The sequence below is a fragment of the Mirounga leonina genome, unplaced genomic scaffold (assembly GCF_011800145.1).
Source record: "Mirounga leonina isolate KUSES-001 unplaced genomic scaffold, KU_Mleo_1.0 Mir_91, whole genome shotgun sequence".
In the NCBI taxonomy this organism is placed as follows: Eukaryota; Metazoa; Chordata; class Mammalia; order Carnivora; family Phocidae; genus Mirounga; species Mirounga leonina.
In genome coordinates, this window is record NW_023270839.1 from 21,865,920 (window position 1) to 21,937,313 (window position 71,394).

The 71,394-nt window shown below is 44.4% G+C and overlaps 1 protein-coding gene across 3 annotated transcripts; it reads left to right on the forward strand.

Moving 5' to 3' along the window:
- Nucleotides 1-4,072: 4,072 nt before the first annotated feature.
- Nucleotides 4,073-54,717, forward strand: SQOR (sulfide quinone oxidoreductase). 3 transcript variants are annotated; one of them, XM_034994549.1, is made up of 10 exons: nucleotides 4,073-4,155; nucleotides 25,228-25,478; nucleotides 28,217-28,387; nucleotides 37,456-37,509; nucleotides 39,821-40,015; nucleotides 42,254-42,463; nucleotides 47,447-47,630; nucleotides 52,572-52,639; nucleotides 52,933-53,111; nucleotides 54,387-54,717. In XM_034994549.1, exons 2-10 carry the CDS (start codon nucleotides 25,245-25,247, stop codon nucleotides 54,442-54,444), a joined length of 1,353 nt encoding a protein of 450 aa, XP_034850440.1. In that variant the 5' UTR covers nucleotides 4,073-4,155; nucleotides 25,228-25,244; the 3' UTR covers nucleotides 54,445-54,717. The 3 variants fall into 3 exon arrangements, with proteins under 3 accessions (XP_034850440.1, XP_034850441.1, XP_034850442.1); XM_034994550.1 differs by lacking the exon at nucleotides 4,073-4,155 and adding an exon at nucleotides 20,120-20,137; XM_034994551.1 differs by lacking the exon at nucleotides 4,073-4,155 and adding an exon at nucleotides 24,737-24,963.
- The last annotated feature ends 16,677 nt before the right edge of the window (nucleotides 54,718-71,394 follow it).

Here is a 71,394-nt window from a genome sequence, read left to right on the forward strand (position 1 = left end):
TGAATTACTAGCCCTCACGGTGCTTACCACATGTGAATTATAAGTTTATAAACTGGATTTTTTTTTAAGATTTTATTTATTTTTTTGACACAGAGACGCAGCGAGAGAGGGAACACAAGCAGGGGGGAGTGGGAGAGGGAGAAGCAGGCTTCCCGCCGAGCAGGGAGCCCAATGTGGGGCTCCATCCCAGGACCCTGGGATCATGACCTGAGCTGAAGGCAGACGCTTAACCGACTGAGCCACCCAGGCGCCCCAAGTTTACTGGATTTTTAACACACCTTTGAAGCAGCCTGTTTGAACCCCCTTTTGGTGCTTATGCTCTTACCGAGAAACCATTCTGTTGAACCCAACACACTTTATTGGATAAAAGCCCTAGTGCTAAGCCCTGGGCACAAGAAGAGGAAGACACAGTTCCTGTCTTCAGTGGGTTTTTCTTTTTCTTGGAGAGACACAATTTGTCACCTTGTACATAACTGCATTAGAGGGATTGGTAAGTAACTATGACATAAAGTATCAGAAGAACAGAGGCCGGGAATGATGGGGCTCCCTGCTGGCATGAGGGCAGGTCTGGGAAGAAAAGTATCTTTGGCAAGGAGCCAACACAGACAAGGAGCCAACCATCAACTCCAAAGAAACCCCTCTACCCCCCAGCGCTTGTTCTTGAGGCAGAAGGAACACCCACAGCAGGTACCTGTGCTGGAGGAGGGACTGGGGCCCTCCCCCACTTTTTGCTTCATCTCTTGGGATTATCACTCCCACTCGCAGGTTCAATTTTGCGTCTAAGGGGCATTTGTGTGCCCCTTATGGTCCCAATCAATTTATATGTATTAACTCATTTAAATTTTCATAGGGATACTTTGAGGTAGGCACTTAAAAAAATACCCAGTTTACTGATACAGTTAACAGGCATATTAATACATTCTCTTTGATCTGGTGGTGCACAAACCCAAAGTATATGGGTCCTCCTAGTTCCATACACTCTGAAGTATCCATGGCCCAAGAGACACAGTATTTATTCTTCTAGTATATCCTTGAGATAGGAGGACAGATTTTATCTCTATTATATAGACGAGGAAGTTTGGGTAAAAAAAGAACTGCCCCAAACTGAGCTTGAGACTATGTTTCTGAGAAAGACTTGATTCCAGATCCAGTAGTTTTCTTACATCCTAGGAGATTCCTGTGGATGGAGAGTCTGAGCTGCCCTGAGCCACACCCTCACTCTACAGCATTCTAACATTGAAAGATTTGGCAGAACCCATTGTTGCTCTAGGACTGAGAGTTTTCACTATCGTACCACCTTGCTTATGAATGTAGAAGACAATGTATACTAATAAGATCTTATATTTATAGAGCGTATAGCAGTCAGCGTCTTTTTCTTTTTCTTTTTTTTTTCCTGCCCAGTATCCCACCCCTTTCCCCACTTGGGCAGGACGCCCATCATAAGAACGCTGGTGGAAGTCTGAGGGACAGAATGTGCTCTCGCTCCGATTCAATAGCTACGGTGCTGGCCTTTGACATAGATTTGGCCAGTGGACACTCCCACCGAGGACTTGAATTCTCATTTCCTTTATATTGGCGTCATTTGCAAGGACAGTGGGAACATTCTTGGTGCCGCCAGATGGTATTCTGCTTTCTGGTTTTTGGTTCTGCAGAGCTATTTTGATTCCTGTCCACTTTTCCTGCTATCATTCCTGCATCATTTTGGTGGTTCCGTGAACCCCTGAGAGCCTTTAATAACCCTTTTCTACATACGGTATCCAGAGCCTGTTTCCTGCTTGCGACCAAGAATGCTGATTGAGATAGAGCCCTGTAGTTGGTGAGGTCCCTCCATATACAGTAGTGCTTCTGGTCAGAAAAACAACTTCATCTTTTGTGTAACAGATGGGGAAACTCTAGCTACCCTGGAGCCTGATAGCAATTTTGGTTATTATTTGGTATGCGGGATGGCTCTGAGGGAAACAGCACATTTGGGAGATGTTGGGGCTGCCTTTTAAAAACCGGGCAGAGTTACACAATCATTATGCCCTGTTTGCCCTCCCTGCTGCAGTTCTGCCAAGACTGCCCGTGGTCTGGCCAGATGAGTACTGTGTGTGGGGCTGGCTCAGTACCTGCAGGGCAGACGCGGGAGGAACCGGTCCATCCCCAGCCCCCCTAGAGGTCTCACTGCAGTTCCTCAGAAGCTAACGTCATCTGGGCCTGGGGCAGCTCTCTCAGCTAGGGTGGCTGTGCTGGGGCCAGGGACTGAGCCTTTTCTCTAGCTACCCATCCGCCCAGGGAAGAACGGAAGGGACAAGGGTGGGGCTTGCTGAGGAGCCAAGCAGAGAGTACTATTGAAAGCTGTTCCTTTGCAGGAACAGCCTCTGTACGTGCCCTTCCTTCCCACCTTCCCTTTCTTGTTCGCCAGAGGGTCCCTTTCTCTGTTCCAGTCCCTATTCTCGCCCATTCCTGTGCTGGCTCTTCCTGCTCGGGAGCCTGCACTGTCTTCCCAGAGCCCTGTCGGTTTGCTTTTCCTTCTCTTAAATATTCTCGAGTAGGGTTATGTTCTTCTCCGTGCAAGTCCTTCTTCTTCCCACCCTTCAGTGATGCTTTTCCTAGACCCCCATCCCCGGAAGCGCACTTTTACTACTTTGCAAGCCCCACAGGGGTAGGAACTAAGTCTGGTTTTGTCAACAGCGTATGACCAGGGAGCAGGCACGGGACTTGCCTGACACATAGCAGGCAGGGGCTGCGGAGTATCCATCATATGCAAGAATGATTCATGAGTGAGTGCGTAAACTCTTCGCCCCCTTCCTGGCTGTCTGATGTTACAGTCACTGCTCTTCTCGGAAGGAGAAGGAGGGATCTTAGGTGAGGCATGATGCCTCCAGCTTTGTTCTTTTTTCTCAAGATTGCTTTAGATATTCTGGGTCTTAGGATTCCATACAAATTTTAGGATGATTTGTTTTATTTCTGTGAAAAAAACTGTCATTGAAATTTTTATAAGGACTGCATCGAACCTATAGATTGCTTTGGGTAGTAAGGGACATTTTAACGACATTAATTCTTTCAACCCACGAGCATGAACTATCTTTGCGTTTGTGTCTTCTTCGATTTCTTTCATCAGTATCTTACAGTTTTCAACGTCTTAAACAGCTTAAAATTGTGGTAAGACTTTTGGGACACCCTATATTTATTATAAAAAGATGCTGCTTGGTCTGTTTTGGTGGAGGACCGCTCATCCACACTTTGCAACCCCCTTGAAAGAGCAGCCACCTGAAAATGTCCAGTCATGAAAGTAGGATGGAAGACGGTGTGAAGGCCAGTGGCTGAAGCCGGCTGATCCCAGCCTGCTCCCTGAGCTAAGAGAGCCGCTCCAGGGGCGCCTGGGTGGCTCGGTCGTTAGGCGTCTGCCTTCGGCTCGGGTCATGATCCCGGCTCCTGGGATCGAGCCCCGCATCGGGCTCCCCGCTCAGTGGGAAGCCTGCTTCTCCCTCTCCCACTCCCCCTGCTTGTGTTCCCTCTCTCGCTGTGTCTCTCTCTGTCACATAAATAAAATCTTAAAAAAAAAAAAATTTGTATTAAAAAAAAAAGAGAGAGAGGGCCGCCCCAGCGTTTACCAAAGGGAGTCGTTGGGCTGCTCTGGGCCACGGTGGCCTTCTCTGTTAAGTGTGCGCAGGAGTAGCTCTTTTCCTGGGCGGTGCTGCGAGCCAGGCGGAAGCACGCCCGGGAGGACCCAACCCAAAGTGCCGGGCCTTCACCCAGAGCCCGGCCTCCACTTCGCCCCTCCCAGTAGCGCCGGCCGGGAGAAGGGGTGGGGCCGGAGGGCGCGGGGGGGAGGGGAGGCGGGGCTAACAGGTGGCCCCCGTGCCCTTGCGAGTGCGCTCGGAGGAGCGGCCGGCGCGCCCCGCGAGCAGCGCCCGGGGCCGGCTGGGCCCGCGTCCCTGGCTCCGTCCTCCGGTGCCGTCTGCACTTGGCCTCGGTGTCCGGCGGGGGCGCCGGGCGGGCAGCGGCAGGACCTTTCCGGACCTCTCTTGGGGGGTGGCGGGCAGCTCTCCCCGCCTCTAGCATCCGCCCGGGGGCCGGGCGGGCGGGGCCCCAGCCGAGGCAGTGAGCCCGGCAGGGAGCCGCGGCTTTTGCTGCGCGAACGCTGTGGCCGGAAGCTCCGCTCGCCCCTGGGTAAGAGGCCTCCGGCGGCCGATCTCGGGCCCTCGGCCAGGGGAGGGGGACCGGGCGGGGACGGAGACCGCCCCAGGGGCTGGTTTCTGGCCCAGCTCTGCCCACGCAGCTGGGACTGTGCGCGTCCCGTGGCGCTTCACGCTCCTTCCCCACCCGCGACTCCCGCCGCTCTTGCTGCCCTTGTCTGGAACTTGGCTCTGGGGACTCGGGCTTCCTTCCCGGAGGGTCGGGTTTCGGGGGCGCGGAGAGGCCAACCTGCGAGGGCCGGTTGAAAACCGAAGGATCCGTGGTCTTGGGGTGTGGGAATTTCTGACGCCTTCCACTTGTTGAATATGTCACTTAGCGCCGTCCCGGGACGCGAGTAAGTGCTCAGTCTCAGGGATCGGAGGTTGGCATCAGCCCATCTGCCCGCAGCGGGGACCCATTTATCCACTGACGCCGCGCGTTGGACAGAGGGGGACACGCAGAGGGGGACATTAAAGGAATCAGCTTCAGCTGGAACTAGCAGAGGAGAGCATTTAGGTCACGCGCTGAACGGAATTGGTGGAAAGGAGAGAGAGTTGTCTGGTGGAATTGGGGCTCTTATCATTTGCTCTTCATCTCTCTTAATTATGAAAATTCCGACCTAGCTTCTTGCTCAAACACATAGTGAGAAGAGCCTCTGCATCTGCCTGGGCTTCTCATTGCTATAATGTTTCTGTGCCATGTACCCCTTAGGCAGGCAGTTCTGGGGAGACTAAAGATGCCTTCTCAGAACAATACTTTTTTTTTTTTTTAAGATTTTATTTATTTATTTGAGAGCGAGAGAATGAGAGACAGAGAGCACGAGAGGGAAGAGGGCAGAGGGAGAAGCAGACCCCCTGCTGAGCAGGGAGCCCGATGCGGGACTGGATCCCGGGACTCCAGGATCATGACCTGAGCCGAAGGCAGTCGCTTAACCAACTGAGCCACCCAGGCGCCCCAGAACAATACTTTTAAAGCTATAAAATAAAAGGCAGAGTATTATAAAGGAAACTATTGCTAAAGCACTTATCAAAATATCAAAAGAATTTATATGTGCTTTAAAGAAAACCTAACGCATTAAAGATCTAGCAGCAGATCTAATAGCTACCATAATTTTGAAGTAGTAATGAGCATAAACAGTATTTCAAGGTATAGGCAACACCTGTGATTTTTTTAAGATTTTTATTTATTTATTTATTTGAGAGAGAGCGAAAGAGCATGCACGAGAGCACAAGCAGGGTGGAGGGGCAGAGGGAGAAGCAGACTTCCCACTGAGCGGGGAGCCCCAGGCAGGGCTTGAGGCCCAGGCTCATGACCTGAGCCAAAGGCAGATGCTTAACTGACTGAGCCAGCCAGGGGCCCCCAGCACCTGCGATTTCTTTCTTTTTTTTTTTTTTTAAAAGATTTTATTTATTTATTTGAGACAGAGAGAATGAGGGAGACAGAGAGCACATGAGAGGGGGGAGGGTCAGAGGGAGAAGCAGGCTCCCGGCCGAGCAGGGAGCCCGATGCGCGACTCGATCCAGGGACTCCAGGATCATGACCTGAGCCGAAGGCAGTCGCTTAACCAACTGAGCCACCCAGGCGCCCAGCACCTGCGATTTCTATTGGTGGCAATTATAGGTACTGCTAATACTGCTGTGGTTTTTGCCTGCATGTGTAATTGAAGAAAATGTTAAATTTCAGTTAGAGATTAGTGCAAATAAAGATGATTTTTTTTTTTCCACTGAAGTTCACAGGCCTCAGGTTAAGATCCCTGCAGAGTGCAAAGGGCACTCCCAAAGGTCAGGTGACATGGCTGTGGTCTTGACACTTCCATGGACTAGCAGCATGACCTTGGCTTTTGAACTTCTTTCCGCCTTAGCTTTTTCACTGCACTGTGGAGATAATTGTGTCTTCCCATCTGTTTAAGTACCTAGCACCACACCTGGCACAGAGATGTGAAATAAATACCATTTATTAGAACCTGTGTGTCTCCCTCACTGGACTACAAGCTTATGGCCATCACCGTTGGTATCCTCAGTCCTGGTATATGGAAGGTATTCAATAAATATTTATTGAATGCATAAGCAGGTTGGAGAGGGTTGCTTATAATTACATCTAAAAAACCAAAATTCATTAAGAAGACAGCTGGTGGTTTGAGATATAACTATTTAAAATTTGGGCTTCCTTTTTTTTTTTTTTTTAGGGGCTAAACAAATATATAAATACATATGGGGCTGGCGTGCTTGAGATGTCAGTCAGGGCTGATAGGTTGTGTGAGTGGGTCTGTGTGGCTGGTGTTCTGCCAGAGAAAATGATACTGAATGTTGTTGGGAAACCAGGATTCCTCTGCAGAACGGTTTCTCTTTCATCTTTCCTGTGTCTAGGCTTGTTAATCCAATATGTTGTAACACAGGAAATGTCTAATAGGGAATGGAGACAGAACCATGATGGGGCATTTCTAGGCGTAGATGCACATTTCTTTTTCTCTTTTCTTCTTACCTTTTCCTGCCCCATAACCCACTACATAACTCCTCTCTGACCCTGAAGTCTTGGTAAATAGCAGCAGTGGGGGGAAGTTGCACAGACTAGGCCTGAAGCCAACTAGTTGCTTTTTTTTTTTTTTTAAGATTTTATTTATCTACTTAAGAGAGAGAGCCCATGAGCAGGGGAGGGGTAGAGGGAGAGGGACAAGCAGATTCCCCATGCAGTGGGGAGCCCGATGTGGGGCTCTATCCCAGGATCCCAAGATCATGACCTGAGCCAACTCACTGAGCCACCCAGGCGCCCCCTAACTAGTTGCTTCTTAACTCCCAGCCTTAAAAGTCTATGTAATCCAACAAATTTGGATGGTAACAGGAAGAAGAAAAGTAGGTCCAGCCAGCCAGCCCTGAGGTTTACTTTGTAAAAGTGCTAAATTGGGGGCGGGAGGATGGGGAGAGAACTTTGAAAGGAGTAGGAAATCTAGAACACACTGGGGCTAACTTTGATGTTATGGACTGAATTGTGTCCCCTCAAAATTCGTATGTTGAAGCCCTAACCCCCGTGCCTTGGAATGTGACTGTATTTGGAAATAGGGCCCTTGAAAAGGTAATTAAGATTAAATGAGATCATAGGGTGGGGCCTAATCCAATATGACTGATGTTCTTTTTTTTTTTTTTAATTTTTGTTTGTTTGTTTTATTTATTTATTCATGAGAGTCAGAGAGAGAGATAGAAGCAGCGGCAGAGGGAGAAGCAGGCTCCCCGCCTAGCAGGGAGCCCGATGCGGGACTTGATCCCAGGACCCTGGGATCGTGACCTGAGCCGAAGGCAGGCGCTTAACCATCTGAGCCACCCAGGCTCCCCATGACTGATGTTCTTATACGAGGAAGAAACACCAGGGGCAGGCTTGGTTATACCTTTGTCATTCTGTGCTGCAATAATTCATAGCTTGGATCAATCTAAGGAGTTAGGAGAACAAGTATTTCCATTTGAATACCTGCTTGTGAACCTCCATTTCCCTTTCCCCCTCATTTTGAAGATCACAGTGTTTTTGAAAAGGAAGGGACCTTTGAAGACTCGCAATCCAATCCTTTATCCATTGCTTTTTTTTTTTTTTAAGATTTTATTTATTTATTTGACAGAGAGAGACACAGCGAGAGAGGGAACACAAGCAGGGGGAGTGGGGAGATGGAGAAGCAGGCTTCCTGCTGAGCAGGGAGCCCAATGGCGGGGCTCGATCCCAGGACCCTGGGACCATGACCTGAGTTGAAGGCAGACGCTTAACGACTGAGCCACCCAGGCGCCCCCCCTTTATCCATTGCTGAAGAAAGCATGGCCCAGAATGGTTAAGGACGAGCCCTGCCTGGCACTGCCTGGAATGTGGACCTAGTCTTCTGACTCCCTGGCCCCTGACACACCCTCAGACAAAGCTTCACCAGGATGGGGAACTGCATCATTTGGGGGTTAGACATAGGACAGACAGAGCTTAGGCGACCTGGCATGCCTGGTACCTAACCTACCCCTCATTCTATTCTGACCATTAAAGGATTGCGTTTGGCGTCTCTTCAATCATGTTCAAACAACAGATATATAACCTGTAATTAAAGAGTCTTTTCTCATGTGTTAAGACCTCACATACTGGATTCCAGGGAATAATATGTGTGATTAATTGGCCAGTCCTTGTTTATAATGAAATTCTACCCTTCGGAGCCTTGTAGGGGAGACTGAGCAGGAAGCCCAGCACTCCTGAGCCTGATGAGTAATTTCATTGTGATCATTTAACAGATTCAGCCTAAGCTGATCCCTCCTGCGTGACTGGGAGCAAATTAATCCCGTATCAGGCCTCCTTCTCCAGTGTGTCCTGTTCTATAGTCTGGGATGGGCACACATAGGCACATGCAGACGTTGAAAGAAGATTGCAGAATACTTGACTAGAGGCCAACCGTGAACGATGGACTTGAAGGAGAGTTAAATTGTGATTATTCATACTCCAGAACCTGAGTGGCCACACTCCCATCGGCTAATGCAAGCAGAAAAGCAAGGCATCCCCCCCACCCATATAACTGAATCAAAACCTCAAACTTTCAGTTGAAATAATCCAATTGACTGACTTATTTCTTCCTTTTCTGAAGTCAGAGTGCATGCATTTTCCTTTTGTAAGTAGGATTTTTGTTTTCTGCTTAGCAAATACGTGGCTTGGTGAAATTGTCCGTCCATCCCTCATTATAAGGCTTTCTTGATTGTAAAATGAGTGTAGGCTGGGGAAACTGGTAGGAAATTTCTTAGCAGCAAAGGGAACAGCTGTTTCGTTGCCAAGTCCTCACTGATAACTCTTTATCAGTAACTCTTCAAAGACATTTCTTATGCTTTGTTCCTAAAGAGTTCGGGAACTAATGAACCCCACTGTGGCTCTAACCCCTGAATCATCAGGGAGCAGTACATGATATTTGTTTCCTGGATGATTTTCTCTCGGTCCACTACCAGGGCATTTGCTCCACAGCATAATACTTAATGTTAAAATATTTACTTTTATAACAGCTCTGTAGAGTTCCACCATGGCCCTGCAGGCCTAAATGAAGATTGCTCAATTTTGTTTATTTGCTAACAATATAGTAATCCAGTTCCTGAATACCCAGGTGGTGACAGCGCTGTCATTACTCAAGAGGAAGGGTGGAGCCGACATTTGTCTTCTCAGAACACCACTCCCCGGACTTGTAGGGGGTGTGGTTTCCTTCTCTCCCACTCTGCTTTGGACCTGGATTGTACTCTGAGTATTCCAACACTGTTAACTTACAGCCTCTCTTCATTATATCCACCTGAGCAAGGTCATCGTTCACGTTCTCCTTCTTGGTCCCCTATAGCTCACGTGTCACACAAATTCCGTTCAGCATGTGTTTCGTATTCATGCCTTCATCTCTGTTCACGTTGTCTATTCCAGGCCCTCCCTGGTGCCTGAGTTTCTGAAACAGCCCCTCAGTGGGCCTTGTATTCCTGGTCTTCCTGGGAAAACAGACAGACCATTCTTTTTCATGGCGGCCCCCACAGCATCTAGCATGATGCTTGGCACAGAGCAAACAGTTGGAAATGCTGAACTCAACTGAATTGCTCCAATTCATCCTCTGTGCTTTCCGCAGGGGATCTAAGGCATCGAGAACTTCCAAGGACTCTCACTGCCATTAGCAGGGACCATGAGTTCAAATGCACGCTAGGGCCGGGCAGGTGACACAATTGAGCAACATAGACTGGGTGGGGCTGGGGTGAACTGGAACCCATGACGGCTCAGCTCCAGCTGAGGGTTGGCATGTGAGAATGTGGGCCTGGTGTTATCAGGCCAAGAATCTGGAATTTTTCGGGGGTTAGATTTCCAAAATTTTTAATGTTATGAAATGTTAATTACATTTGAAAAATGTTATGAAATTTTTAATGCTTATGAAAAATTAAGAAAACACTGTGAGCCAAAACACAGCCTTGGTCTGCATTTGGCCTGCAGATTGCTGCTCTGTGACCTGGGATCTTTAGATAGGATTGCAGTCGACTGGGGTTAAGCTCCCAGCCTAAGCTTCAGTTACATATTCTTCTCCAATCATTTCTCTCTTCCCAGTGGACACCTATCTGCCGTAGGCTGCCCTCCTCCTTGTCCACAGTTATGTGATATTCATTCTAGGTGATTCTCCTTCCCAAACCTCAAACCTAACTCCCCAAAACTAACCCACACAGGCCCTTACCTTGCCTGCCCTGTTGCCCTCTTTCCTGTTTCATAGACTTCCTCTCTCTTCAGCTACTTCCATGTCAACTTTGACTTTTCTCCCAGGGAGCCCTTCCCACCTCTTATTCAATCATTCTCTTTCCTCTACCTCATTCTTATCTGAATCTTTATTTGTATTTATTTTTTTATTTTTTATTTTTTAAATTTTTTTTAAGAATTTATTTATTTATTTGACAGAGAGAGAGACAGCGAGAGAGGGAACACAAGCAGGAGGAGCGGGAGAGGGAGAAGCAGGCTTCCCGCTGAGCAGGGAGCCTGATGCAGGGCTCGATCCCAGGACCCTGGGGTCATGACCTGAGCAGAAGGCAGATGCTTAACGACTGAGCCACCCAGGTGCCCCTTTATTTGCATTTCTAATGCCAGCATCTGATCAGGCTCTTATCACTCACACCTAGACCACTGCGCTGGTCTCCAAACTGATTTCCAGAACTGGTTTGACTCTCCTATTTAAGTTGCTCCCTGAGGGTGCCTGGGTGGTTCATTAGTTGAGCATCCAGCTCTCGATTTTGGCTCAGGTCATGATCTCAAGGTTGTGGGATTGAGCCCTGTGTCAGGCTTTGTGCTCAGCATGGAGTCAGCTTGTCCCTCTCCCTCTGCTCCCCCCTGCTTGCACTCTCTCTCTTTCTTAAATAAATAAATAAAATCAATCTTAAAAAAAAAATTGCTCCCTGATACCAGATTCATTTTCTCAAAACTATTCCCTCTGTTCTGTCACTTCTCAAAGCTGATTTTCAGTAGAAAGCCTCAGTTCCCTTCAGAATTGGGCTGTAATATTTCTTTCCACCCTTCTACTCCTCTGAATAACAGCCAAATCTGGTTGGCCTTCCATTGCCCAAACACTTTCTGGGCCTCTCCACCTTATCAGCCAGGATCTCTGGGAAACAGTCGGCACATTCAAACATGTTATTAAGAAGGGTTTAATACAATAACTATTTACAAAGGTGTGGGCAAGGTTAAGAGAAACCAACAAAGTGGTGAAGCAATTATATTGAGTCAAGGCCTGAAAAAGCAAACAGAGGGCGTGATTACCCTGAGAGGAGCACCTGGGTGGCTCAGTCAGTTAAGCGTCTGCCTTTGGCTCAGGCTATGATCTCAGGGTCCTGGGATGGAGCCCGGCATCGGGCTCCCTGCTCAGCGAGGAGTCTACTTCTCCCTCTGCCCCCTGATCATGCTCTCTCTCTCCCTGTCTCTCTCTCAAATAACTAAAAAATTTTTTTGAAGATTATGTTTATTTATTTGAGAGAGAGAGAGCATAAGCAGGGGGAGAGAGAGGCAGAGGGAGAAAGCAGGCCTCCCGCGGAGCAGGGAGCCCAATGCGGGACTCGGTCCCAGGATCCTGGGATCATGACCCGAGCTGAAGGCAGACGCTTAACCATCTGAGCCACCCAGGTGCCCCTCAAATAAATAAAATCTTAAAAAAAAAAAAAAAAAGAACCCTGAAGAAAGAGCTGTAGCTGAGGGCCACTCTCTAGGACTTAAGGCTTTCAGTTGAGCAGGCAAGTTGATGCCAACCTCCCAGGTCTGCTCGTGGGCCTCAGAGCAGGGCAGAGAAGGCTGGAGTCAGATGCGCTCTTTGATTCATTTACTTATGCTCTTTCCTCCTCTTGGTGCATCCATAGCATCTCCACTTGTCAACTGCTGCCAGTCTCCTCCTGATCAGATTCTGTTTCACCGAGCTTTCATTGATTACTCTTTCTCTCATCAAAACACCTAAGGTGTTTGGCTCATATTGATTACATTGCACTTTACTCTGTCCCTAATGGGTGAAGTTAGAAGTGTGCACATCATTCTCTTACTAGCTTGAGAAGGGGCACATCCTAGAACTTTTTTGGAATGATTTAAGTCCCATAAATCTGTTCATCTTTTAATTCATGTTTTAAAGCAAATGTAACTGCTGTGGTCTGAATGTTTGTGCTCCCTCCAAAATTCATCTGTGGAACTCCTACCCCCCAAAGGCGATGGTATTGTATTAGTTGGTGGGGTCTTTGGGAGGTGATGAAATCATGAACCTTCATGAATGGGATTATTGCCTTACAAAAGAGGGTCCAGAGAGATCCAGAGCCAATTCTAACAGGTAAGGACACAGGAAAAGGCCCTTACCTGACCATGCTGGTGCCTTGATCCTGGACTTCCCAGCTGTCAGAATTTTGAGAAATAAATTTCTATTTATAGGCTACAGTGTCTGTGGTATTTTAGAGTAGGCTGGACGGACTAAGACAATTACCGAGCTCCCTCATTTCACTAGATGCTGAGACTAACACAGTTAGCATGTCACATGGGGTCCTTGTATGGACAGAACTTACTTTCCAGGGGAATGGAGTACATGGTGTTCCCTTGTCCCCCCATGACTATACCGTCCTGAAATATTCAGCCATGGCCCAACATCCAGTCCAGGCTGCAGCTACTCTAGTCCCTCCAGGTCAAGATGATTCTAGAAGTTGTGTTACCTTCCTTGCCCTTCTTGGAACTTTCTTGTGGTCACTCAGTTATTTGTTGGCATTTTGATGCATCTCTTTTCCCAGAGAGATTGAAACGTCTTGGTGGTTTTGGACTCTGGTTCTAGACTCTGATCATGTCTATCCCCACTGGACTGTTCCTGTCATCCCCTGGGATGGTCAAGATAGTGGGTAGTATCAGGCAGAAATCCTCTGAGGTCTACCAAGAGTGTAGCACCGAACTCTCTGGCCACCTCTGTGCCAAAAAATGGGCTACCTTTATTTTCTACACCTCCACCATCTCTGGGTTAGTGGAAGGAGTGTTAGGGTCGACTTTCAAAAATACGGGTTTATATTCAAGCTCTTAGATTTAACTAGAATGTCATTTAACTTCTCTGAACCTCAGTTTCAGCAGCGGTAAATGGGAATAACAATACCTACCTCATGGCGTTGTTGTGAAGCTTGAGTAAGACATTCACCAGTTTCCGACTGCTGCCCTAACAGATTACCGTGGACTTGGTGACCTAAACAATACAGATTTCTGTTCCTACAGTACGGTAGTTCAGAAGTCCAGCATGGGTCTCACTAGAAAATCAAAGCACTAGCAGAGCCACATTCTTTTCGGAACCTCCAAGGGAGAATCTGGTGGGTTTTTTGGTTTTGTTTTTCCTTTCTCTTGTCCAGCTTCTAGATGTTGCCCACATCTTTGGTTCACAAACCCCTTCCTCCATCTTCATAGCCAGCAGCTTTGAATCTCTCTGACTTTCTTCCAGAGTCACGCCTTCCCTCTGGCCACAGCTGGGAAAGGTTCTTTGCTTTTGAGGATCCATCCCATCTGTACGTGGGCCTCATACTGGCTATTTTTCCCATCTCAAGGTCCTTAACTTAATCACATCAGCAAAGTCCCCTTAGCTTGCAATGTAACATATTCATCATGTAGGCTACTTTTCCCATCTCAAGGTCCTTAACTTAATCACATCATGCAGGCTACTTTTCCCATCTCAAGGTCCTTAACTTAATCACATCAGCAAAGTCCCCTTAGCTCGCAATGTAACATATTCGTAGGTTCCCGGGGTTAGGACATCTTCAGGAGGGAGGATTATTTTACCTGCCACACCATTCATACTCTGGCTCCCAAAGATTCATGCTTATCCCATATACAAAATATATTCACTCCAAGGTCCCCAAAGCGGTCCCCTATCAGAGTATTAACTAAGGTACAAAATCAAATTTGAGTCTCATTAGCTCCAAAGTCTCCATTTCATCTTCTGATTAATCTAAATTATGTCTGAGTGGGGCTGTAGGTATGATGCATCCTAGGGCACAGTTCCTGTTGATCTGTGAGCCTGTGAAAATAAAGAAACAAGTTATCTGCTCCCAAAATACACTGGTAGCATATGCATAGGATGAGAGTTACATAGGTTCTGATTGAAAAAGGGAAAAAAATGGAAGGAAAGAAAGGAGTCACTGGTCCCAAGAAATTTTAAAATCCAGTTGGACAAATTCCATTAGGTTTCAAGGTCTGGGAGTAATCCTCTATGCTCTCGGCTCCAGCCTCTGGGCCATCCTTGCTTGTCATGAAATGTAGCGAGTATTTGCCACTTGGTAGTCCTAGTTCATTTTGGTTGAACACCTCTTCCCTCAGTTTATCTCTTTTCTTTCACATTTCCCTAAAAGCAGCAAGAAGAAATCTGGCTGCACCTTCAACACTTTGCTTGGACATATCCTCAGCTAAAGGTTCAATTTCTACTTTTCTTCATAATTCTACTTTCCACCTAACTATAGGACACAATTATCTTAAGCTTCTGCTCCTCTTTCACAAGGATCCCTTTTCTCCAGTGTTCAATAACATGTTTCTCATTTCATTTTAAACCCTTACCAGCAGAGCCTTTAATGTTTGTACATCTGCTGATTGTCTGTTCATGATGATTTAGGTGTTCTCTAAGGTGATTTATTTTTTTCCCCACTGTACTCCTCACTTCCTCCTGAACCTTCCCCAACATGGTTGTTGATAGTTGTCATACTTTTATAGTGTGTTCAAGACAATCTAGACTTTTCTATTATGTTCTTCAATGTTCTTTCAGCTTCCATCCATTGTCCAACTCTGGCATGGCCCAAAGTAGACAGAAAATCGGGAGGATATACACCAACTACTCTTTGTGCTCTCTTTGCTAACACTTAGACCCAACTAAACCAACCAGAAGACAGAGGGCAAGGGAGTCCAGGTGATGTCAGCAGCTCAGGGCCTGAGGTGGGCAGAGATGGGTGTGGAGTGGATGGAGGGGGAGGGGGGGAAATGAAGACTCGAACAAAAGTTTCAAAGAAGGGGCACCTGGGTTAAGCATATGCCTTCAGCTCAGGTCCTGGGGGTCCTGGGATTGAGCCCTGTGTCAGACTGCCTGCTCAGTGGGAGTCGGCTTCTCTCTCTCACTTTGCTCCTCCCCTTCCCTCTACCCCTCCCTTCTCCTCCCCTGTATGCCTCTCCTCCCCTTCCCTCTACTCCTCTCCTCCTCTTTGCTCCTGCTCTCTATTTCAAATAAATAAAAAATCTTTAAAAAAAAGTCTCAAAAAATGTTTAAGTATTCAAACCATTGACCTGATTTTTGTTATGCTAAGGTGTTATGCTAAGAAAGTTGTTTTTTTTTTTTAAATCTTACTCACCGATGATGTAAATGTCTACTTAAAATTTCTAGCTTTTTTATGGCTTATTTTAAACATTCCAATATTCAAATTAGACCTTATAATATTTAAAAAAGACTTTCCCCTGAAATTTGACTTGCCTTATTCTTGGCCTACATTAGCATTTGTTGGCAAATTTGTTCTTCTTCCCTTAGCACCTAAAGCTAATAGACTGGGAATGGGCGCAGGAATGGGATGGGGAAATTTCTGTCCATCAGCACAGGTCCTTGTGTGTAGCAGAGACTCAGTGAATACTGGTAGAAATAGTCTTAGCAGCATGTGGATTTCATGTAACTCTATTCTTTCCATAAAGATACACATTGAGCATAGCTAAATATAATTTAATTTGCAGATCTTTTGTGCAGGAAATAAATGTATAAATAAAAAGAGTAGCTTAGATTATGTTTCCTGATTTTGGGTTCTGCAAATTTAGCCACTGTATGATTGAGACAAGTTTAGCATAGGTATGAATATGCACATGTATTTATATCCTATAGAAAACTCATTCCTTAAACACCTTTCTGAGCACCTCTGGCTGATGACACTTCCCATTTACCAAGGTTAAATGGATAAAAAGGAGGTGAAAAAATTTTCCTTGGTGGAGAAGGTAAGCTCATTTAGGTAGAGCAGGTAATAAGAGTATGACAAAGGAAAGGAAGGTCCAGCGCTCTAGTCTTCTAGAATAATGATTGCATTAAAAAAATCACACTGTATCTATGTTATTTAGTTGTAAAGCTTTGGCCCAACCACCCACATAATTATAACATTCCACAGTCATATGTAATTAGATTGCTTTTTAAATGCCTGCCACCTGACAGTTGAGTGGATCTGTAAGGAGAGGAGCAGAGAAAAATATTGGTTAAACATATAAAATCTTCCAACTTGTTGGGAGATGACTACTAGGAAGTTTTTACTCAGAGCTCCTCAGGGACAGGAGCACGATACACCACGTTGGGCCACATGGGGAAGCACCTGGCAGGAAACTTGAGGGGAAGACATGGGCGGAGCCTATATTGTAGTTATTGTGAGGCAGGGGGAAAGGGCTGACCAGGTTTGGGGTTGGCTAATTTGAGCAAATTTTAGTGGGCTTTGGGGCATAGGGGCTACCCCAGTTGTCTGATGTCTGGCCCTGGGATAATTAGGGCATCAGAGTATTGCCTTCTGGAGTGTGAAAGCCAGATGGAGGAAGTGGTTCAAAATATGGGCTCGGGATGGTTTGGTTGACATAACAGAGGTGTGCTTCCAGACAAGTTATTTACTCTCTCTAGGGGTTAGCTAGCACTGGAGGGGCAGTCTCACTAGGATTAGCAAGGCTCCCAAATATCAAACAATCATAAAATGCAATTAAAAACATTATTAATATAGTAGGATTCAAATCATCTCCAGGAAGGCTTTATAAAGTGTCTAATCCAGTGCCATTAATAAGTCCCATGAATATGACTGCATCCCTTTATTTGCATGTATTTCAGATTAAGATGAGATCATATTAAGGAACCATAATATTTATGAGACAGTGTTTGGCATTTTCTTGAGATCTCAGAATGATACTAGTCCAGTCATAGTAACAATTTCCTTCCTGAGATTTTTCCAGATTTGGACTTGCCGTTTTATAGGTTATGTCAGAGGGTATGATAGTTAATTTTATGTGTCCACATGACTGGGCCACAGGGTGCCCAGACATTTGGTCAAACAGTATTCTGGGTGGGTCTACGAAGGTGTCTCTGGAGGAATCAGTAAGGCAGATTGCCCTTCCAATGTGGGTAGCCTCATCCAATCAGTTGAGGGTCTGAAGAGAACAAAAAAGCTGACCCTCCTGGTAAGAGAGAATCCTTCCTTCCTGACTGCCTTGAGCTGGGACAGTAGTTTTCTCCTGCTTACACACTTGAACTGCAACATGAGCTCTTCCTGGGTCTCAAGCCTGCTGACCATTGGATGAAAACCGCACACCATTGGCTATCCTAGGTCTCCAGCTTGCTGACTGCAGATCTCCGGACTTGTCAGCCTCCATAATTGTGTGAGCCAATTTCCAGGAGTATTCTCCATGTACCAGGGAAAGTGATGATGTTCGCTTTCCTTTTCTCCTTCACTCTTCTCCATCTCCTCTGGTTGAATCCTGTTTTTATTGTATTTTATTTATTATTTTTTCTTTCTTTCTTTCTTTCTTTCTTTCTTTCTTTCTTTCTTTCTTTCTTCTTTCTTTCTTTCTTTCTTTTTTTTTATTGGCAGTGTGCCCTTGAGAATATAACCAGTTTCCTGCAGCCTTACTTTTTTCGGTTGTAAAATGAAGATAACGCGTCCACCTCCAGTGCCCGGCACGGGGCCTGGCACATAGAAATCTGCCGTAGGACAGTGAGGACCCAGTTTCACAGGATCTGGCTTCCAATCGTCCAAAGAAGCCATATTATGTCGGGGAGGAGTGGGAGGGGGATTGGCAAAACTCAGGACTGGTAGACATGTGAGTCCCAGAGGGGGTTGTGGGCAGAGTGCCCTAAAGGAGTGCTGTGGACACTAGAGGTGGATTTCTCCAGAAGCACATGAAGTTTAAGCTTCAGGACCAGTCTCTTGTTGAGGTCCTCTTGGGTGCAGGGGGTTCCAGGAGGGGAGGGGCAGCCAGGTTGCAACCAGGAAGTATGTCTATGCTTGTATTTCTGATAAATTGCCTAAAGGAGATACCAGAAGAGTCGTGAATCACCAAGAATTCAGTTATTGTGATTTCTTTTCTCATTCAAAGTTCATATTAACTATCATATCTAAATTTTTTTTTTAAAGATTTTATTTATTTATTTGACAGAGAGAGACACAGCGAGAGAGGGAACACAAGCAGGGGGAGTGGGAGAGGGAGAAGCAGGCTTCCCGCGGAGCAAGGAGCCCAATGCGGGGCTCAATCCCAGGACCCTGGGATCATGACCTGAGTCGAAGGCAGACGCTTAACGACTGAGCCACCCAGGCGCCCCTATCATATCTAATTTTGTATTTGTAGTTTCGGTCCCTAAATTGTGTTTAGGCTTTGATGACCACAAAACCTGGATCTGTCCTTGCCTTGAGTCCTGACTCTCTGGGAGGTGGCACATGGGGCCACTTGGGGTTGTAGGAATCTTCTGCCCTGCCCCGCCCAGCCCAGCAAAGAGGCTGTCCCAAGATCTGGAGCTGGGTGCAGGTCCCTCTCTGACTTGCAAGCTCCTGTGAGTGCCTGCATCGTTGCCCCAGGGGGCATTCAGAAAAAGTTGCTGTTCACATAGAGGACTCACTGTGGCTCCAGTCTTGCTGCTGACTCATTGTGTGACCTTTGGAAGGTCACCTTGCCTCTCTGAGCCTCGGTTTGCCTACTTGTAAAGCGGTATCACTACCTCCAGTGGGGGCTCAGGTGTGGGCCCTGTGAGTTGCACAGATCTGTGCACACAGGAGGGAAGTATGATCATAATTGTGGTGCTATTCCTTGTATCTCTATTATCTTGCTATTACTTGAAATATGCCCACAACTTACCATTTCGGTGACTAAAGAGCAAAGCCACTGCCCACGCCGACTCACTGGTGTTTGATTTTTGTTTTTTGTTGTGTCATTCATTTTTTTTATTGTGGAAACTTTTCAGTTTATACAAAAGTTCACTACCACGGGGAATGCCCTTATATCAATTCATGGTCAATCTTGTGTCTTCTAAACTCCTACCTACTCTACCTCCCTGTTGTATTTTCAAGCAAATTCCAAATCATTTCAGCTGTAAGAATCCCAATATGTATTTCTAAAAGATAAGGGCTCTTCAAAAATTATATCAATGCTATTATTGTATCTCACCCTTCCCCAAGAAACGTAATGTTTTTTATTTTTTTCTCTCAATTTGTAGATTCCCTCCCACTCCACTCCATGGGGCAGAAGTTACTTTAAATTTGAATGTCAATAAAATTCAGCCAGTAGGCATTTTCCCTCAATTATCTTTTAGGTCTAACACTGTGAGAACTCAATTGAGGAGTCAGTTTGAATTCAACTCTGCTGCTTAAATTAGTGATGTAACCTTAGGAAAGTTCTCTAACCTTATACCAAACGTCACTTTTCTCATCTGCAAAATGGGGATACTAACATCCCTTTTACAAAGCTATTGTCAGGAGTCTCTGAGAGAGAGTAAGTAAAGTACAACTAGTAAATGCTCAGTAAATGTAGCTGTTAACATTATGACAGTTTCTCCCTACTTTTTCCTATCAAATCCTGTCTTCTGGAAGTAATCTGGTTGAGATGTAACTGATGACAGCTATAGGGCCGATTTAAGTAAATAAGCCTGGAAAGCCCAAGGGGGAGGAGCATGTGGAGGAGGAGGAGCCTTTCAGGAGTCTCACCACCTGGGTACTGGGGGAAAGCCCCACCTGTACTGTGTGGATAAGGCTCACTTGCGTCTCAGAGACTGGGACCCACAGGCATTCAGACCATCAGGACAAAGCAGCTCCGAGTAAGCTTGGCCCAGGGAAGCCGGGGCCGAGAGCCCGGGTGGGAGGAACAGAGCGGGTGGCCAGAGCTGGAGGCTGTTCTTTATCTGTTTTTCGCTTTGATTTTGGAAGTGTTCTACAAAGCTGACAAGTTAAAAGTTGGCTTTGGGGTTACTGAAACCTGAAGCAAGAAGGACCCTGCCCGGTGTTGGCTTGAGGTAAAACAATTGTGAACCATACAAAGACCCACTGTTTCCGAAAGAGCAGAAGTAGTTGAGAGGTTAACTACAAGTCTTGCTGGTCTAATGGATCTTTCATTAAGAATGCTCTCAATAGGGGCATCTGGGTGGCTCAGTCGGTTCAGTGTCTGCCTTCGGCTCAGGTCATGATCCCAGGGTCCTGGGATTGAGCCCCACGTCCCAGCATCGGGCTCCCTGCTCATCTGGGGGGAGGGGGGATGTCTGCTTCTCCCTCTGCCTCTGCCCCTAATCCCCATTTGTGTTCTGTCTCTCAAATAAAATCTTTAAAAAAAGAATGCTCCGAATAATCCTTACTTAGAGGCCAGCTGTGTTTGAACTCAGCTAGGTGTCCTAGCTGACACCCAGTGAGTGGCATGTCACGTGGCATGAGATTGGGGAGATTTTGGGGAGTGGGAGAGGGAGAAGCAGGCTTCCCGCCGAGCAGGGAGCCCCATGCAGGGCTTGATCCAGGATCCTGAGATCATGACCTGAGCCGAAGGCAGTCGCTTAACCAACTGAGCCACCCAGGCGCCCCTAGAATCAAATTATTTAATTATAAAATGTATTACATGCACCTGTTAAAGTTAAATTTGCCTTATTTATTTTTTAAAAGTGTGTATGTTTCACCTTGTAAGAATATAAAGTGGCTGCGTTCTTATGTATCATTGGTAGTTAATTCTTGTTTTCCCCCTAGGGGTGGGAGGGGCAGAGAGAGATGGAGGGCAGGTTCCACACCTAGCACGGAGATCACAGGGCTTGATCTCACGACCCTGAGATCATGATCTGAGCCGAAATCAAGAATCGGGTGCTTAACCGACTGAGCCACCCAGGTGCCCCTCATTGGTAGTTAATTCTTCTTTCTTAACCTGATAAGTAAATATGTTTTAGGCTTTTTTTTTTTTTTTAAGATTTTATTTATTTTTTTTGACAGAGAGAGACACAGTGAGAGAGGGAACACAAGCAGGGGGAATGGGAGAAGGAGAAGCAGGCTTCCCGCAGAGCAGGGAGCCCAATGTGGGGCTCCATCCCAGGACCCCGGGATCATGACCTGAGCCGAAGGCAGACGCTTAACCGACTGAGCCACTCAGGCACCCCTAAGCTATCTTCTTGAGAGACTAAGAAGTCATATTAGATTTATGCTTCCTCGTTATTTGGTTGGCAGAAATATTCTGTTTCTTTTCTGCCGACTTCAGGGTTAAGTCTGGCCTTTCTTTTTCTGTTTGCCTTCTGGTTAAGATTGTGAGACTGCTGCTTCCTTTCATTGTTGTTGTGGTTTTTTTTTTTTTTTTTTTTTTTTGGTTGTTGCTATAGACTTGGTTTAGGTCAATGTCAGAAATTCTTATTGGTTCCTGAGTAATATTTTCTGACACCACTTCTAACATCCTAACAGCAAATATATGGTTTTTCCAACATCAACTAGTTCTCTGACACCAAGTGGGGGTCCAACAATTAAATTCCAGAGTTAACTCCCAGAGTTAAATCAGACCCCACAGGTTAAGGGCTCAGCCCCACAAGACTGCCCCCACTTCAGATGTCATCTGTAAACGCTGTCCCAGGGTGCCCAGACTTTTACCTGGCTGACTACATATTTGGAGGTTCTCATGATCTCCCCCTTTAGGCTTGATAATTCACTAGAATGACGCACAGAACTCAGGAAACACTTTACTTATGCTTACCAGTTTGTTATAAAGTTTATTACAACTCGGAAACAGCCACATTGAAGAGAGCATAGGTATGGGTCGGGGTGGGGGATACAGAGCTTCACCCTCCTAACATGTGTGACGAACTCAGAAGCTCTCAGCATCTCCTTCAGGGGTTTTTATTGAATTCAATCCTCAGGACATTCTGTTTGATAACTGTTATTAATGAAATTGAGAGGCCTTTGTGTTTATAAATACTGAATCCAGAAACAGGCTACGGGTAGCTGCTGAAATTGAACAGAGCTAGCCGTCTTGGCTGAATGAGGGAAATATTTGTGTAAACTCTTCCTCTTTCAAAAGAGAAACCATGGTGTGTTAGGCTGGAAGGGAACTAGGAGGTTAAATAACCTTAGATGGAGTGGCTAGAAGCCAGAAACTTAGCCAGGCCTCCTTCTAGATCATCATTGTTTAACCCTCTCCAGGGAGGTTTAAGATGTAGGGTCAAGGCCGTGAAAAAATGGTTTCCCTTTTCTGGGAAGTGAAGAGTTTTGTGGTGATTCTGTCATTTTGTGAATAATATGAAAAGGCTATCTGTTCACCATAAAATATCTTCTTTCCTGGGGCGCCTGGGTGGCTCAGTTGGTTAAGCTTCTGACTTTTTTCTTTTTTTTTAAAGATTTTATTTATTTATTTGAGAGAGAGAGAGCAAGCACATGAGTGGGGGGAGGGGCAGAAGGAGAGGGAGAAGCAGGCTTCCCGCAGAGTAGGGAGCCCGATGCAGGGCTCGATCCTAGGACCCTGGGATCATGACCTGAGCTGAAGGTAGCCGCCTAACCAATTGAGCCACCCAGGCGCCCCAAGCTTCTGACTCTTGATTTCAGCTCGGGTCACGATCTCATGGTCTTGGGATCAAGCCCCACATCGGTCTCCATGCTCAGCAGGAAGTCTGCTTGAGATTCTCCCTCCCCCTCTCCCCACTCACATGCTCACTCTCTCTCTCTCAAATAAATAAATAAATCTTAAAAAGAAAAAAATCTTCTCTCCCCACGAAACAGCAACATCCTACTTGGTGCTTTTTCTCCACTCCTCAATCATTTAAAAAAAAATCAAATTGAGTGATTTTCAAAATGTAAAATCTAGAGTTCATTAAAGAAAACTTGAGAAAAGCACACGCAAAGTAGAGGAAAAATCAATTATAGTTATATCAAAACATTAACAGTTAGGTGTCAGTACCATAAAAAAATAGTTTTCCCTTTTCTGGGAAGTGTAGAAAATATATCTGGATTTTTTTCATTTAACATTATCACATAGGCAGTGTTTTGCTGTTGTTGATAAAGATCACAGAGATAGTAGAGTACGGTGGTTTAGAGTAGAGGCTCTGGCACCAAAGTGCCTGGGATTCAATTCATAGCCCACCACTTACGGGCTATATGGTCTTTAAGTCACTTAACTGCTCCCTGGCTTGATTTTATCATCTGTAAAATGGGGATGATAATGGCATCCAACTCACAAATTGAATGCTTATGTAAAGGACTTAATACATGTTACTTATCAAAATAAAGATTTTATCACAACATTAATATATGTATATAGGTGACATTTTATGAAACATAGAAAAGCAGAAGAAATCAAAATCACCCATTATCATGTATAACCATACTTAACCTTTCCCCCGATGTTTTGACATTTAGACTGCTATTCCTGCTCCTCTGCACCATGTTAAATTGAATCTGTCATGAAATATTATTGGTTAAAACAGTCTGGGACCTGAGCTTTCCCTGGCCAGTGTGGAGCCTGTGGTTTTTTTTCTGTAACCAGGATTTAATCAGATCCAATCCACAAACCAGTTAACTGAAGGTTCACCATATTAGGAATGAATATGTGAGAAATATCTTTGTAAAGGATTTTTTTCTTTAGCTTTAGAAATTATTTCCTTAGCCTGGAATCTCAGAAATGGAAACACAGGGTCAACAGATGAAAAATGTTATTTTCTAGAAGGGTTGAACCGATTTTAAACTTGTGGCTACAATTTATGAGCCTGCCCCACTTACTGTAGGCGCCCAAATCCACACTCCCCCCCCTCCCCCCGGCCCTCCCCACCTCGCTCCTCCGAGCTGAGATATTGAGGAAGTTGTTGGGGGTGCCAAAACCCCGGAATAGTTAATTCTAATAAAAATCAACCTTCAGCTCCTCCTCCTTCCCACTAGGTCATTCCTTCCTCCTCCAGGGCCTTTCTTGCTTCCTTCCACATCCTTTTCCCCTCTTGGCTTTGTTTAATCCCCTCATGTAGCCTTCCTCTTCTTTAGTTGGGGAGAAAATCATATAATTAAAGTGTTTCCATGAAGAAGTTCGTGATCTTAGCAGCTAGAAGTGTTATGCCCCAACTGGGTACCCACATTTTAGTAAAGGGTTCCCTGGAGCACTGTTGAACCCAAAGGACTGAACTTGCTGGTGGAATTTGGGACAGTGCAATACCCAGAGAGGGTGATATTTTGAGTCCGGGCCCTTCAAGTTATGCATGTAGATGGTACGCAAGGTGTGAGGCCCGTTCTATAGATGGGGTGAAGCCAGGGCCAGGTCCCGAGAAGCCCTCACTTTCTCACTGGCAAAGCACTAACTGCTCGGCACAGAAACACATTTTCCTAAAGGTAAAGTACGTCTCTGGGAGGAACTGTGAAGGGGAGATTGTTTACTGAATTGGACATAATAAAAGACCAACCGGCAGTATGTGCAGATTCTTTACATAAAACATAACTTTACGATACTGGGCAGGGCTCCTTTTATGGCCTTTTTATCTTCTGGTTGAAATTACCAAGGGTGTGGAGGGCTTTCGCTGATGTGATTACATTGCATGTCTGTGGGTGAGCAGAGCCAGGAGGCTCTAAGTGCGGCCAAGGCCCCAGTTACTTTGGTCTGAGCTTTGAGTTGCAGAAGGTGGGTTTCTTAGGAATGTTTCTGTTTGATCAAGGTCTCTTAGGTGCCCTTAACGGCAAGGAATTGTACAGGTGTCTGTCTGTGGACTCCTACATCTTTGATGGACTAAAAAGTCAAAGAAACAGGGATTGTGCCTGAGAGGAAAATGGATGGCAGCTGGATAAAGCACAGGATGCCCTAGATTTATGGATGGACAAGGATAAGTATGGGCAAATAATTAGAACTTAAAAGGTGAGGCCTACCTAGTTCAAACAGAGTCCGAGGTGTCCTGAAAGAGGGAAGATGAGAGAAATGGAAAGCTTAGCCCATTGTTAGCTATCAGTGGTATTCCCAGGAGACTTTTGACCACAGCCAGATGGGAAGATGGTCTTGAGAGCAGATGGTGGGAACCAACTAGAGCTGGTCAGATGCCAGCCTCCCCTTCCTCCCTGAAAGAAAATTCTTTGGCCCCACAGTGGTCCCTACTTACTCATAGCCTTGTCTGTTCCTTTCTAGCCTGATCCAGCCTGAAGATGACCCCACTGGCCACTGTGGTGTCTGGCCCTCGAGCCCGGCTCTTTGCCTGCTTCCTCAGGCTGGGCACTCAGCAGGCTAGCCCCCTTCAGCTGCACACGGGGGCCAGCCTTGCAGCCAAACACCACTATGAAGTGCTGGTGCTGGGTGGGGGCAGCGGTGGGATCACCATGGCTGCCCGCATGAAGAGGAGAGTGGGTGCAGAAAATGTGGCCATTGTTGAGCCCAGTGAGGTAAGTCTCCCCCTTTTGAGTGCTTGCGTCTGTGTGCAGGTGCACATGTGTGTTAGGGGGTAGAGTGTGGATGGCTGTCAGGCCCTGTTGCTGTCATGTTTCCAGGTTAGTGCTTCTCCTGGGCACAAAAAGGATTGGGAGAAGGTAGGGGGGGGCGGGGGAGGGGACAGATCTCAGGCTTTTATGTTCTCTGTGTTAGTTTCTTAGGGCTGCCATAACAAATTATCACCAACTGTGTGGCTTAAAACAGTAGGTTTATTCTTTCACAGTTGTGGAGGCTAGAAGTCCAAAGCCAAGGTGTTAGCAGGGTCATGCTCCCTCTGAAAGCTGTGGAGAAGAGAAGGAATCTGTCCCATGCCTCTCTCCTAGCTTTGGTGGTTGTGGACAATCTTCGGTGTTTCTAGGCTTATAGCTGGCGTCAGTCCCATCTCTGCCTCTGTCTTCACATGGCCTTCTTTCTGTGTGTCTCTAGTGTTTTCATATGACCTTCTTATAAGGACACCAGTCATTGGATTTAGGGCCCACTCTAATCCAGCATGACTTCATCTTAACTTGATTACATCTGTGAAGACCCTATTTCCAAATAAGATCATATTCACAGGTACTGGGGTGAAAACTTCAGCGTATCTTTTGGGGAGAGACAGTTCAGCCCCAAAAGACCTCCCAATTCCAACCTAGTGTCCAGAGGAAGATCAATGGCCATTATATTTTCCTTTCTCTCTTCTAGTCTGGAGAATGGGTGATGAGTTGAGGGGCAGGGAGGCCTCTGGGAAAGGTGTTAGTGGGATTGAGAAATTGAAGTACAAGGGATTATAAACAGATTATAAAGCAGAAAAAGGTAGAGACACCAGGGAGGAAGCTGGGAAGTGTGTGTAAGACACTATTTCATGCAAACATTTTAAGATGATCCAGTAGCTTCAGAAAAAATATTCCAGATTTTTGGTGGTTTGACTGATGTTTCCTGAGGAACTAGGTGTGTACCAGTTGGAAACTGTGTCCTTGGGAGGGAAGCAAAATGGATCCAGTGCCTGTTTGGTGGGGAGGGCAGGTCAAGAAAAGCACATTCCTTTTCAAGAAGTCTACCCAGCCCCCCATGAGGTTGCCCGGGGCTTAGCTGCAGTCTCAGACTGATATGCTGTGATCTGAGACAGTATGTTCTCGATCATTTTCCTTTTTAAAGTGACTAATTTAGGGTCAGCATTTTATTTTTTTTAATTTTTAATTTTTTAAAAAGATTTTATTTATTTGAGAGAGAGAGAGGGAAAGAGAGAGAGAGAGAGAGAGAGCACGAGCAGTGAGGAGGGATTGAGGGAGAGGGAGAAGCAGGCTCCCTGTTGAGCAGGGAGTCAGAGCAGGGAGCCAGACATGGGGCTCCATCCCAGGACCCTGGGATCATGACCCAAGCCCAAGGCAGATGCTTAACTCACTGAGCCACCCAGGTGCCTCAGTGTTTTAAATGACACTGGTCTGAGAGCTCCATCAGGGGCCTATGGTGTGTTGTAGCTAACCCATGGGCAGGTCTCCCACTGGGGTAGTCTTGGTAATGAGAAGGGCTCTTCTGAAGCACTGGGCACAATTTGGGAGGCCAGAGTTATGGCTGTCCTCCCCCGTGAGGAAGTGCAGGATGGAAGCCTTTCAAAGGTGCTGCTAGGGGCTCAGGTATTTGGTACTTGCTCTCCTGTGTCTGGTTTAGTGATTGGTGGAGCTGATGCTTGTTTGTAGTCTAAAAGAGAATCTGAGGTTGTATTTTTATTCCTTTTTCTGTTCAAGATGGATTTGAAATCAATGAGTTCTCACCACTGGAGACCTCTGCCTTCCTTCTCTTTGATCACCTCCATTATTGGCTGTACAGACATTGCAAAGCCATTTTTCGTATCCTTTTTAACATCTCTGTGGCTGGCAATTCTGTCCAGCCAGTTTGAGCCATTTTGGCAGTGTTGAGAAATTCTTGATCCCCCAGGCCATTCCATGAGTGTATTGGGATTCTCGGAGGCTGTTAGATCAATCTGCCCTTTGCCCATGAGTCTAGAACTTTCAAAACTAACTTAGTTCAAGTGAGGACCATCTGAAGCAAGATAATTCTAGAAAATAGTGGATATTTGGCATCATGGGGTAGGATCTGGTGCCTACTGGCTTCAGGTATAAAACCTCTGAGAAAGGAAAGGAGAGGGTACTAGGGCCAGTAGGGAATGTCTGCAGTCCTCCGTGGGTTTGGGAAGCACCGTTGGAAATTCAAGAAGTTTTGAGACTCTTCAAAAGTGCTTGTAAACTTTCCAGACTTACCGTAGTCTCCAGATGGTTCTAAGGAACCATATTTAGGCTGCCAGGCTTAATTTTTCTTTATGTCTGTGCACATAAATGTATCCATAATATGTGTGTGTGTATATATATGTATATATATATATACATATACACACACACACACACACATAACATGTACATGTTAAGCATCAAATCAGCTTTGAGGAACAAATAATATAATGCTCACGAAAGGTAGTTGATGGCTTTTTTGGCACGATTTTGGCAGAATTCTTGTGTTAGGTGACTGCCCTTCAGAGCTTAACATAATGGGAGGCGCCAGTAGGTGTGGGCGAGGGGGAGACTAACCTCCTAAGGCTTTTCTACATGAGCTTCAAGGATTGGGAGGGATAACTGAGAGTCTAGCTCATGTGCCTTTAACTATGACTCTCTTGATCTGTCTCAAATTGAAACGGACCTCCAAATACTTCGTTTCTCAGAGACATTTCTACCAGCCAATCTGGACGCTGGTGGGTGCTGGTGCCAAGCCGTTATCCTCATCTGGCCGTCCCACTGCGAGTGTGGTACCATCTGGTGTAGAATGGATCAAAGCTAGAGTGGTTGAGCTGAACCCAGACAAGAACTGCATCCACACAGACAATGGCAAGGAGGTAAGCGTCGGGGTCCTTCGGCTTTAGTCAGTCAGGGCTCGTGTTAATGCACAGCCATTATCAAACTGGATAGCTGCACGGAGAGAGAGCAACATATATGCGTGTGTGTGCATGGGTGTGTGTGTGTTGATATTTCATGAGGTGGAAAGTGTGTGGTGGGGACGCCTGGGTGGCTCAGTCGGTTAAGCGTCTGCCTTCGGCTCGGGTCATGATCCCAGGGTCCTGGGATCGAGTCCCGCATTGGGCTCCCTGCTCTGCGGGGAGCCTGCTTCTCCCTCTGCCTCTGCCTCTCTCTCTCTCTGTCTCTCATGAATAAATAAATAAAATCTTAAAAAAAAAAAAAAAGTGTGTGTGGATGGAGGATGGGATAGATGGAAGGAGTGAGTGATGAATAAATGAACAACGAAGACACGTATTTATTGAACTGTTGCTCAATCGCTTGGTATGGTATCTTGCATCTGAATGGTTTATTCAACAAATACTACCACTATATGTTAAAATAGCAGCGCTTCCCTCCTTTTACCTTTGAAACAGCTGGCTTCTCTCCCGGACAGTTGAGCTCCCTGAGGAAGACATTGGAAAATATCCATTCCAGTTATGCCAGGGGGCACTATGCCGGAGTTGTAAGGGACAGTGTGAGTCCCCATTGTACGAGGGCTAAGGAGAATTTCTGTTCCTGGAGCTTGAGACTCTCAACTGCTCAGTACCATTTAGAAGTCTGCTCCTATCACCCAGAGATCAAAGCCCCCGTAGGGATGAGAGCAGGAGGGGGAGATGACAGGCTCAGAAGCCATCTGCAGTGTCATGTCCTCTTGTCTGCCGCTGAGCCCAGCACTGTGGCAGGCATTTTCTTTTTTCTTTTCTTTTTTTTTTAAAGACTTTATTTATTTATTTGACAGAGAGAGACACAGCAAGAGAGGGAACACAAGCAGGGGGAGTGGGAGAGGGAGAAGCAGGCTTCCCGCAGGGAGCCCGATGCAGGGCTTGATCCCAGGACTCTGGGATCATGACCTGAGCCGAAGGCAGACGCTTAATGACTGAGCCACCCAGGCGCCCCATGTGGCAGGCATTTTCACAGAACTGTAGAATCTCGGAGTTGGTGGGGGATCTGAAAGGTTTTCAAGTCCAACCCCTTCCTCTAAACAGGGACTCATTGGCTACAAGCATTTGTAACTCTTCCTTGGGTCATGGATCTTTCTGAGCACCTGATAAAAGCCTTATCTAGAAAATGCATATACACACCATTTTTTTAAATAAAATATTTTATTTATTTTAGAGAGAGAGAGCATGTGCACACACACAGGGGGAGGGGCAGAGGAAGAGGGAGAGAGTCCCAAGCAGACTCCCTGCTGAGCACAGAGCCCATTTGGGGCTCCATCTCAGGGCTCCATCTCAGGATCCTGAGATGATTACATTTTGCATTTAATTTCATTGAGTTTAGAGCTTCTTCTTTTTTTTTTTTTTTAAAAAAGGTTCTATTTATTTGTGAGAGAGAGAGTACAGTCGGTGGGGAGGGGCAAAGAGAGGGAGAAGCAGACCCTCTGTTGAGCAGAGAGCCCCACCTGGGGCTCAATCCCAGACCCTGAGATCATGACCTGAGCAGAAGGCAGATGCTTAACATGCTGAGCCACCCAGGCACCCAAATTTAGAGGTTCTTTGTAGCCTTTTTCTAAACCTTGATCAGGAGTACCTGCCTTACAGCATTCATGATCCTTGGCTCTCTAGCTGGCTTACCTGTCTGCCTGCCTTCCTTCCTCTTCTCACAAATATTTATTAAGCATCCTCTTTCCTTTCTTTCCTTCTTTCTTCTTCCTTTCTTCCTTCCATCCATCCTCCCTCCCTTCCTTTCTCTTTCTCCCTTTCTTCTTCTTTCCTTCCCTCCCTCCCTTCTTTCCTTCCTTCCCTTTTTATTTATTTATTTATTTTAAAGATTTTATTTTTTTATTTGAGAGATAGAGTGAGCAAGAGAGAGAGCGCACGAGCAGGGGCAGAGGGAGAGGAAGAAGCAGGCCCCCCTGATGAACAGGGAGCCCGATGCGGGGCTTGATCCCAGGACCCCAGGATCATGACCCAAGCTGAAGGCAGACGCTCAACCAACTGAGCCACCCAGGCACCCCTCCTTCTTTCTTTCCTTTTTTTTTTTTTTTAAAGATTTTATTTATTGGGGCACCTGGGTGGCTCAGTTGGTTAAGCATCTGCCTTTGGTTCAGGTCATGATCCCAGGATCCTGGAATTGAGCCCCATGTCGGGCTCCTTGCTCAGCAGGAGCCTGCCTCTCCCTCTCCTCCCTGCTCATGCTCTCTTCTGTCCCTCTCAAATACATAAATATTTTTATTTGAAAGAGAGAGAGTGTGTGTGCACAACAAGCAGGGGGAACAGCAGAGGGAGAAGGAGGCTCCCAGCCGAGCAGGGAACCTGACGTGGGGCTCCATCTGAGGACCCTGAGATCATGACCTGAGCCAAAGGCAGATGCTGAACCAACTGAGCCACCCAGATGCCCCTCCTTTTTTCTTTTTTAAAGTAAGCTCTAGGGGCGCCTGGGTGGCTCAGTTGGTTGAGCCTCCCAGTCTTGATTTCAGAGCTCCAGGTCGGGCTCTGAGCTGAGTGTGGAGCCTGCTTGAGATTCTCTCTCCCTCTCCCTCTGCTGGCCCCCCCCCAACACACGCACGCGCGCTCTCTCTCTCTCTCTCTCAAAAAAAAAAAAAAGAAAATTTAAAGTAAGCTCTATGCCCACATGGGTCGAACTCATGACCCAGAGATCAAGAGTTGCATGCTCTACTGACTGAGCCAGCCTGGTGCCCCTATTAAGTGTCTTCTATAAACTAGATACAGTTTTAGGAATATATGAGTGAACAAAAAGAAACAAAAATCCTTACTTTTCTGGATTTTTATTTCAAGCAGGGGAGGGCATACAATAACTAATAGACATAATAAGTAAATTACATAGTGTGTTAGAAGGCGATGAGTTTTTTTTAAATTTTATTATTTATTATTTTTATTTTTTTAAAGATTTTATTTATTTATTTCAGAGAGAGAGAATGAGAGAGAGCACATGAGAGGGGGGGAGGGGCAGAGGGAGAAGCAGGTTCCCTGCCCAGCAGGGAGCCCGATGCGGGACTCGATCCCGGGACTCCAGGATCATGAACTGAGCCGAAGGCAGTCGCTTAACCAACTGAACCACCCAGGCGCCCTAAATTTTATTATTTATTTTTAAAGATTTTATTTATTTGACAGAGAGAGACACAGTGAGAGAGGGAACATAAGCAGGGGGAGTGGGAGAGGGAGAAGCAGGCTTCCCGCGGAGCAGGGAGCCCAATGCGGGGCCAAGACCCTGGGATCATGACCTGAGCCAAAGGCAGATGCTTAACAGCTGAGCCACCCAGGCGCCCCAGAAGGTGATGAGTATTAATGAAAATAAATAGAGCAGAGTAATTGGAATTGGGCCATGTGGGGACAGGGATTGAATTTAAAATGGGTTGGTCCCAGGGTCAAGGAGTTCTCTGACAGCAAGCTGTCGCACTCCAGGCTTTAGACAGACGGGTCATATGAAAGTTCTGCCTCTGCTGAGTCAGAATCCACTTTTCTGTAGCCTCTTTCATTCTTTCTTGGGCCCCCAGGGTGGTTTTGGCCTTAATGCCTTTTTTGTTCCTTGTTTTGTCCTGTAGCATGGCCAAGAGTATCTTTTCGTTTCTGTGGAGGAACCCTTCAGCTATTTGAAGATGGCTCTTATTGTCTGTGTAAATCTAGTCTTCAGGTAGACTTGTGCCCTGTCTTCACTTTCCTCAGCACTTTCTCCTGTTCTCCAGCATGGTCTCCAGTGCCCTCGCTGTTCTCTCTGCCCTGCTGTGGACATCATCTGCCCTGTTGGTTCCCCCATGAAAGAGGTTGCCCAGGAGAGTAGGCAATTTTACAGAATGGCCCAGAATAGAGTGATGCTATTCTCTCCCACAACTGGATAATAGCCTAAGTTAGCATTTGCCTTTTTTTAGCAACCATTAGCACAATGCTGATTCATGCTGGGGTTGAGGTCAATTCAAATTTCTGGGTCTTTTTTCACATGACCCAGTGTCAAGTCAGGCTTTCTCCATCCATATCTAATATATGGACATATGTAATGGATTAGAATATATATAATAAATTAGGATATATATATATATGTATATATCAAATACTTAAAAGTTATTTATCCCTGTTGATGAACTTATTTTCTCTAGCATCTCCAAGAGAGCAGACAGTATTAAATGGAAGATTGAGCTTTGGGGCTCATTTCCCTTGCCAGTCCACTGTTCCTGGAGCCAGGACACCTGTCTCTGACAATATATATCACCTCTTTGGTACAGCAGTGCCTGCCTCCTGATTAGACCCCTTCATATTATACGTATAGTTTAGAGCCCTCTGCGGTTGGGCCCGTGCGCATCTCAAGAATCATAACTTGTCTCCTCTCTTGAGAATGAGAGGCACTGGTAGGTGTTCTCACGTCTGAGCTTGCTTAGACACCTAGGGCTCAGACTCTTAGGAAACTTGCAGTGTCTTGTTTTAGGGCTGGGGAAGAAGTTGGTGTAAACTGGCAGGACTTTCTTCCAAGATTTTATTAAGCAAAAGTCTGCTATAGCCAGATCTCAGAAATCTGCTTATACCAACTCATGGGAGATGTCATCTTGTTGGCTTTAGTTCATCTTACCAACTTGCCTGGATCTTGTGGATTTATGATTCTGTCATCCAGTTAGTATTTTTTTTTTTTCCTAGCCATTATCCATGATGGCTTCATTTAAGTTCAAGGTTTTAATTTGATAACATGTCCCTAGGGAGCTTTTTCTACCTTGCATAAATTAATGAACATTGTTTAGGAAATATTTTATGCTAAAAACTTACCAAAATCATTCCATTCTTGGTTTATACATTAGTATTTCTTCAAGACTGAGTTGAAGGCTTTTCCTGAAATCCAGACTCAGTGTGTCTCTGACTCTTCCCTGATGCAGGGGTCTGTTTGTCTGGAATGTGTCCCATAGGCTCTGTGTGGACTGGCCCTTATCCTTCTCCAGACTTAACCTGGTTCTGGTTCCATTCTCTCTCTCTCATTGTTTCTGCTCTAGCACATTTTCCTCCCATTTCCTCAAATGCCTTGGCCTCCTTCTTCCCTGGGACATTTGCACATGCTGAGCTTACCTCTTTTCCTAGCTAACTCCTATTCATCTTTACTTTAGATATACCCTTTCAGGAAAGCCTTCCCTGACCTACTAGGCTAGGTCAGGTTCCCCCTTGACACGCTATCATAGCAGTCTATGATTTAGTAATTATTTGTGTGATTATCTGATAATACCTTTCTCACCCACAAGACTGAGTTCTTGGAGGGGTGGGAACAGTATCTTTCTTGTTCAATGTTGTATGTCCAGGACCTAGCACAGTATGTCACATAGGAGGTGCTCAGTAAATATTTGTGAGCAAATTGTGTCTCAGTTTCTTTATCTGTATAAAATGGGACTAATAAGGAGTGCTTGGGTGCCTCAGTGGTTAAGCATCTGACTTAGATCATAATCTCAGGGTCGTGAGATCCTTTGGGCTTTGCGCTGAGTGCAGAGTCTGCTTGTCCCTCTCCCTCTGCTCTTCCTCCTGCTCTCTCCCTCTAAAATGAATAAATAAAATCTAAAAAAAAAAAAAAAAGGTAATAATACCACCTACCTCATTGGGTTGTTTTGAAGATTAAATGAATTAAAACATGTGAAAGACTTAGAACAGTATCCTGCAGAGTGAATGCCCAAGAGATGTTACTGTTACTACTTTTAAAAGGACACATGAAAAAAGCGAAAAAGAAATACTTATTAAGTATCCACTGTGTGTCAGCATTATTTCCTGACCCCTGACTAACTGAAAGCAGTTTGCAATCTGTGAACATATGTTGGTGCTCTTTTCCTAAATCACCAAGAGACATTTATTTAGTAGATGAGTCTGGAATTTTACAATGGAGGAACATCCTATTTACTAGGTTGTTAGTATCAGAGTTTACTGCCTCCACTTCCCTGTAGAAAATTAGGATATGTGCCCATATTTAGCCTTCCGGCAATGTCTGCCCTGTTCCCTGTAATTGCTCAAAAGTCTTATCTACAAGTTTTTGCAATTCCTTAGAATTTAGATCATCTGGCCTGGAAACTTGAATTTATTCAGAAGGCTTGAGGCTTTCTTTTTGTTCTTTGTTCTCTTAGGGTTTATTCTCCCTCAATGATTTTTTTTTCATGATATTAAGCTTGTCTGTTACTAGTCCTTAAAAATAATCAATATTATACTCTAATTAAACAATCTGGGCACGCACAAACCAAAGGTTTTTCTTGTTGACTGTGTTCATGTTTTGCCTGTAGATCATCACCCCCAGACCCCATGTCCCATCTGACCTCATTTACCTTGAAGACTCAACATAGCTCAGTCAGGTAGTTAATGGGCCTGGTACACTTTCCTAAGGAACAAGGAATTTCAGGGCACAGCTCTCTATGGATAGGCAAATCATACAGAGGAAGATGTGTATATTATCTGTCCACTTTGATAAATTATGTATTTCCCAAACAACTGAAATCATCCATCCATCCAACAAACATTACTGAGTTCCTCACTTTAATTTCGTGACTATGCTAGATTCCAGGAATATAAAGAATGAAACATAACCTTTAGCCTCTGGAGTATTCGATGTAGTAAGGGAAGATCTTATTCCTAAATAACACAACCAGTGCTCTAATGCATCATGTACACTGTGCTGAGGAAGCTCCCAGAAGGGGCCAGTGCGGAGGGGATTTGAATCATCGGAAGGCGTCACTGTGGAGGTGACCTTGGAGCTGAGCCTCCTGGATACCAGGGCAGGACCTCTGCAGAGACTTACTGCCCTTGGCTCCTCAACCTGGACCAAGCGCTCTCTGGTCTTGGAGTCCTCTCTCTTCAGCTGTGACCTACTCATTTTGCTGCTCTGCTTCTCCTTTTAGTACAAGATTGTGATAATTCATTACAACCCATTACTCCTTTGCTGGGCTCCTGACTTTCATTATGATCATTCTCCACCTCCAGTTTTCTAGGCAAGTCCTGTTTCTTTATATCTCTCTGGCTTACACTTTCTGGCCTCAGCTTTCTTCCTTCTCATCTTAAACCCACATTTCTGGGGTGCCTGGGTGGCTCAGTCGTTAAGCATCTGCCTTTGGCTCGGGTCATGATCCCAGGGTCCTGGGATCGAGCCCTGCATGGGGCTCCCTGCTCCGAGGGAAGGAGAGGGAGAAGCAGACTCCCCACCGAGCAGGGAGCCCGACATGGGACTCGATCCCAGGACCCTGGGATCATGACCTGAGCTGAAGGCAGACGCTTAACTGACTGAGCCACCTAGATGCCCCACAATATACATATTTAAAGAAGGGACTTTTAAGTTTTAAATAGACCATAAGTAAGATCATATAGATTATATCACATCCTTTTCCATGACCCTCAAAAAGGCAGTTTCTAACTTATAATATTGATCCAATCCATATGGCAGATCAGATTTGTCTGGGATTCACACATGACTCTATACATTTTAAAGTTAATGGTCTCTTTTTTATTATTTTTTATTTATTTTTAATTAAAAAAAATTTTTTTTTATTATGTTATGTTAGTCACCATACAGTACATCATTAGTTTTTGATGTAGTGTTCCATGATTCATTGTTTGCAAATAACACCCAATGCTTCATTCAATACGTGCCCTCCTTAATACCCATCACCGGGCTAACCCCTCCCCCCACCCCTCTAAAACCCTCAGTTTGTTTCTCAGTCCATAGTCTCTCATGGTTCGTCTCCCCCTTTGATTTCTTCCCCTTCATTTTTCCCTTCCTACTATCTTCTTCTTCTTTTTTTTTTAAACATATAATATATTATTTGTTTCAGAGGTACAGGTCTGTGATTCAACAGTCTTACACAATTCACAGCACATACCCTCTCCAGTGTCCATCACCCAGCCACCCCATCCCTCCCACCCCCCACCACTCCAGCAACCCTCAGTTTGTTTCCTGAGATTAAGAATTCCTCATATCAGTGAGGTCATATGATACATGTCTTTCTCTGTTTGACTTATTTCGCTCAGCATAATACCCTCCAGTTCCAACCACGTCATTGCAAATGGCAAGATTTCATTCCTTTTGATGGCTGCATAATATTCCAGTGTGTGTGTGTGTGTGTGTGTGTGTGTGTGTGTGTGTACCACATCTTCTTTATCCATTCATTGGTTGATGGACATCTTGGCTCTTTCCAAAGTTTGGCTATTGTTGTCTTTTAAGATTAGGAAGTGCTTCTCCCACCCCTCAGCATGAGGAAGTGTTAACAGAAGCACCACACAAGTAGTTGTGGCTTCTTTGTATCCTTCTTCACTGTGTGAAAACACAGGAGTCTCGGGCGCCTGGGTGGCTCAGTTGGTTAAGCGACTGCCTTCGGCTCAGGTCATGATCCTGGAGTCCTGGGATCGAGTCCCGCATCGGGCTCCTTGCTCAGCGGGGAGTCTGCTTCTCCCTCTGACCCTCCCCCCTCTCATGCTCTCTCTCTCTATCTCATTCTTCTCAAATAAATAGATAAAATCTTTTTTTTTTTTTTAAAGATTTTATCTATTTATTTGAGAGAGAGAGAATGAGAGAGCACATGAGAGGGGGGAGGGTCAGAGGGAGAAGCAGACCCCCTGTCGAGCAGGGAGCCCGATGCGGGACTCGATCCCGGGACTCCAGGATCATGACCTGAGCCGGAGGCAGTCGCTCAACCAACTGAGCCACCCAGGCGCCCAATAGATAAAATCTTTAAAAAAAAAAAAAAAGAAAAGAAAACACAGGAGTCTCAAACCCAGGCAGGTTATTCAATACTTGTGAAGCACTGAGACATGAGAAACAGAGAATGGCAGACGTGATGGCAGACAGGAGTGTGCCTCCCTCCCTGTCCCCTGCCTGTCACCCACAGCCTCAAGGCATCCACAGTAGAAAATGGAGGCATGAGGGTGGCCACATGGGGCTAGAGCTGAGTTAGCCCTTGGGCTGCCATTTCTGGGATTCTGGTCTAAAATACCATTGTTTTGTGTTGCAGATCTCCTACAAATATCTTATTATTGCTCTCGGAATCCAGCTGGACTATGAGAAGGTACTATTTTAAACTACTTCTGTGTGACACTGGCCTATTTATGCTAAGATCAAATGCTGCATTTAGTTGCTTTGTATTCATTTTGGCATGAAAGAGTTCTAAGGGATCCTCTTTTAGTTTTTCTTTTCTTAGTGGTCTTTTTATATGGTTTTTAAAAAATCTTTAAGATTTTGTCAACGATGTCAACGATGATGATATGTTTTAGCTTTAAGCTTTAATCCGAGTTTAGCATATCCATGCCCTAATGGCAATTCTTGCAAAAGAGCAGGCTCTTCCAGAGTCACAAGAAAACTACTTTGCTATGTAGGACTGAGTTGCTTCTTTCTCCCCTCAGTTCCACGGGGTGTCTGCATGGTGATGTCCTGCTCCCTGGCCTGTCAGCCAAAGGGGGAATCAGATCTCTCTTTCTCTGATTTTCCCTGCCTCCCTCTTCTCCAGAGTTCCTAGGGAAGCAACTCAAATTGGATGGGGGGGTCATAACCTGCCCTTTGTGACCAGTCTTCCTAAAAGGAACTTGGTTACCACTTTATGGCACCCTTTTCCTTAACAACAACCTCTTCAAACTAGAGACTAGTAATGAAAGAGATAAGAGATCAGCTGTTTGTTTATCTCTTGGATAGTGAGTTTTGCTTTAGGAACCAGGAGCAGGGAGGTCGTGTGAGGAGAACCCGAGGCAGTGGTCAGGAGTCTCAGCATCTGGTTCTGTAAGATTCTAGGTGGGTCTCTCAACCTCGCTCTCCTTCAGTTCCCTCATCTGTGTCTGGGAGCCAGGACTAGTTCCTCACCTACCTCAGAGTCGTGCCACGAATTATCCACTGTTAGCATGGGCTGAGACTTCAGAAACATTAAAATACAAGGAGAGTTTATAAAAATTATAATAATGATAATTATTGCTGTTGAAACTGCTGATATTACAACTACTTAAACTGTAGCAGGAGATAATGGTCAGTAATCAGAGGAACAGTTGCTTTTTACTCTGAGCGTTGTGGAGGATATCCTAGCACTCCGTTTCCTTGACAGCTGAGGGGTGGGTGTCGCGAGGTTGCCCTACAGTCTGGAGAACAGCCTGGGAGGTTCTGAAGGACCAGCCCATCTTCATGACTGGTTTTTGATGGTTCTCTGCTCTTGCTGGAAGAACTGGTGCTTGAGTCTCAACTCAATCTATACCATCTTCACTGCAGTCTATGAACCTTTTAACACCGAAGACAAGTGTCCAGTTAATCTTCCTGGCAGGACTACACAGACACTTTGTGGGGCACTCACCGTGTGGGTGCCATTTTTCTAAGCACTTGATGTGTGTGGTCTCATCTCCTCCCGCCAACGACCCTCTGAAGCAGTTACTTTTTTTTTTTTAAAGATTTTATTTATTTATTTGACAGAGAGAGAGTTAGCGAGAGCAGGAACAGAAGGAGGGGAGTGGGAGAGGGAGAAGCAGGCTTCCCGCCGAGCAGGGAGTCCGATGTGGGGCCTGATCCCAGGACCCTGGGATCATGACCTGAGCCGAAGGCAGACTCTTAATGGCTGAGCCACCCAGGTGCCCTGAAGCAGTTACTTTTATATTCATTTTATATTCATTTTACAGATGATGAACATAAACTCGGTGTACATTAGAACCACCTAGAGAGCCACAGATTTCTGGGCTTGCCCCTGAGTTTCTGAATCAGTAGGTCTGGGTGGGGCCTGATAATTTGCATTTCTAGCAAGTTCCTAGGAACTGCATTTGAGACCCACTGGCTTAGGGATATTTGGTAATTTACCCAGGGTCATAACCCTTGTAAGTGGAAAAGCTGGGACTTGAGCCAGATCTGTGGGGTTCCCAAGTCCATGTTTTTAATTACCTGCCTTTACCAAGAGTTTGATTTGGTGCAACCTGATAAAGGGTTGTTTAAGTTTGTGATTATTGACAATATGGCTCTTGGTTCTGCCTGTCCTCCCCAGTAAGGCAACTGATTCTCCAAAAAGGAAGCATGGCTGGCTTCTTGTCCTCACCTTGATGGTGGGAAGAGATATGTTCAAATCATGGTCTCAAGGCCAGGGAGGCAAAGGTGTTCCCATGGGCCGAGTCCATTCTGCAGTTCGGCATTTGACTCCAGGCACCACAGTCCTGATCTTAGCAGATCCCTCACCTTCCTGCCTGCTCCAATGGGTGTGAGTCCTGGGGGCTAATGACTAGACTGAAGTACTTGAGAGGCTATCGAAATGGCAGAGAATGAAGGCTCACGACAAGAGTTTTTGCACTTTTCTTAGAAAATTTACACTCGTGAATTTGCACTTTTGTTAAAGAATAATTTCCTTGTGTGCTTTCTTGCAGATTAAAGGCTTACCTGAAGGTTTTGACCATCCCAAAATAGGGTCCAATTATTCAGTGAAAACGGTGGAGAAGACATGGAAAGCTCTGCAGGACTTTAAGGAGGGCAATGCCATCTTTACCTTCCCAAATACCCCTGTAAAGTGTGCCGGAGCACCCCAGAAGATCATGTATTTGTCAGAAGCCTACTTCAGGAAGGTATGCTTCCTTCCCAGGGGTAGAGACAAGGAGAGCAGACGGTGCTAATCCAGTGATGCCAGAAATCCATTTTATCCATGTCAAAATACCTTTTTTATTTATAAGTTTTTATTACATATGTACAAAATTATATAATTGGAAGTTTATAAAATAGAAAAAAATGAAGTCGCTATATTCCATTTACTTTAATATAGCTGCTGTTATCAATTTGACATGTCCTTCTATTTTGTTTCCTATACATGTGTTTTTTACTTGTTTGTTTGTTTTGTTTTGTTTTGTTTTAGAGCATGTGGTGGGGAGGGGCAGGTGGAGAAGGAAAGAGAGAGAGTCTTAAGCAGGCTCCGCACCCAGAGTGGAGCCTGCTGCCGGGCTTGATCTCACGACCCTGAGATTGTGACCTGAGTCGAAATCAAGAGTTGGATGCTTAACCAACTGAGCCACCCAGGTGCCCGTTTTTGTTTTTTTTTTTTAATGGTTACAATCATACCATACGAATTTAGATGTACTACTTTTTATTAAATAGTCCTTGTAAAATACTTTTAATGTGCACATAGAAATCTAGTGGGAAGATGTGTTAGAGATTGTTTAAGTATTTTCATATAGTTGGACAATCGGTTGTACATTGTTTTTTTTTTAAGATTTTATTTATTTATTTGACAGAGAGAGACACAGTGCGAGAGAGGGAACACAAGCAGGGGGAGTGGGAGAGGGAGAAGCAGGGGGAGCCCAATGTGGGGCTCGATCCCAGGACCCTGGGATCATGACCTGAGCTGAAGGCAGACGCCTAACGACTGAGCCACCCGGGCGCCCCACATTGTTTGTTCTTAAACATAACAATATCCTCAATTGCTCCCACTCTAGTTCAAGGTTATGAATATTTTCTGGCTCTTGATAAATGAAAATACAGTAGGCAAAATGCCAATTCTAAAGGCGAAAATAAATGTTGACATAGAACTTTAGACCTTGGTGGAAAGAGCTATTTGGGTGGGGACGCTCCGCATTCCTCCTGCATGTCAGAGCCCGTGTCTGAGCTCGAGTACACCCGGCGTGAGGCTGCGGGGAAGCTGCTCTCGCCCTCCTGCCCTCGTGGGGGATGTCACATTTAGTTTATCATAGTGTGGTTTGACCTGAGGCAGTGGCAGGATTCAGAGCAGCCTGTGGTTCTGTAAAGGGACAAGTGAGAGAAGGGGAGGGGCAGGTGGGACTGAAGAGCCACCTGAATGTGTGCTTGGAACCCACCCTGGGAAGCCTTCACCTGAATTGTGCAGACCTGTGCCAACCGCCCTGGGGAATGAAGGAACAGTTTGAGTCATCGTTTCTGTTTCTAAGATATTCATTCTGGGTTATGAGAATTACCGGATGGCACAGCCTTTTGAGGTTTTTACCCACCTAACTTCTTTCCAATAGTGTGACCCAGGGGCACCTGGGTGGCTTAGTCCATTAAGCGTCTGACTCTTGATTTTGGCTCAGGTCATGATCTCAGGGTCGTGAGATCAAGCCCAACGCCGAGCTCCACGTCAGACTCCGTGTTTGGCATGGAGTCTGGTTGAGATTCTCTCTCTCTCTCTCTCCCTCTCCCCTGCGCCTCTCCCAACCTCTCTCTCTCTCTCTCAAAACAAACAAACAGTGTGATCCAGGTGAGCAAATCCTGAAAGGAGCTGAACAAAGGAAAAGGGAGACTAGCTGTTTCTTCCCACCTGGAATTCTCTTTGCAAAACTCTTTTCTACCAAGTCTTAGATGGCCGAGAGGAAGTTTCTCTTTCAGGACCTATGAGATCTTAGGCATCAGGGAAAATACCAGCCTCTGAAACATATGAACAATATGACTGTGTATGAGCCAATGGGACGGGAACTTTGTTCACTGCTGTTCCCACAGCACCTAGAACAGTACCGGCCACCTCTAGGACCTCATTAAATACTGACTGAGTGGATGGACAAATCAGTATATGAATAAACAATTCAGCTTGTCTTTCTCTGGACTTGACCTCCATCTCTGGCCTTCACATGATTGGTGCCCTCTTTAACCCCTGACTCAAAAGTGCACTTAGTTGCTGTGTCACTGAGAGAAAATAAGGAGAGAGTGAATTGGTTCACACCTCGCCCCATCAGTGTATAGTGATGGAGAAAGTGGGTGAGCTCTCTTCTGAGGGTTTTAATTCTCATCTAGGTTAAAAAAAAAAAAAAGGTGGCTGAAGTAACTTTGATGTTGGTTGTTTCTGTTCTTTCCATTTTTCCCAGACAGGGAAGCGATCCAAGGCCAATATCATTTTCAACACTTCCCTTGGAACCATTTTTGGGGTTAAGAAGTATGCAGCTGCCCTGCAGGAGATCATCCAGGAGAGGAACCTCACCGTTAACTACAAGCAAAACCTCATCGAAGTCCGAGCTGATAGACAAGAGGCTGTTTTTGAGAATCTGGACAAACCTGGAGAGACCCAAGTGATTTCAGTGAGTGGTGAGGTTCAGTTGTCAGATACACACGGCTGTAGATGCTGGTGACACTGTGGCCCCCACCTCCCAGTTGCCATCATCGTGCTGGGGGAGGCTGGTTCTAATGAGCATACCAGGGCAGCGGTAGGGGAGAAGGTGGATCAAAATGGATGGGGAAGAGAAAGAGGTAAGAGGCGGTGTCCCTGGGAGCTGAGGAGTGTTTATCTACGGGTATCAAGTGAATTTTGATCCTATTTTGTATCTCCATTTTTCTTCCCGAGTCACTTGAAGTAGCCAAAAATATTTGATGACTTCGGGTCTTGCCTAGAGTTCAGGAAGGGCTTCCGTCAGTGGAGGATTTGGTAATTGTCTGATTTATGGAGAAACACCCCTGCCTGTGGGTTGTTCACGAGGGATGGGGGGTGTCTTTAAATATCTTCCACCTGTGCACAAAAGGAGGCACTTCAGAATCCTTGAAAGCTCTTGCGGAGCCATACCGTAACTCGGAAAGATTGAGCCTCTGTATATGGGCTTGGATTCTGCCTGTGTGTTCCTTCTGTGTAGTGGGAATAGTCCTTCTGTAGAGGTGTATGAGGATTAAGAACAAAATGTAAAGGCATCTGGAGAAGCATCCATGGGAGAATCATTTGTTTATAGCACTCTGGCAAGAGCTGTTAGCAACGAGAAAACGGATCACGGTGACATTTTATTCATTCCGTGGTTTTAGAGGAATGAAGGGTTCCATAAAAAAAGGAATTTTGAAATGAGCCAACGACAAATCTTCTAAACATCAAAACTTCATTTTAAGCTTTTTAGTGCAGGCTTTTTTCTAAAATGTATTGCACACATCTTTCCTTTCTTAAGTGGTGTGTATTAACTCTCATTTAAGATGTTACTAATGACTCAAGTTCATAATTTTAAACTTTTATTTGCGAATAATCTCAAACTTAGAGAAGCTGCAAACATAAAACCAGTACAAAGAAAACTGTATGCTGTGTAGCCTTTATTTTCATTCATTTATTATAGAGTTTTACCCTATTTGCTTTATCATTTGACCTCTCTCTGTCTCTCCACATATAATTAATATAATATAATATAATATAATATAATATAATATAATTAATATAATGTAATGTAATGTAATGTAATATAATATATATTCTCAAAGCCTCTAAAGGTGAGTTATATACTTCATATATCATGGCCCTTTACCTAAATACTTTAGTGTAAATCCTTTAAGAGATCCCTATTCTTTTACATAACCACAGTACAGTTATCAATTCAGGAAATTTAGCATGGGCACAATATTTTAATCCACGGTTTGTATTCCGGTTTTGTTGATTGACCCAATAGCATTTATAGTGCTTTTCTCCCTCCAGGGCAAGAGCCCAGTCAACAGGCAGGTATTGCCTGTTAATTGTGATGTCTCTTGAGCATCCTTTGATCTGACACATTTCCACAGCCTTTCTTGGTTGATATTTTGGAATAATACAGCCCGCCTCCCACTGCTTTATTTTTTAATAGAATATTCCTCATTTGGGGTTTATGTTTTCTTGTGATCAGTATCAGGCTGTGCATTTTAGACTGAAGTATTGCACAAGTGATGTCGTGACTTTCTAGTGTATCACATTTGAGAGCATAGAATGGTCACCTGCCCCGCATTGATGATGTTTATTTGGATCACCAGTCAAGAGATGGCCCAATTTCTCCACTGTTTAATTATTATTCTTTTTCCCCCTTGCTACTAATAAGTCTGTGAGAAGACACTTTAAGACCAAGCAGACACCCTACTCCCTCCTCATTAAGTTTCCCACTGGTTTTACCATCCACTGATGATTTTTGCCTAATCCAGTCTTTACTATGGCAGTTGCAAAATGATGATTTTTCCAATCAAGCATTCTCTCTACCTTTAATAGTAGGCTGTTAGCATTCTGTCTGCAAGAGCCCTCCCTTCTCTCTTAATTCATTAGTTATTGGTATGAACTCATGAATTTTGTTTTTACCCCCAATGGTTTATAATTCATTACTGTCTATAATTATTTTATTTTATTTTTTTAAAGATTTTATTTGAGAGAGAGAATGAGATAGAGAGAGAGCATGAGAGGGGGGAGGGTCAGACGGAGAAGCAGACTCCCTGCTGAGCAGGGAGCCCGATGCGGGACTCGATCCCGGGACTCCAGGATCATGACCTGAGCCGAAGGCAGTCGCTTAACCGACTGAGCCACCCAGGCGCCCCCGTCTATAATTATTTTGGTGCTCACATTGTCCCAGATTTGGTCAGTAGGAGCCCTTTCAAGATGGCGATGCCCTTGTGACTTGTCGCCATCATATTTTTGAGCACTTTCCTGCTTTCTGGTGTCACAGGATGTCCCAGGCTCATCTAATATCTGCTTGCTGCAGCTCAGGGTCATAATTTTGAATAGCTTTCATATAGTTATGCTCCTAGGGCCTACTAGGGCTAGTTATCACCTTATAAAAGGGTCTCAGACTACTCTGTTATTTGATTTTGTGTGTGTCCTTTTTGTAGCTTTCCAGTTTTCTTCTTTCTTGGCTGTCAGGCAGTTGTAAGTGACTCTAGAAGGTCCCCCCAGCTTCAGCTCTTTTAAGCTGCTGCTGCTAATTCTTTATTGACTAGAAAATGAGAACATGTTCAATTCAATGTTAAGTAAAAGTGAATGAGCTACAATGAGGGCCCACAGCATACTTTTCTGAACAAAGTGTATGCGCTTGAGTGCATTAACTTAATTTTGTTATTTGGTCTTTTTTACTTTGGTTCTCAGCTGTGCTCTGGATATAAAGGGTTTATAAAGAAGAAAGATATTTGTATCCCCTTTGAGTGATAGGATTTCAGGTCAGATTTTCTTTCCAAACCCAACCCCACTCTTAAATTGGAATTCCAAAAAACCTACCAAAAGGTGTTGAAGTAGTGACTCTCAGCCCTGACCGCACACTGGAATCACCTGGGGAGATTTTAAACGTTCTGATGTCTGAGTCTAACCCTCACAGATTTTAATTAATTAGTTTGGGGGGTGGACTGATGATTGGGAGTTTCAAAATTTCCTCTGATAATTCTCATGTACAAGCAGGATTGAGGACCGCCACTGTAAAGAATTAAAAAAAAAAAAAAGAAAAGAAAAAGAAAGCCTATAGCCTAACCCCTGCATTATTCAATGGTCAACGGTAATGTATTTCTTTATAGATAAGCAAATGGAAGGTGAAGTGACTTGTCCATATAATGACATTCTGTTTTTCATGGTAAACGAACCTGTCCCTTCAAGCCAGAGCTTCCAAGACTGTCAACTACAGGTTTCACATGTCAGAATCTCTAGGAGATTTTGTTCAAGTACAGAGTCCTGGGCCTCACCCAGACTCGCTGGATTGGGATCTCGGGGTGGTGAGGCCCAGGAACCTGAATTTCCCTAAATGCTGCTTCTAAACATGAAAGTTTCAAAAGGGCTATTCTGAAGAGATTATGTTAATGAAGGAAAACCAAGTTATTTATCATACACGGTTTGTGGAAATAACGTATAAAGGACAAGCTACAGCGAAATGCCAATGTTAATTTTCAGTAAATCTATAAAGCAGACCTTAGCATCTCTTTTGTAGAATGTTAGCTCAAGTAAAACTTCATGCCTTTATGATGATTATATGGAAATAGCTAACTTTCCTTCTAGCAGAGATGGATGGAATTCATGTGTACTTGTGAAATTTAAGCACATTAACGCCAATGAATATAGATGTCTCTGGTAAGATTTTTCCCTCAGCTAAAAAAAAGTAGTTCTGGTTAACTATTAAAAAATAGACCTAGCCTTAGTAATTTGGTGGATGATGGTTGTTGGCCATTTTCTGCATTATCCTGCAGACAGGTGTTCCTTTTCCACGGTCATTAACAGAGCCAGGCTCAGGGACCTTTGCGTGTAAGGAACCACCCAAGATCCCCTTGCTGAGGAGCTCTGGTCATTTACAGCACCGTTCTACCTTACGGCTAATGAAACTTATAATGGTTTGAGAGTGGGAATAAAGACAAGCCACCTCTTTAACTCCTTCCATCATCCATGATTACCAAGCACTGACGAGGGTGCGGACTTCCTTGTGGAAGCCGGGAGCTATTGAGCATCACAAGGTTGGGATTGTCCTAAGATGCTAAGGTTTTCACCTTAAGGTGAAATGTTTTACGACCCTTAAATCAGTTTGAAATTGCTAGATGGAGTTTATAAATAATAATAAAAAGACGAAAAAGGATAAACTATAAAATATTACATAAACAAATATGAAAGTATTACATAAATAAATAAAAAAATTAAGTGCGCTATCCAAATTGATCACAGTGGGTTAGTGCAGTGCTGCCGTTTTTTTTGGGAAAAAGAAAATCCACCCTGTCCCCTACACTGTTCAGTAAACCCTTTCCTGAATCAGATCCCTCTCTCCTCCAAAATGCTAGCTAATATTCTCACCACCTTTTATTTCACCTTAAATTGGCATTCTGATGGTTTCCTTTATGGATTTTGAGAGTCCACCCATATTTGGGAATGGTGCTCACTTACCAGCTCTGAACGCAGACTTTATAGTTTTCAGGGACTCTGAGCACCTTTTTGCAGAATAAAACCCAAGTACCAGACTTTACAAATAGACAGCTGAGGATCAGGGGAGAGCAACTGAGAAATACCTCCTCCTTTGTTTTAGGAATAGTAGAAACATCAGGGGGTTCTTTTAGAACATTAGTGAGGTTCATTCTGGTGTTTGTGATTCCCCCATTCCTCCTGACCAGAAGGATCATGTTGAGTCTATGCAGGGAGACTACAGCAGGCAAGAGAATGGTTAGTTGTTTTACCATGACGCTGCATGGGAGTGTGTAAGATCTTGGAGAGGGTGTGGATTAGTGCAACCATGAAGCAGATGGTGCACCATGCAGTGTACGGGTAAGGGAGGTCAGGGGACAGCTTGTGAGGCTGGAGAAATACTGGAAAAAACCACAAATTTGGATGCTTTCCTTCTTTGTAGTATGAAATGCTTCATGTGACCCCACCAATGAGCTCACCAGATGTCCTCAAGACGAGTCCTGTGGCTGATGCTGCCGGTTGGGTGGATGTAGATAAAGAAACTCTTCAACACAAGAAATACCCAAATGTCTTCGGCATTGGGGACTGCACCAACCTTCCCACGTCGAAGACCGCTGCCGCAGTAGGTAAGAGAATGAGCTAGGTTTCTTACTCTCTCAGAATGATGTCACCCTGAAGCACCATCATAACAAAAACCAAAGCTTGGCACAAACGGCATTCCATTAATAGTGAAACCTTTGTGGCCTAAAAATGACTTCAGCCTCCCTGACACAGAAGCAAGTTGTCCATGAACTTAGTATCGTGCAAAGAAGAAAGAGTAGGGGCTCCTGGGTGGCTCAGTCGTTAAGCGTCTGCCTTCGGCTCAGGTCATGATCCCGGGGTCCTGTGATTGAGCCCCACGTCGGGCTCCCTGCTCCGCGGGAAGCCTGCTTCTCCCTCTCACACTCCCCCTGCTTGTGTTCCCTCTCTCGCTGTGTCTCTCTCTGTCAAGTAAATAAATAAAAAAATCTTTAAAAAAAAAAAAAAGGAAGAAAGAGTAGCCTGACCTCATCTGCCTTTGTTTAGGTCCGGGGAGTTGTTTGCAGGGGAGGGGACATTAGGGAGAGGGTACCACCTTTCCAGCTCTCTGGAATTCTGTTACTTCTCATACTGCCACGCTCCTCTCCTTGGCCTTTTTTGCCCATGACACTAGGCAGGTTGGCTATTTTTCTTCTGCTTGAAACACCATAAAGCTGGGGAAGCTGTTTGTTTCCACAGAAAACGCATCCAAGTCAATGAAAGCTTGCAGACCATAAAATTGTTCTGTTAGGACAAATACAGTGGAGCGTGCCCTGATTGGTACACGATTAAGGCCTCAGCCTGGAAAAGTAAATTCGTTACCTCCATGTTCTGCACCAGCAGTGATGAGGAGAATTGTCTTTTAGATGCTGTCCTCTCTCGACAAGAACTGTCTTCTCCAGATGCTGTAAAACACAGACCTTCCCGCTGCTGGGATGAGAACGTTTTGTGTGAATTGCACACCCGTGGAACAGATTGTGTTACTTTCACTGCTGCAACCCACGAAGGGCTTTCTAGGAAACCCACTCAATGTCTTTTTCATTATTAATAATCATTTCCCCCCAACTCTTGATTTCAAAAATCTCAAACCTGTGAAAAATTGGAAAGTACAATGAATATCCAGATAGCCTCCAGATATTAATCGGGTATCATCTTTTGTAGCATTGGCTTTATTACTCCATGTACATTTTTTGCCGAGTCATTTGAAAGTGAGTTTTGACATAGTAATACCTCACCCTCAAGTACGTCGACCTGCATCTCTTACAAAAAAGGACTTTGTCCTCTATATCCACAAGACCATGGTCATGTCCAAGAAATTGAACACTGTATTATCTCATATATAATCATCTCATATACAAGCCAGTTCAGACTTCCCCAGTTTTCATAAAAATGGCCTTTATTACCCCATCCCCCCTTAAATCCATGAGCCAGTTAAGGGCTATACACTGCATTGGATGTCATGTCTCTTTGGTTTCCTTTAATCTAGAAGAGGCCTTCTGACATTTGTTTTTTTTCAATTTCATGACCCTGGCATTTTTGAAGAGTCCAGGTTGGTTGTCTTGTAGAACATCCCATAATTTAGAATTGTCTGGTGGTTTTCTTAAAATTAGATTCAGGTGATCCATTTTGGCAAGACCCTCCACACGTGAGGCTGTGTTCCTCCCGCTGCCTCACCTTAGGAGCCCGCCATGTTAGCTTGTCTTGTCCTTGGTGAAGTTAGATTTCATCGCTGAGTGAAGGGGTGCCCGTTGGTTCTCTCCACTGTAAAGGTATCTTTTCTCTTTGTGATCTACAGGCAGACTGCGTGATGATGCTTTAAATTTACATTTCTCTTAATGTAATCTGCTGAATTTATGTGTGGAAAATGCCTGTGGATGCATGTGGGGCCCAGATTACCCAGTGTGTGGCCTACTTCAAACACATTTCATTCACTGTTCTGAAGAGATAAATATGATTACACCAAAAGTTGTAAGTGAAAAATCTTGTCCCCAGCCCTGCCTTGCATTTGCTGCTTCTGTGTTCCCCCTGAGCACGTAGAGAGTATCCCCATTGTTTTTTACATCTGTTTTTTTCCCGGTCTATATTCTTTTTTTTTTTTTTTAAAGATTTTATTTATTTATTTGAGAGAGAGCACATGAGAGGGGGGAGGGTCAGAGGGAGAAGCAGACTCCCCGCCGAGCAGGGAGCCCGATGCGGGACTCGATCCCGGGACTCCAGGATCATGACCTGAGCCAAAGGCAGTTGCTTAACCAACTGAGCCACCCAGGCGCCCCCCGCCCCGGTCTATATTCTATTATATGGTTGCTCCAGAATTTATTTAATAAGTCTACTCTTAATTTATATTTATGTTGTTTCCATTCCATTTGTATTTCAAACAGTGTGAATGCTTTTATTGCATTCATGTTAAATGCATATATATATGTCATTTCACATTTTAGCAATGAAATAACAGTAGTCCCAGTGTTCCCCAGGTGGATCTACATTTCTCATTAGATTCCCTTCCCCAGGTGTTCTGAATATCCCTAGCAAGGTTTTCACTTGTCCCATAACCCATCCTTGGCTTACTTGCCACCCAACCAGGTGTCTTACCTCATTCCAGACCACTGTGCTACTCTGAGTGAGACCCCATCTTGCCGCATTGAATCTAGTGTTCCCGTGGCTCATGCCTCTTTCTCTGCCCCAAGATTCTCCCTTCATTACCCACACCACATCAAGACCAGGATGTGACATTTAACAAAAGTTAACCGAAGGTTTGGGCATAACAGAAGGGGATTATAATACAGGGAAAATCCACAGCTCACATATACTTTCATACACCCCCCCCCCCCACCTTAAACCTGGACAGTGTGACTGCTTCCTGGGTCCCAACCTCTCTGCAGGTGGCACCTGCTGGCCATTGTTTCTCCTCATCTGTTGGCCTTGATGCCCTGCTGCAGAGGCCTCCTTGGGTCTTCTCAGTAAAGATTCCAAACTCTCTATGGCCCTAAAGGGGAACAAAGTTTTCCAAAATGGAAATATGATCTTTAGAGATGTTAAAACAATGAGGACAGCCACTTTATATATAAAATATATATATAATATAATAATTATATATATTTAAAAGACTTATTCACTTATTTTATTTTTTTTTTAAGATTTTTTTTTTTAATTTATTCATTTGAGACACAGAGATACAGAGAGAGAGAGAGAGAGAGCATGAGCAGTGGGAGAGGCAGAGGGAGAGGGAGAAGCAGACTCCCGGCCGAGCCAGGAGCCCGATGTGGGGCTCGATCCCAGGACCCAGGGATCACGACCTGAGCCGAAGGCAGACGCTTAACCATCTGAGCCACCCAGGCGCCCCTTATTCACTTATTTTAGAGAGAGAGAGAGAAAGAAAGAGAGAGAGAGCAAGCAGGGGGAGAGAGAATGTCAAGCAAACTCTTCCCTGAGCACAGAGCGCGACACGGGGCTCGATCTCACGACCCTGAGATCATGACCCCCGCCAAAATCAAGAGTTGGTTGTTTAACTGACTGAGCCACCCAGGCACCCCAGCCAGTTTATATTTTTAAGCAGAATTATTTATTCCTCATTTGTTTGAACTTCCTCATTTTGGAAAAACATTTATTGCTCTTTTGATTTGGGCATCAGCAAACTATACTCTGCTGGCCAAATGCAACCTGCTGCCTGTTTTTGTACAGCTTGTTTTTGTAGGAATGATTTTTACCAGTTAACATTTATAATCAATTTGATGATAGGGAACACTGTGGTGAGGAAAAGAATTCCATTCTTCTCACTATTACAAAAAATTATTTTTATGTTTTGGATTTTGTTAATAATTTTTTTTCTCTCTTGTTATGTAATGTCTTTGAAATTTGCCTCTGTGCCCACAAGGTGTAGAATTTTAATTTTTTATTTATTTATTTATTTATTTATTTATTTATTTATTTATTTATTTATTTAGAGAAGGAGTAAGGGACAGAGGGAGAGGGAGAGAGAGAATCCTAAGCAGGCTCCATGCCCAGCGCGGAGCCCGATGGAGTGGGGGGCTCCATCTCAGTAACCTGAGATCATGACCTGAGTCAAAATCAAGAGTTGGACACTCAACTGACTGAGCCACCCAGGCGTCCCTGTAAAATTTTCCTTTACAGAAAAACTTTGTTGACTCCTGACTTTGGGGATCACAAAACAACTGCTTTAATGAGCATTTTACAGTATAAACATAACCCATCTTTCCTCAAAAGTAAATCTAGTTTTCCACCTCTTGAGACACAAACTGCCTGTATTTTTAAAAGGGCAGTGTTGATTATTCAAAATTTACACAGCCTGGGGTTAGGTGATATTATGGAATTATTGCTAGAATTTCAGGTGTAAAAATGCTATTGGGTTTGTACTTAAAAAGTTCCTTATTTTTCAGAGATAGACACAGAAATATTTATGGGTGAATTGTTGTGACGTTTGCTCTGAAAATACGCCAGAAAAAAAGTGGCATCTATGATGGGATAGATGAAACAACAATGATAGAGTTTGAATATTTTCATAACAGTCTCCCACTCTTGCCATCAAAAACCAAAAACATCCGTCTACCTGTCTGTCTATATCTGGTCCAGCCTCAGCCAGGGCATTCTAGTGCAAAGGAAAGCTCACTGTTTGGCCTAATTGAATATATCTGAGGTTGTCTGGACAAGGACAAAGGGACATCTGAATAGGCTAGGGGATTCTGGACACACAGACCAAGTTGACAACCATTGACCCCTAAGAGTAGGGGGAGTGGGTTTGGGGTAGGACCATCCTTGCAGTTCTCTTGTTTGGAGAGTTTCAGACTCACAGAGGCATCTGTGTGGGCCTTTGATGAGTTAAAGAACCCTTTCTGGTAGCCAGAACTTTGAGTGGCAAGGTGAGTCATGTTCTAGTTAAAATCTAGAGGGATAGGGAATAGAGGCTTCTTAACTTGTTTGCATTTAATTGCAAATTAGTTTTCTTGGAAAACCTAGATGCTTATATTTTTCGGACTTTTCCATTTCTCTTCCAGCTGCCCAGTCAGGAATACTTGACAGAACAATTTCTCTAATTATGAAGAATCAAAAACCAACGAAAAAGGTTTGTATGCCATGTAAGAAGCCCTGTCTCGATTATCATCTACTCTGTGTGAAAGCAGTGTTTTCCCACAATTCTGCCACTTTCTTAATTGGTTTCTTTTACATGGGCACTTTAATTTTTGCCTTTAGCATATATTTTTGCTAGATAATTTCCATTTTTCACTGTACAAAAAATGAAAATATACAAAAAAGAAAGAAAATTGCCACTATTTAGGGTAAATAATAAATTCTAAAGTATTTCTGTAATACCATGAAAAAAGCCACTTTCCAACTCGGTCTCACATGCAAATTTAGTATGATGGCTACACCTCGTGTCCGCTGGTGACTGGCTACAACCGTGTGATTCTTGCGGAGTTCGACTACGACGGTCAGCCACTGGAAACCTTCCCCTTTGACCAGAGCAGAGAGCGACTTACCATGTACATCATGAAGGCCGACCTGATGCCTTTCCTGTACTGGAATATGATGCTGAGGTAAGGCCTTCGTCTAGGGTAGAGACCCGCCTCACTGGCTTGTGCAGGCTGGTTGTTTCAAGGAGGGCTTTAAGCTATAGGAGAGATCAGGACCCAAAGCGGAACAGGCAGATGGGATCTGCTTTGTTGTGCCTTTTCTCGTGGCTGAGTGATGGCAGCCTAGGATCTGCGAGCTCAGCCGTACTTGGTGGGGAAGAGGCTGCTCTGGGTGAGGAAGGGAGCCATCCCACATCTGCCAGCCACAGGGGGAGGCAGCCTCTTCTCTTCATTATTGGCAGTGACCAAGTCTTCCGTCTTCCATGCCCTGGCTCTCTCTTGCTGCTGGATCAACAACAACAACAACAACAACAATAATAGTAAATCACTTTCATGTGTCAAGTACTTTTTCGCCTGCCACCTTTTGTTTTCATTGTGTTCCAAGAAAAATAAAACCTAGTGATTAAGAGCATAAGCTTTGGAGTCAGACTTGCGTCTGAGTCCTGCTTCTGTCATTCACTAGCTGTGAATGAGAATGCTGACAAGGCAAGTTGCTTAAACACTTTATGTTTAAGTTTCTTATCTGCAAAATGAAATGAACATTGCCTACCTCACAGGATGAGGATTGATGAGATGGCACATAGAAAGACAGCTACATAGTAGGCATTCAATAAGTAAATAGAGTAATTAAAATTAATGGTTCTTCTTTGTCCAGAAAATGACAATCTCATTTCACTTGTTCAAACACTTAAGAGATAGTTAAGTCAGGATATGTACACTGGTTTTCAGCCAGGGGGGATTTTGCCCCCTAGGGGACATTTGGCAATATTGGGAGACATATTTGATTGTCACAACTGGAAGGGATGTTTGGGAGCATCTAGTGAGCAGAGGCCAGAGATGTTGCTAAACATCCTGAAATGCACAAGACAGTCCTACAGCAAAGAAATACCTGGTCCAAAATGTCAGTAGGGCCAAGGTTGAGAAACCCTGACCTATACTTAATTTATGAGCAAATGAGAGTGGAGAGGATTGCAGTTTGCATGTAGTAGAAGCTTCCTACCTGTTTGCTGAATTGAGTCTGTGTGTCCAGGCTCACATAGCAAGTCTGTGTCAAAGCCAGGATCCAAAGTAGGTTGTCCCCTCCTGGTCATGGGATCTTTCTACTTCACTAGACAAATGTTGTTTTATGTGCCGAGAAGCATGCTCTGTGAGCAACCTGGCCTCCCTTTGAGCTTCCAGCTGCTGAAGTCACCCTCATCTTTTCTGATGCAAATAATCTTCTCTGGTCATTTCTTCCAGGGGTTATTGGGGAGGACCAGCTTTTCTGAGGAAGGTGTTCCATCTGGGTATGAGTTAAGGAGGGCTCAACCCTTGCTCTCCTTGGATGGCTTCTGAACCCAGATCACAGTCGCTGATTGACCAAGAGCCTCACGAAGAACTTAAACCTAACCCTGTGCAAAGAGTTTACTGCTGGATCATGGTGACCAAATGCGTCCCTTTTCAGTGCCTCTGGATAGCCACTGTGTGGTCTGCCCAGGATGAGTTTGATTCTTTGGAAGTATTCAAATGAAAGGATAGATTCCTATTTTTTAAATAAAAGCTTGCCATTGATTGAGATTCTGTGACACAATTTTGTCTTGACCGGTGGAGTGAAAATTTACAGCATTTGGGAGCAGGGGTTGGTGGCGGGAGCTTACCTGTTGCCTCCTGTAAGCGTTCCACTGATAGCCGGCATGATATCACCAGAGCCTGTTTGGATTCACAGAAAGTCACTCCAGGGAAAATATTATTTCAGGCGGTGTGTGTGAGACAGCCCCGAACACGTGATGCTTACAAGTCCTCTGTGGGGACGTGGTGGCTGCAGCCCCCTTAGCTCCGCCACCATGTTTGTGCTGAGGTCACACCTCCTCCTGGCTACTGACTGATGGGGTGCTGGCCCATCACTGTAGGATGTGGGACTCCAGGGGCAGCTGGCCCCAGGATGCCCCGTCAACCTGGCCGAACCAGCCTTAGAACTGTGTCCTCAGAGGTTCTCTTTCCCGGACCCTCCTACCTTCCCCTCTTTCTGTCCCAGGCATCGCAGCTGCATCATGGTCTGAAAGCCCTTCCTGCTCGTCCCATTCCTTCTCCTTTAGACTTTGCAGACATTCCCCCCGCTGAATCTCTTGCAAGTCTTACTCTCTCATGGCACACGCTTTTCAGGGCACCTAGGCACACGGAGGATGAGGTTAGAGGAAGTCTGATGTGTGTGGTGAGCATCTGTTTGATTTAGTCCCGATTTTGGTCAGTGATATTTTGAATGAGTTCCCATTAGGAATATTGCAGGAAATCCTTCATTTATTTGAAGTTCAGCAGTGGCTTAAAATCATTTGTTCCCAATCCGTTTATTTGTAGAAACTTACAGTTTCAGTTCCATCTGGTATTTTAAAGCTTTGTACATTTCATATATACTGAACCCCACCAAAGGGAAATGCATAGCAGTCTAGGCAATGCCTGAGATTTTTATTTTTTTTCTTTATTTTATTTTGTTAGTCACCGTAAGTGTCCTCCTTAATACCCACCACCTGGCTAACCCATCCCCCCGCAAAACCCTCAGTTTGTTTCTGAGTCCAGAGTCTCTCATGGTTTGTCTCCCCCTCCGATTTCTCCTCCTTCATTTTTCCCTTCCTTCTCCTAATGTCCTCCATGCTATTCCTTGTGTTCCACATATGAATGAAACCATATAATAATTGTCTTTTTCTGCTTGACTGATTTCACTTAGCATAATCTCCTCCAGTCCCATCCATGTTGATGTAAAAGTTGGGTATTCATCCTTTCTGATGAATGCCTTAGATTTTTACAATGGTTCGGAGTTCAAACCTGAACAGTTACCTAGTTTAGGTAACAGTGTTACCTAGGACTGCCAAGTCTTTCTGATTTCCTGGAATTCTGATGACTTGAGAAACTGATCAGGCACTCATTCATTAATTCAACAAATATTTACTGAGCACGTACTACCTGCCAAGCATGATTTTGGGCCGGGAGATGCAGTGGTGACCCAGACAGAGAGTGCTCTGCCCATAGTTTTGTGGTTCACGTGATAGTTTCCTCATCTTTTCCTGGGATGCAGGGGGCTTGGTTGGTTTGGGAGGTAGAATTTCTTCGGTGGCACATGTTCCGGGAGAGAACAGGGCACTGCTCCGGCAGCGGACCCCTGGCAATAGGAGCAGAAGGAAGATGTTTTCTGTGGTAACCATGCATCTGGCTTGTCTGCAATATTCCTGTTTAACCTCTGTTATCCTGGCATAGCTATTGATAGTGCCCCCTTTCATTCCAAAATGTCCTGTTTGGACAATATATTGACCACTCTTGTGGGTGCACTCATCACCTCCCACCCCCCACCCCAGTCCTAGAATGGGAGAGCAGAGCCACAAAAGGAGCCCAACACCTCATGTGCATTCACATGGTGCTTGTGAAGCAGGCAGGGGTGGGATTATTCTGCCCTGTACTCTAAGTCCCTCCCTGAGGTGGCTGCAGCCCGGCTCCTGGTGAGCTGCCCATTCTGGCAGGTGTGCGAAATCGGGGAGAGCTAGGTGCTATTCACCTCACATGACCTTCCTCTGCAAGATCCAAGAGGTCCTGGGAATAGCCAGCCATTACTTTCTCTCTGGATGTGGACGAAAGTGCTGGTGAAGCCGGTTTCTGCATTTTTTAGGGATGGGCTGGGATTCTGGGAATGGCTGCGGAGGCTCCAGGTCAAGTCATTTTGAAATCCCTTGCAGGGTGAACCGGAGCCTCCTGGATCTGTTTATGATCATGCATTCTGTTTTTTTTTTTTTTTTTTAAAGATTTTATTTATTTATTTTGAGAGAGAGAGAATGAGAGAGAACACAAGAGGGGGTAGGGTCAGAGGGAGAAGCAGACTCCCCGCCGAGCAGGGAGCCCAATGCAGGACCCGATCCCGGGACTCCAGGATCATGACCTGAGCCAAAGGCAGTCGCTTAACCAACTGAGCCACCCAGGCGCCCTGATCATGCATTCTGAATAAAGCTCTAAGCATCAGGGATTGATTGATTGATTGATTGATTGATTTAAAGATTTTATTTATTTGAGAGAGAGCCAGCAGTGGGGGGAGGGGGGGCAGAGGGAGAAGGAGACTCCCTGCTGAGCAGGGAGCCAGATGTGGGACTTGATTCCAGGACCCCAAGATCATGAACTGAGCCTAAGGCAGACGCTAAATGGACTGAGCCACCCAGGCGCCCCAAGCTGAAGCTTTTTGAATGGATTAATGAAAACCAGGTCTCTCTAGTTAGGTTAACTGCCAAGTAGCTAAGGAGAATGCTTGTCAAGGTTAATACTTTGCAACAGATAGGTAGAAAGATCATAAGAGACGATTGAGAAAGATGGACGGTGAAATACTGGACAGTTTTCTCCCTCAATATGAATTTTTAAAATTAACTTCCGTGGAGTAGAGCACACTTCGAAAACCCAAATTAAGTGATAGCTTCCCATATTTGCATGCGGTAGAACCGCGACGTCATCCCTCAGGTACACTTTGGGGCTCCATTGAGGCCAACAGAGGGGTAGAAGCTGCAGAAAGGCAGGAACTCTGGTTGCTACACTTGTACCCACTGGCTTCTGATCTTCCTGAATCAGGACAGCCCGATGGAACCCAGGACTTGGTCTCCCACTCACTAGGGTCTCAGCATTCAACTCAAGGTTTTTAACCACCACCCTGTCACCGGAAGAGCGGGTGGTAACACCTACTTCATAGAATTGATGTGAGCACTAAATGAATCAAGGTGTAGCTTTCAGCAGTTTGGCACAGAGACCGAAGATTATGTTGTTGTTAACTCTGGTAGTTGAATCAAGCACTCAGAAATACAACATCCCCTTCGACTAGGAATTCCTGCCTGCCTGGGAGAAATGGAGTCACGACAGGGGTCCTCAACATCCTTGCCCTAACTGGAAGCCAGGTGGATTCTGTTACTCGATACTACATCTCTCTGCCTCATTTCAACAGACTTTCAGAGTTGGAAGATTCCCGGTGTTACAGATAAGCCAATGCGCAGTAGTAGCTGAGAGCACAGATCTAGATCCAGCCAGTGTCTCACTGGCTGTGTGATCTAGGGGAAACTCTCTGGGCCCTGTTTCCTTGCCTATAAAATGGGGATTGTAGGAAGGTAAATACCTTCCTGGGTTATTGTGAGGACTCTTATGTAGTGCTCACCAAATAGCAAGCACTGCTCTGGGTATAAGCTGTTAATTGCCTCAAGTCAATAAAAAAAGTGGACTGGCTGCTTCCTAGTGATTTGTAATGAGATATCCCATAGAAACAGATGGGTTCCTTTACTGGAGGGGTCCTGGGGGCAGCTGGTCTGACCTAAGTTGTAATGTGTTGATTCCAGGTAGTTTAGATCATAGAAGGCCCGTCGTATTCACTCTCTCTTGATCTCAATCAATCTCTCTGTCCAGGGATTTGGTAACTGCAAGAACTCATTATTAATTACTCCCACAAACATTTAGGAAGTATCTAATATATACAAGGCCCTGGGGTCTCAGAGATGAAAATTTTTGTCCTAAGTGAGCTTTGTTTAATTACTTATGTCAAGTGCCAAGATAGATGTCCCATTTGTATGTGCTCATAGAATTCAGAACATGCCACTGACTTATACTAGTCATTCAGGGAAAGTGTCCAGAAGAAGGTAAAGTTTGGGCAGAGTCCCTGTATTAGTTAAGACTCCTTTGGTTGCAAGTGACAGAAATCTAACCCAAATAGATCTAAGAAAAAAAAAGGGAACTTAATGGCTCATGTAACTAGGAAATCCATGGGTAGACTTCAGGCTTGGCTAGATCTGGGGGTCAAATAATATAGTCAAGGTAACTCTCTCTTTCCATCTCCCAATTCTTTTTCCCTCTGAGTCAATCTTCAATGGCAGACAAGCTTTCTCAGTGTGGCTAGGAAAGAGAACTGTAATGCATGTACTCCCAGCTTGGCTTCCCTAGAGGAAAAAGAGGAACTTTGCTTTTTAAATGTCCATTAACCAGTTCTGGGGAAATTACGATTATCATCTAATAAACAAATGTGTTTCCCCTATCTGAATGGCTGCAGAGATTTGTCTTCTTCTGTTCAGTGCCATATTAACAGTACTTAGAAGAGTATATTCTAGAACAGCACAAAGTAAGTTCTTAGTAAATATTTGCTAAGTAACTGAACTAACCAGCTAAATTTTGGCTGTGTGCTCACTCCACATCTAGAGGAGTGGGGTTTGTTACCAAAAGGAAATTGGTAGAAAAATATTCTGAGCACCCCCAAACCATTAATACCTCTATGGCCCTGAAACATGGGCAAGACTTTCCCAGGAGAAAAAGAGTGGAAGCTTCCTAGGCATAGGGAACAATATGCATAAAGGGATGGAGGTGGGAGGATGAGGGAACTATAGATAATTGGGTATGGACAGAATATTGGACCACAGGAAGACAGGGTAAAAATGGGCTAATGGAGGAGCTTGGGTTGGGATCTTTTTTTTTTCTTTTTCTTTTTCCTTCTTTTGGGCTATTTTTTGAAATTGAGATATAATTGACATATAACATCATATTAGTTCAGGTGTATAATGTAATGATTTGATATTTGTATATATTGCAAAATGATCACCACAATAGATCTAGTTATTATCTTGTCAGCAAGCATAGTTACAGAATTTTTTTCTTGTGATGAGAACTTTAAAGATTTACTTTCAAATATACAACACAGTATTATTAACTACAGTCACCATGCTATACATTACATTCCCATGACCTATTTATTTGATAACTGGAAGTTTGTACCTTTTGACCCCCTTTACCCATTTTACCCACTTGCCACCCTCTACCTCTGGTGACCATCAATCTGTTCGTTGTATCTATGAGCTTTTTTTGTTTTTTGTTTTGTTTTCATTTTAGATTCCACATATAAGTGAGATCATATGGTATTGGTCTTTCTCTGTCTGTTCTCACCTCGCATAATGCCCTCAAGGTCTATCTGTGTTGTTGCAAATGGCAAGATTTTATTCTTTTTTGTGGCTGAATAATATTCCATCGTGTGTGTGTGCGTGTGCGTGTGTGATCTTTATCTACTCATCTATCAGTGGACAGTTAGGGGGCTTCCATATCTTGGCGATTGTAAATAATGCTGCAAGAAACATAAGTGTGCATATATATATTTGGAATTAGTGTTTTTGTTTTCTTGGGGGCAGATACCCCGTAGTAGAATTGATGGATCATGTGGTATTTCTTTTTTTTTTTTTATTCTTATGTTAATCCCCATACATTACATCATTAGTTTTAGATGTAGTGTTCCATGATTCATTGTTTGTGCATAACACCCAGTGCTCCATACAGAATGTGCCCTCCTCAATACCCATCACCAGGCTAACCCATCCTCCCACCCCCCTTCCCTCTAGAACCCTCAGTTTGTTTTTCAGAGTCCATCGTCTCTCATGGTTCGTCTACCCCTCCGATTTTGCCCCCTTCATTCTTCCCCTCCTGCTGCCTTCTTCTTCTTTTTTTTTTCTTAACATATATTGCATTATTTGTTTCAGAGGTACAGATCTGAGATTCAACAGTCTTGCACAATTCACAGCGCTTACCAGAGCACATACCCTCCCCAGTGTCTATCACCCAGTCACCCCATCCCTCCCACCCCACCCCCCACTCCAGCAACCCTCAGTTTGTTTCCTACAATTAAGAATTCCTATCAGTGAGATCATATGATACATGTCTTTCTCTGTTTGACTTATTTCGCTCAACATAATACCCTCCAGTTCTATCCATGTCGTTGCAAATGGCAAGATCTCATTCCTTTCGATGGCTGCATAATATTCCATTGTATATATATACCACATCTTCTTTATCCATTCATCTGTCGATGGACATCTTGGCTCTTTCATGTGGTATTTCTATTTTCAATTTTTTCAATTTTTTTATTTTTTAAATTTTATTATGTTATGTTAGTCACCATACAATACATCATTAGTTTTTGATGTGGTGATCCACGATCCATTGTTTTCGTATAACACTCAGTGCTCCATGCAGTATGTGCCCTCCTTAATACCCATCACCGGGCTAACCAATCCCCCCCCCCCGCAAAACCCTGTTTGTTTCTCAGAGTCCATAGTCTCTCATGGTTCATCTCTCCCTCCAAATCCCACCCCCCATTTTTCCCTTCCTTCTCCTAGTGTCCTCCATGCTATTCCTTATGTTCCACAAATAAGTGAAACCATATGATAATTGACTTTCCCTGCTTGACTTACTTCACTGAGCATAATCTCCTCCAGTCCCATCCATGTTGATGTAAAAGTTGGGTATTCATCTTTTCTGATGGCTGAGTAATATTCCATTGTATATATGGACCACATCTTCTTTATCCATTCATCTGTTGAAGGGCATCTCGCCTCTTTCCACAGTTTGGCTATTGCGGACATGGCTGCTATGAACACTGGGGTGCATATGGCCCTTCTTTTCACTACATCTGTGTCTTTGGGGTAAATACCCAGTAGTGCAATTGCTGGGTCATAGGGTAGCTTTATTTTTAAATTTTTGAGGAATCTCCACACTGTTTTCCAAAGTGGCTATGCCAACTTGCATTCTCACCAACAGTGTAAGAGGGTTCCTCTTTCTCCACAACCTCTCCAACATATGTTGTTTCTTTCCCTGTCCATTTTTGCCATTCTAACTGGTATAAGGTGGTATCTCAGTGTGGTTTTGATTTGAATTTCCCTGATGGCTGATTATGATGAACATTTTTTCATGTGTCTGTTAGCCATTTGTATGTCTTCTTCAGAGACGTGTCTTTTCATATCTTCTGCCCACTTTTTGACTTGATTATTTGCTTTTTGGGTGTTGAGTTTGAGAAGTTCTTTATAGATCTTGGATACCAGCCCTTTATCTGTAGTGTCATTTGCAAATATCTTCTCCCATTCTGTGGGTTGCCTCTTTGTTTTGTTGACTGTTTCCTTTGCTGTGCAGAAGCTTTTTATCTTGATGAAGTCCCAAAAGTTCATTTTTGCTTTTGTTTCACTAGCTTTTGGAGATGTATCTTGAAAGAAGTTGCTGTGGCCCATGTCAAAGAGGTTACTGCCTATGTTCTCCTCTAGGATTTTGATGGACTCCTGTCTCACATTGAGGTCTTTCATCCACTTTGAGTTTATCTTTGTGAATGGTGTTAGAGAATGGTCGAGTTTCATTCTTCTGCATGTGGCTGTCCAATTTTCCCAGCACCATTTATTGAAGAGACTGTCTTTTTTCCATTGCATGTTTTTTCCTGCTTTGTCAAAGATTATTTGACCATAGAGTTGAGGGTCCATATCTGGGTTCTCTATTCTGTTCCATTGGTCTGTATGTCTGTTTTTGTGCCAGTACCATGCTGTCTTGGTGATCACAGCTTTGTAATATAGCTTGAAATTGGGCAACGTGATGCTCCCAGCTTTGTTTTTCTTTTTCAACATTTCCTTGGCGATGCGGGGTCTTTTCTGATTCCATACAAATTTTAAGATTGTTTATTCCAGCACTTTGAAAAATGTCATTGGAATTTTGATCGGGATGGCATTGAAGGTATAGATTGGATAGCATAGACATTTTAACAATGTTTATTCTTCTGATCCATGAGCATGGAATATTTTTCCATCTTTTTGTGTCTTCTTCAATTTCTTTCCTGAGTGTTTTGTAGTTCCTAGAGTATAGATCCTTTACCTCTTTGGTTAGGTTTATTCCGAGGTATCTTATGGTTTTTGGTGCTATTGTAAATGGAATCGTTTCTCTAATTTCTCTTTCTACAGTTGCGTTGTTAGTGTATAAGAAAGCAACTGATTTCTGTGCATTGATTTTGTATCCTGCCACATTACTGAATTGCTGTGTGAGTTCTAGTAATTTGGGGGTGGAGTCTTTTGGGTTTTCCACATAAAGTATCATGTCGTCTGCGAAAAGAGAGAGTTTGACTTCTTCTTTGCCAATTTGAATACCCTTTATTTCTTTTTGTTGTCTGATTGCTGTTGCTAGGACTTCTAGTACTATGTTGAACAATAGTGGTGAGAGTGGGCATGTTTGATGTGTTCCTGATCTTAAGGGAAAGGCTCTTAGCTTTTCCGCATTGAGGATGGTATTCGCTGTGGGTTTTTCATAGATGGATTTTATGAGCTTGAGGAATGTTCCCTCTATCCCTATACTCTGAAGAGTTTTAATCAGGAAAGGATGTTGTATTTTGTCAAATACTTTCTGCATCAATTGAGAGGACCATATGGTTCTTCTCCTCCTCTTATTAATTTGTTCTATCACATTGATTGATTTGCAAATGTTGAACCACCCTTGCATCTCCGGGGATAAATCCCACTTGGTCGTGGCAGATGATCCTTTTAATGTATTGTTGGACCCTATTAGCTAGGATTTTGTTGAGGATTTTGGAGTCCATATTCATCAGGGATATTGGTCTGAAATTCTCCTTTTTGATGGGGTCTTTGCCTGGTTTGGGGATTAAGGTAATGCTGGCCTCATAGAATGAGTTTGGAAGTTTTCCTTCTGTTTCTATTTTTTGAAACAGTCAGTAGAATACGTATTATTTCTTCTTTGAATGTTTGGTAGAATTCCCCAGGGAATCCATCAGGCCCTGGACTCTTGTTTTTTGGGAGGTTTTTGATCACTGCTTCAATCTCGTTACTGGTTATTGGCCTATTCAGGTTGTCAGTTTCTTCCTGTTTCAGTCTTGGCAGCTTGTAGCTTTCCAGGAAGGCCTCCATTTCATCCAGATTGCTCAGTTTATTGGCATATAGTTGTTGATAATAATTTCTAATAATTGTTTCTATTTCCTTGGTGTTAGTCGTGATCTCTCCCCTTTCATTCATAATTTTATTAATTTGGGTCCTTTCTCTTTTCTTTTGGATAAGTCTGGCCAGTGGTTTATCGATCTTATTAATTTTTTCAAAGAACCAACTTCTAGTTTCGTTGATCTGATCTACTGTGTTTCTGTTTTCTAATTCATTGATTTCTGGTCTAATTTTAATTATTTCTCTTCTAATGCGTGGCTTAGGCATCGTTTGTTGCTTTTTCTCTAGTTCTTTAAGGTGTAGAGTTAGTTGGTGAATTCGGGATTTTTCTTTTTTTTTGAGTGAGGCTTCGATGGCTATGTGCTTCCCCCTTAGGACCGCCTTTGCAGTATCCCACAGGTTTTGGACTGATGTGTTTTCGTTCTCATTGATTTCCATGAATTGTTTAAGTTCTTCTTTGATTTCCTGGTTGACCCGAACATTCTTGAGCAGAGTGGTCTTTAGCTTCTAAGTGTTTGAATTTCTGCCAGTTTTTTCTTGTGATTGAGTTCCAGTTTTAGAGCATTGTGGTCTGAGAATATGCAGGGAATAATCTCAATCTTTTGGTATCAGTTGAGACCTGATTTGTGACCCAGTATGTGGTCTATTCTGGAGAACGTCCCATGTGTGCTCGAGAAGAATGAGTATTCTGTTGTTTTAGGGTGGAATGTTCTGTAAATATCTATGAGGTCCATCTGGTCCAATGTATCATTCAAAGCTCTTGTTTCCTTGTTGATTTTCTGCTTAGATGATCTGTCCATTGCTGAGAGTGGAGTATTGAGGTCTCCTACAATTAACATATTGTTATCGATATGTCTCTTTATTTTGGTTAACAGTTGGCTTATGTAGATGGCTGTTCCCATGTTGGGGGCATAGATATTTACAATTGTTATATCTTCTTGTTGGATAGACCCTTTAAGAATGATATAGTGTCCTTCTGTGTCTCTAATTATAGACTTTAGTTTAAAATCTAATTTGTCTGGTAAAGAATTGCTACCCCAGCTTTTTTTTGAGGTCTGCTGGCATGGAAGATGGATCTCCATCCCTTCACTTTCAGTCTGGATGTATCTTTAGGTTCAAAATGAGTCTCTTGTAGGCAGCATATGGATGAGTCCTGTCTTTTTAACCAATTTGCAACCCTGTGCCATTTTATGGGAGCATTTAGGCCATTCATGTTAAGAGTGATTATTGAAAGATATGAATTAATTGTCATCATGTTGCCTGTGAGGACGTCGTTTTTATAGATTGTCCCTGTAAATTTCTGTTGTATATCACTCTTGGGGTCTTTCTCCTTTTATAGAACTCCCCTTAATATTTCTTGCAGGGCCGGCTTAGTGGTCACATAGTCTTTCAGTTTCTGCCGGTCGTGGAAGCTCTACATCTCTCCATCCATTCTAAATGAAAGCCTTGCTGGTAAAGTATTCTTGGCTGCATGTTATTCTCATTTAGTACCCTGAATATGTCTTGCCAGGCCGTTCTGGCTTGCCAGGTCTCTGTGGATAGGTCTGACGTTATTCTGATGTTCCTCCCTCTGTACATAAGGTATCTCTTCCCCCTAACTGCCCTTAAGATGGTTCCCTTGGTTCTAAGATTTGCAAGCTTTACTATTACATGCCAGGCTGTTGGCCTGTTTTCCTTGATCTTGGGAGGGGTCCTCTCTGCCTCTAGGACGTGAATGTTTGTTTCATTCCCCAGATTAGGGAAGTTCTCTGCTATGTTTGCTCAAATACATCTTCTAGTCCTCTCTCTCTCTCCACTCCCTCTGGGATTCCAATTATTCTGACATTAGAACGCTTCATGGTGTCACTTATTTCTCTGATTCTATTTTCATGGATTCTGAGTTGTTTTCCCCTGGCCTCCTCTTTTCCCTTTTTATCTATTATATTGTCTTCCAGGTTGCTTATTCACTCTTCTGCCTCAGTTACCCTAGCTGTTAGATTATCTAGATTGGATTGGATCTCACTGATAGCATTTTTAAGTTCTGCCAATTCAGCTTTCATTTCTGCCCTTAGAGACTCTATGTTGCCATTAAGTGATTTCTCCATTCTAGCCATTGTCTTCACAATTGCTAGCCTGAATTCCATCTCCGACATCTGCATCCATTTGTAAATCTGCAGCAGAAGTCATAATCTCTGAGCCTTTTCTATTTGGGGGGCTCCTCCTCCTAGTCATTCTGTTGATGGGTGTTTGAGGGAATGTATAGAGTCCAAATTATTGACCAGAACCCAAGCAAGATGCACCTGTTTTCTTGGGACCTTAGGGTTGCTGGCCTCTTGTTTTCCCAGCCTGTCTTCTGCAGGAGGGGCCTGCTGCACCGTTACTCAGGCAACCCTGTTTGGGCGCAGTTGCCCTGCGCCCCTGTGGTGGGGGATGGGCTCAGTGGGAATCAGTCTTTGGGGCTTTTGTTCTCTGGCGCCTTTCCCTGGCGGCTTTCCGCGTCTCTTCCGCGAGTCAGAGCAGAAGAGACCGTTTCCAACCCTCTGCCTCAGAGCAGAGAGACCGCAGTCTGTTCTTCAGTGAGCTCTCCAGGCCACACTGTCTCTGTTTCTGTCTGTGCTGCTATAAACTGCAGTGTCCTGGGTTGTGGGACCCTCTGCAGTGCCCCCAGTCCTGCCTCCAGGTCGGGCCACGTCTCTGCCCTTTGTGCTTCTAAAACCGCCAGCCGCTCCCTGTTCAGCGTGCGTGACTCCGCTGCTTGGGGTTTCCACCCTGGGGGCTGCAGTTCGCAGGCACGACCCCTCAGGTCTGGTTTTCCACCCTGGGGGCTGCCCTAAAGTCCTTTCCCGAAGCTACCGGTCTGCGAGTCTGTGCCCCTCCGCAGCGCGCGAGGCTGTCACTCACTGGCGGTGTAGGATCCCCAGGGCCAGGCACCCTCCTGCTGCCGTTTATCCTCCGCTATCTGCCCGTGGAATCACGGCTCTCTGCTTCGTACCTCAAAACCAACCGCCTGCGATATTCTGTTTGTAGAGATCCAGATCTTCTTACATCTCAGGCTGGTTTCGTGGGCGCTCAGAGTGGTCTGGTAGATATCCAGCTCAATTCCGGGGACCGGTTGGAATAGGGTCCCCTACTCCTCCGCCATCTTTCCTCCCCTCCTGTCATCTCTATTTTCAATTTTTTGAGGAACCTCCATACCGTTTTCCACAGTGGCTGCACCAGCTTGCATTCCTACCAACAGTGCACAAGCCTTCCCTTTGCTCCACATCCTTGCTGACACTTGTTATGGTTTTTTGGTTTTGTTTTTTTTTAAGATTTTATTTATTTATTTCAGACAGAGAGAGAGAACATGAGCAGGGGAGAGGGGCAGAGAGAGAGAAGCAGGCTCCTAACTGAGCAGGGAGCCTGATGTGGGGCTCGATCCCAGAACCCCAAGATCATGATCTGAGCTGAAGGCAGACGCTTAACAGACTGAGCCACCCAGGTGCCCCTGTTACTGTCTTTTGATACTAGACATTCTGGCTAGTGTGAGGTAATACCACATTGTGGTTTTAATTTGCATTTCCCTGATGATTAGCCAGGTTGAGCAACATGTGTCTGTTGGATATTTGTATGTCTTCTTTAGAAGAATGTTAATTCAGACCCTCTGTCCATTTTTATTTGTTTATTTAAGTCTTTTATTTATTTAAGTAATCTCTACACCCCATGTGGGACTAAAACTCACAACCCCGAGATCAAGAGCACACGCTCCCCTGACTGAGCCAGCCAGGTGCACTGCCAACCCCACCCCCCTGCCCCCATTTTTCAAACTGGATTTTTTTCTCTTTTTGTTGCTCTTGAGTTGTATGAGTTCTTTATGTATCTTGGATATCAACTCCTTATCATATATATGATTTGCAAATATCTTCTCCCATTCAGTAGGATGCCTTTTCATTTTGTGCATGGTTTCCTCTGCGGTGCAGAAACTTTTTAGTTTGATGTCCCACTTGTTATTTTTGCTTTTGTTGCCTTTGCTTTTAGTGTCAAATCCAAAAAATCACCACCAAGACTGATGTCAAGGAGCTTACTGCCCATGTTTTCTTCTAGTTTTATGGTTTCAGGTCTGAACACTGAAGTCTTCCATCTGTTTTGAGTTCATTTTTGTTTGTGGTGCATGATAGTGGTCTAGTTTCATTCTTTTGCATATGGCTGTGTAGTTTTCCCAACACCATTTATTGAAGAGACTGTCCTTTCCCCATGGTATATTCTTGGCTCCTTTGTTGTAATTTAACTGGCCATATATGTATAGGTTTATCTCTGGGCTATTTTGTTCCACTCTGTCTCATTTTATGCCAATGGCATCCTGTTTGGATTACCATAGCTTTTTTGTAATACAGCTTGAAATCAGTGAGCATGATGCCTCCATCTTTGTTCTTTTTTCTCAAGATTGCTTTGGTTATTCAGGGTGTTTTTTGTATTTCCATACAAATTTTAGGATTGTTTGTTCTAGTTCTGTGAAAGGGCTGGGATTTATGTTGCTTTCTGTCCCTCCAGTTCCACCTTACCTTCTACAGCCTGCCCTCTGCCCTGGGAGACTGACCGGCATGGGCGGCGTGGAGAGCGCCTCCTTCTGTCTAGTGTTTAGTTGGGTTTGGCCAGTGGAGGTTGTGGGTAGGGATAAGAGAGGGATGAGAGCTCCAGGTGGGGCTGGCTCCCTCTCTGCAGGGATGTCTTGGCCCCACGATGAGGTAATAACAGAAATTGAGAGTAAGAGTTTATAAACTTTTATAGCAATTTGACAGATATATTTTATATCTGTTGAATCTAATAATAAAAAATTGAGCTTGTATTTTATGTTTTCAAATATCATTTTTTTCTTCTAATAAATTTTGACTGTATTTTATAAAAGTACTAGTCTGAGAAGAGTTAGATTTAAAAAAAAAATCAAACACATGAAAATAAAAACTCCAAACCTGGTCTTTCTGCATGATTCTTTTTGGGTTCTGACCATTCCTGCACGATCCTTATGGGCCTAAAGGTGGAAACAGCCCCACGATATGAACCCCAAATGACCGTACTGTGTCTGTGGCTGCCCTAATCCAGGCCATCTGTGTAAATAAGCCTATCTTGAATGATCCTAACTTGACCTTGTCATCTCCTCCCTATTAGGACCCTGACTAACACAAGGTAACTTTTTTTTTTTTTTTAAGATTTTACTTATTTGAGAGAGAGTGAGAGAGCATGAGTGGGGAAAGAGACAGAGGGAGAGGGAGAAGCAGACTCCCTTTTGAGCAGGGAGCTGGACACGGGGCTCAATTCCATGACCTGAGCCTCCCAGGACCCTGGGATCATGACCTGAGCTGAAGGCAGACATTTAACTGACTGAGCCCCTGACATAAGGTAACTAAAAGGGAGGCAGAGACATTGAAGTTTACACAGGAATGACAGGGAATTGTAGCAGCATGAGTGACATGTGGATTGAGAAGGCTCCAGATGGAGTGACCAAAGCCAGGGCCAAATAGCTTCAGTAAGAGATGATGATGGCTTGAATTAAGGCACTAAGGAAGGAGGGTAGGAGAAAATTTATGGATATTCAGGAAATTGTATTAGGCAAACAGAAGCCACTGTATAAATAGTTCAGGCAGAAAGAAACTGAAGGCTGCCGAGTTCGGCAAACTAGGATCTGTGAGCCAAATCCAGTCCACTGCTTGTTTTTATAAATAAAGTTTTATTGGAACACAGTCACGCTCCTCTGTTTATGTATTGCTTAGGGCTGTTTTCGCACTACTCTGCTTTCAGCAGAGCTGAGTGGTTGTGACAGAGACTGCATGCGGCCCTCAAAGCCTAAAATATTTACTATTTGGCTCTTCACAGAAAGTTTGCCGACTCCTGGAACACTGGGAAACACACGTCAGGGAAAACTGCTGCTGGCTTTCAGGAGATCAGGAGGCTGAGAAATGGCAGGAAATACTGGCCCCATGGCTCTCAGCTGTCTGGCGCATGGAAGTAGGTGGTTGCTTGCAGATCTATGCAGACATACAGACCCACTATCTGCTTTTCAATCTGGTGCAAGTGCCCTTCCCTCACTGGCAGACTCTAAATGAAACTAGTTGTCTTTTCCCAGGTTTCTTCCTTAATACAGGGGTGAGTATACAAGGGAGAGGGCACACAAGCCCACGGCTTTGGGAAGACTATCAAGGGGTGAGGGATATGGAGGCTGGGATGACTCCCAGGTTTGGGTGACTGTGATGGGTGGTAATGTCAATCATGGAGAGGGAGAAGAGCTGAAGAGAAGATTCTGGACAGAAGGGAGACACTGCCAGGACGTTAGATTCCCAAACCCCTGCCAACTGTGGAGTTGCAGCCATCTGCCCTAGTGGGATTTTACTCAGACCGCTTCACTCAGTGATTTTCATGGAATAAAACCATAAAGTACTTTTGACATAAAAAGATTGGTATTCCAAGCCTGGGATTAACGGATCTTTCCACAGCTGATGAATATCCAGCTTTTAAGGCTAAAGCAGTTATAAATCTTCCTTTTAGTAGATTTATGGGAGACCTTCTAGGACTTGGAAAATGTTGGCAATCTCTTTGGCCCAAGGGCCCTGTTGGCCTGCAGAGTACTTGCCAACGGCAGAGGGAGGCCTGAAGCAAAGCAAACACGGGAGAAGAGCAGACTGGATGAAGAGGTCGTGAGGGGCCAAGGATGGAGAGGAGAGAGAGTGATACACCTGGCATGGGTCTCATTAAAAAGGTGAAGTCATCAATCCTCATATGGTATGATGGGAGGATGTGAGGAGAGGGTGTTGGGACAACTGCTGACCAGCCTTACACCTCTGTCCCCACCTTGTTTATGATCTCAGTGGTCACCCAGGGCCCTTCCTCCCAGAGGTGAAGCCCTATTGTTGACTGGGGGCCATACTCTGAAATTTAACAAGATTGTGGTAGAAAACTCTCTTTACCATACTCCTTCCTTATCTGAGCAAATGGAAGCAACTAGACTCAGGGACCTCATGGTGTGCCATTTTGCTCCAGCAAAGCTGATTTTATTAGCTTACTTTCTCCAAATTGGTAGCAGTCCAGCTTGTAAATACATCCTTACATTCTACTAATTCACCTTAGGTCTGACTAATTAGTGGCTGTCTTCTAAATGAGGAATGCCTTCTAATGGTTTTTGTGTGTAAATACAATACTGTAGGTTTACTGCTTAAACATCAATACTTGTAAAAACATAGTAATTTGAATGGTTATGGTTAAGATGAAAGTTGTGAATCCAATTTTTAAATCTAGAAATGGGCTGTCATCTGTGACTAGGAACTATGTGTTCATTGTCCAAAGGCCTGAAAGATTTTCGAGATCACATAACAAATGAGAAGCAGAACAGGGATCTGAACCTCAGTCTGTTTCCAGTGTCTTGGAAAAATTGTTGGTATCAGGATTACACTGGAAGGCTTCTTATGGTTCAGCCTAATCATATTTCTGCTCAGGAGTAAAAGAAAAAGGAGAAAAGCATTAGTACAAATCCTCTCCTTTTCCAAGTAGCAAAAAGGCAATTTTTTGGCTTACCTATCTAGAAG

What these genes read in the sequence shown, in the direction of transcription:
- SQOR (XM_034994549.1), top strand. Translation starts at nt 25,245, where the DNA reads ATGACCCCACTGGCCACTGTGGTGTCTGGCCCTCGAGCCCGGCTCTTT. An exon ending in CAGAAGCCTACTTCAGGAAG is followed by an intron (nt 40,016 to 42,253) that starts GTATGCTTCCTT and finishes CATTTTTCCCAG; the next exon opens with ACAGGGAAGCGATCCAAGGC. An exon ending in GAGAGACCCAAGTGATTTCA is followed by an intron (nt 42,464 to 47,446) that starts GTGAGTGGTGAG and finishes CCTTCTTTGTAG; the next exon opens with TATGAAATGCTTCATGTGAC.